The sequence below is a fragment of the Rutidosis leptorrhynchoides genome, chromosome 8 (genome assembly GCF_046630445.1).
Source record: "Rutidosis leptorrhynchoides isolate AG116_Rl617_1_P2 chromosome 8, CSIRO_AGI_Rlap_v1, whole genome shotgun sequence".
Lineage (NCBI taxonomy): Eukaryota > Viridiplantae > Streptophyta > Magnoliopsida > Asterales > Asteraceae > Rutidosis > Rutidosis leptorrhynchoides.
Window position 1 is genome coordinate 339,844,295 of NC_092340.1, and position 72,089 is coordinate 339,916,383.

At 31.9% G+C, this 72,089-nt stretch overlaps 4 protein-coding genes across 6 annotated transcripts; all 4 read right to left on the bottom strand.

The window, feature by feature from the left end:
• Positions 1-12,236: 12,236 nt before the first annotated feature.
• On the bottom strand, positions 12,237-14,939 carry LOC139863100 (uncharacterized). Its single transcript, XM_071851742.1, has 3 exons — positions 14,858-14,939; positions 14,610-14,778; positions 12,237-12,633 (listed from the first exon to the last, which is right to left on the bottom strand). The coding sequence occupies exons 1-3, from the start codon at positions 14,915-14,917 to the stop codon at positions 12,437-12,439; spliced, it is 426 nt and encodes a 141-aa protein (XP_071707843.1). The 5' UTR covers positions 14,918-14,939; the 3' UTR covers positions 12,237-12,436.
• Positions 14,940-17,440: 2,501 nt separating this feature from the next.
• LOC139862609 (uncharacterized) lies at positions 17,441-20,501 on the bottom strand. The gene is made up of 6 exons (XM_071851224.1): positions 20,394-20,501; positions 20,051-20,138; positions 19,211-19,275; positions 18,530-18,598; positions 17,881-17,930; positions 17,441-17,787 (listed from the first exon to the last, which is right to left on the bottom strand). Exons 1-6 carry the CDS (start codon positions 20,457-20,459, stop codon positions 17,679-17,681), a joined length of 447 nt encoding a protein of 148 aa, XP_071707325.1. The 5' UTR covers positions 20,460-20,501; the 3' UTR covers positions 17,441-17,678.
• Positions 20,502-25,766: 5,265 nt separating this feature from the next.
• On the bottom strand, positions 25,767-31,041 carry LOC139864880 (nonsense-mediated mRNA decay factor SMG7-like). 2 transcript variants are annotated; one of them, XM_071853443.1, is made up of 8 exons: positions 30,902-31,041; positions 30,735-30,828; positions 30,002-30,583; positions 29,769-29,891; positions 29,059-29,291; positions 26,728-28,958; positions 26,469-26,600; positions 25,767-26,165 (listed from the first exon to the last, which is right to left on the bottom strand). In XM_071853443.1, the coding sequence occupies exons 2-6, from the start codon at positions 30,789-30,791 to the stop codon at positions 26,756-26,758; spliced, it is 3,198 nt and encodes a 1,065-aa protein (XP_071709544.1). In that variant the 5' UTR covers positions 30,792-30,828; positions 30,902-31,041; the 3' UTR covers positions 25,767-26,165; positions 26,469-26,600; positions 26,728-26,755. The 2 variants fall into 2 exon arrangements, with proteins under 2 accessions (XP_071709544.1, XP_071709545.1); XM_071853444.1 differs by having other exon boundaries at positions 25,767-26,173.
• A 2,513-nt stretch (positions 31,042-33,554) lies between these two features.
• Positions 33,555-43,902, bottom strand: LOC139862955 (rho GTPase-activating protein 7-like). Of its 2 annotated transcripts, none has more exons than XM_071851587.1 (22): positions 43,662-43,902; positions 43,248-43,284; positions 42,270-42,346; positions 41,681-41,751; positions 41,515-41,581; positions 40,731-40,875; positions 40,379-40,498; positions 40,163-40,240; positions 39,966-40,021; positions 39,712-39,781; positions 39,379-39,466; positions 38,668-38,914; positions 37,633-37,851; positions 36,657-36,893; positions 36,518-36,567; positions 36,067-36,127; positions 35,898-35,981; positions 35,675-35,788; positions 35,403-35,575; positions 35,175-35,244; positions 34,579-34,785; positions 33,555-34,043 (listed from the first exon to the last, which is right to left on the bottom strand). In XM_071851587.1, exons 1-22 carry the CDS (start codon positions 43,713-43,715, stop codon positions 33,843-33,845), a joined length of 2,526 nt encoding a protein of 841 aa, XP_071707688.1. In that variant the 5' UTR covers positions 43,716-43,902; the 3' UTR covers positions 33,555-33,842. The 2 variants fall into 2 exon arrangements, with proteins under 2 accessions (XP_071707688.1, XP_071707687.1); XM_071851586.1 differs by having other exon boundaries at positions 41,515-41,593.
• Positions 43,903-72,089: the final 28,187 nt, after the last annotated feature.

Genomic DNA, 72,089 nt, shown 5'->3' on the forward strand with positions numbered 1-72,089 from the left:
GTACCTAGGGTAATAGAATGGGGACCATTAGAAGCTGTAGAATTGGCCGAGCCAATTATAGAATTACTTACTCAGAGGTACGGTAATTCTACTTTTAACGATTGGGTACGATTATTAAACATTCGTAGACCTGTATATAAAGTATGGTGTGAAGAATTATTGTGTAGTATAGAAATAAATGATCGGGTAGCTAGTTTAACCGATCGATCTTTTATTAAATTTTTGTTAGGAGGTTCGATGCTCCACATGTCTTTACTAGACATGGCTCAGTCCTTACGTATATATACGCCTGAGGAGTTAGCATCTGCCGATTGTAGAGGGTTGATATTGAACGGTAGGAAAATTGATGAAAATTTTGATACGCATGGTGTATGGAGTCAAATGACTAGCCATCACCGATTTAAAGGGGGAAATTACTCTTATTTGGATATAGATAGAGCAGAGTTAAGAGTAATTCATAGGTTTTTAGCCAATTCGATTACACAAAGAGGTAAGAATAAGGAAAAGGTAAATGAACAGGATTTGTTTTACCACATGTGTATTCGAGACCCACAAAGCGCTGTAAGTATACCTTATTGTGTGGGTTATTATTTATCAGCTATGGTTAGGGGGATGAGACCGCACAGTATAATAGGAGGTGGTATATTTATTACTTTGATTGCTAAATATCTCGATGTGGATATAAGTCGGGGGAATTATTAATCGAAGAACCAGAACCCACGATACAATTGGTTTAAATGTATACCATGGTGCGAAGGTTTTGAAGAGGCGAAATAACGCTGCAGTACAATACCATGGTAGACATTCACAGGTTGAGAGAAACCAACAGCCAGGTAATGTGGGAGGGGGAAATGAAATGACAGAAATGCAAAGGTTTATAGCTTCACAAGAGTATGAAAATGCTAGACATCGAGCATTTGAAGATTGGCAGGTTCATCAAAACCAAATCATAGCTTATTGCCAACATATAGGTAGAAACTATATTCCTACTCCAACGCCCGTATTCCCTCCCTGGTCTATAGAGATGCAACCACCGTATCCTACTTATAACCCAGCTGAAGCATTCTATAACACATACGGTTATGCATGGAACCCCTACTGGTATCAGTATCATCCCTAGTCTACTTAGTTTTATTTATTTTATTATTTGTAATGTTGATACATTTAATACTTATGTTAATATTGTAATAGTTTTTATAATTTTCTAACTTTTATTATTAGATTTTAATAATTTTTGAATGTGGGGTAATATACCAAACTTCAAAAATATGTATATATGTTTGCAGTTTATCTTATGTACACAACAGGGTAAAACAACGCATTTTCAAAGACTGACATTAAGTTCAGCAAAAGCAACTAATTTTGACGACAAGATGCAAAATATATGTGAAATAACAACAAGACGAAATGAACAAATGATGTGCACCATTTATCATTCAACACAAACAACAATATGTTTGGAAACTTTGGTAAAATTTAATCATTTCTACGCTAATCACCCTCAATAATTTAAATTGTTACTGATTTCTTGCAAATGAGGGCATTGCAAGATCTTAAGTGTGGGAAGGGGTTAAATTCTTTCGGATTTTTAAAATTTTTATCTTAAACACTTGGTTACCATTAAAAATACTAGTAAAGCAGTAGTTGTATTAGAATCTAGTGCTCTCTGATAATAAAGAACAGCCCTAGTCTTATATACTGACTACCCAATTCTAGTAAAAATTTTAAAATTTCCAATTAAATGAATTCAAAATCATGTTTATACATATTTATGAACGATAAAACTAGGTGTTAACACCGAAATTATTGTTACCTCGTAAAGGACATAAACTGAGAGACAAACTAAAATGTTAGAATTCATTTAAGAATGGAATAGAGGAGAACAAAAAGGCAAATAAAATAAAATAAAAGCCAAGTGTGGGAAAATTTTCACCAAGTTATTCAAAATATATATCACATATTTTTGTACAAATAATTGAAAATACTTTTGTTTTGGACGATAATTAACTGTTTTACCCAATTTACTGTAAGAAAGATGGATCTACACGATGAATCAATTCCATCATTAAAAGGAAGTAAAGTCTTTTGAAAAAGAAACGCGCTTCTTGATTTAGGTCATGAAGTTGTCGTCCAGACCAGCTGTAGGTTGATGAAAAATCCAGAAAAGTCATCACTAAAATCAGCAGGAAATCCACGGACCTCAGCATCAAACAGGGTCGCCAAGTGGTCAGATTTATCCTAACCATGAGAAGGATTTATTTCGTACAATGGGGAGTACACCGTACAAATTAGCTGGATAAGACTAATGAATCAGATCCCCAGAAAGGATAATCTCCTTAAAGATCAAAAATCAGCTTTTAAGACTGATATTACTCAATCCTAGAGATTAACCTTAAAGATTGAGAATTCAAACTCATGGAATTCAATGATATCTAAACTCGAGCTTGAACGAGAAAATATTTTGATCAAAATTACAAACCGATTTGTTTTCTGAAAACCCATTTTTAATGCGTTCATTACCATTGAATGTAAAATCCTAGGAATTCACCTGGAATTCATTAGGTCGCCTGAACCAAATCGGGTGTCAACCGTAAGAACGGTGGTTGCATAGCATGGTCAAAGACAGGACCTTGTGCCAGACCGAAAAAGTATAAGGGTGAGCTTTACTATTGCTCTTACAAAGGATAGTAATTGCGTCCGACACATTATAGACCATAATTAAAAGCATGTCAGGGGACATTGCCTTAACAGTTGCTTGTTCAACGCTTTCCTTTACAACCGGACGGTAGTTTACCGAAAGATAATATACGGAGAAAGTATATTGGACGTGTTGCTTTTCCAATACAAGGTTAGCAAGTGGGTGACACAAAACCGAAAGTTTTGAGCTAAAATTTTCAAATCTGAAACCCACCAAACCCACAAAAAGAATTTGCAAACACCGGTGAAGGGTTATTCCAGAAAACTTATCTAAAAAAAAACTAGATTTAATTTTCAAAAGATCAAATGTTTTCATAAAGATCCAATTTCCTTAATGGATCTAAATTTTTATAGTCATGTGGGACTGTAAACCATATCGTTACTACCATTGTTTATACCGCCGTATTGAAATCACTGATGTACAAAGTGTGAAGAATAAAGAAGTGATTCTAGTATTTCAAGACTATATTTCTTGAGGACAAGCTTTTAGTTGCAATTGTTCTATTTACAAGTGATATTCGTTTAAATAATAAAAGGTGAAGACAAAAGACAGATTCGACGAATTGAAGACGCAAACGACCAAAAAGCTCAAAAGTACAAAATATAATCAAAGAGGTTTCAATTATTGATAAGAAACGTCTCAAAATTACAAGAGTACAAGATTCAAAACGCAAAGTACAAGATATTAAATTGTACGCAAGGACGTTCAAAAATCCGGAACCGGGACCAGAGTCAACTCTCAACGCTCGACTCAACGGACTAAAAATTACAAGTCAACTATGCACATAAATATAATATAATATTTAAATAATTACTAAAATTATTTATATATTATATTTATTTATATAATCCGTCGACAAGCTAGGAGCCAAGGTTTGGTGAGCTGTAAAAACAAACTCCGCGACTTGAGGAGTTTGAAGAAGAAATGGACCGCGAGTTGCGGAGATCCCCTGGACGAAAATTCCTATAAAAGCCAGCGCAGTTTGACGTAAAAAATATCCATTAATCTATCTCTCTCTCAATATATACGTAATATATATATATATATATATATATATATATATATATATATATATATATATATATATATATATATATATATATATATATATTATATTTTAATTTTAATTTTAATTTTAAATCCTAATAATAAGGGTATGTTAGCGAATGTTGTAAGGGTGTAAGTCAAAATTCTGTCCGTGTAACGCTACGCTATTTTTAATCATTGTAAGTTATGTTTATATTATTTTCATTAATGTCTCGTGGTTAAGTTATTATTATGCTTATTTAAAACGAAGTAATCATGATGTTGGGCTAATTACTAAAATTGGGTAATTGGACTTTGTACCATAATTGGGGTTTGGACAAAAGAACGACACTTGTGGAAATTAGACTATGGGTTATTAATGGGCTTTATATTTGTTTAACTAAATAATAGTTTGTTAATTTTAATATAAAGATTTACAATTGAACGTACCTATAAATAACCATATACACTCGATCGGACACGATGGGCGGGGTATTTATATGTACGAATAATCGTTCATTTAACCGGACACGGGAATGGATTAATAGCCACTAGAATTATTAAAACAGGGGTGAAATTATGTACAAAGACACTTGGCATAATTGTTAACAAAGTATTAAAACCTTGGGTTACACGCAGTCGATAACCTGGTGTAATTATTAAACAAAGTATTAAAATCTTGTTACAGTTTAAGTCCCCAATTAGTTGGAATATTTAACTTCGAGTATAAGGATAATTTGACGAGGACACTCGCACTTTATATTTATGACTGATGGACTGTTATGGACAAAAACCAGACGGACATATTAAATAATCCAGGACAAAGGACAATTAACCCATGGGCATAAAACTAAAATCAACACGTCAAACATCATGATTACGGAAGTTTAAATAAGCATAATTCTTTTATTTCATATTTAATTTCCTTTATTTTATATTTAATTGCACTTCTAATTATCGCCCTTTATTTTATTGTATTTTATTTCATCGCACTTTTATTTATCGTAATTTCATTATCGTTATTTACTTTACGCTTTAAATTAAGTCTTTTATTTATTTAATATTTTATATTTGGTTTTAACTGCAACTAAAGTTTTTAAAATCGACAAGCCGGTCATTACACGGTAAAAAACCCCCCTTTATAATAATAATATTACTTATATATATATTTGTATTTTTATAAAATAAAACTAATATAGCGTTAAGCTTTGTTTAAAGATTTTTTTTCCCTGTGGAACGAACCGGACTTACTAAAAACTACACTACTGTACGATTAGGTACATTGCCTATAAGTGTTGTAGCAAGGTTTAAGTATATCCATTCTCTAAATAAATAAATATCTTGTGTAAAATTGTATCGTATTTAATAGTTTTTCCTGTAAAAATATAAGCTATTTTATATACACCTCGCATAACATCAATGACCCACTGAAATTGATGCCGACTTCCTGCAATTTGAAACCTGCAAGAACAATATTCCTCCAAGTGGATGGTTTTAAGGATCGAATTTCTTCAACCCCTAATTCCAAACCACCGCAAGGACCATATATACTCCGGATAACGTTAACCCATAGCGAATTGGTTTCGGTGTAGAACCTCCACCACCATTTCCCCAAAAGAGCTAGGTTTTTACTCTTTAAAAGACCAAAATTTAACCCCCCCCTCCCCATTTCATACGAAGACACCACCCTATCCCATTTAACCCACACAATTTTTGAGATTTGACCCGACCCGCCCCAAAAAAACACTCTCCTCAAACACTCAATTAAATTTAACACACTAGTCGGGGCGCGAAAGAGCGAGAAAAAGTACAAAGGTAGGCTATTTAGGACCGATTTAAGAAGAACCATTCTTCCCCCAAAGGATAACGACCGCATTTTCCAAGTTGAAAGTCTAGATTTTATTTTTTCAATGACCGGATTCCAACTACTTGTGGTGTTCATTTTCGCACCTATAGGAAGGCCGAGGTAAGTGAATGGGAGGTAACCAACTTGACACCCCAAGATATTAGCAAAGTGAGTTGTTTCACTTATATTCACCCCAATACCGAAAAGACAACTTTTGTTGTAGTTGATTTTCAAACCGGAAGCAAGCTCGAAGCAATTTAAGAGATTTTGTAGATTTCTCAAATTCCCCCGGCTCCATTCTCCTAAAAAAATCGTGTCATCCGCATATTGGAGATGCGAAATGTTAACCTTATCCCTACCAATTTCTACCCCCTTGAATAGTCCTCTTTCGATAGCGGCTTTAGTTAAGATATTCAAACCCTCCGCGGCGATATTAAAGAGAAAGGGAGATAAGGGATCTCCTTGTCGGATACCCCTTTCCAAGGAAAATTCATTTGTTGGAGACCCGTTCACCAAGATAGAGATGGTTGCTGATTTTAAACACGAGAATATCCACTGTCTCCATTTTGACCCGAATCCCATACTAGTCATTACCTCCAAAAGAAATCCCCAATTAAGGCAATCGAAAGCCTTTTCAAAATCAACTTTAAAGAGAAGGCCTTTTTCCTTTGCACCTTTGAGATAATCAATGCTTTCGTTAACAATTAACGCACCATCTAGTATGAACCTCCCTTTGATAAATGCACTTTGTTCCATACCCACAAGACGAGGAATGACTTTCCGAAGTCGATTTGAGAGGACTTTCGCAATAATTTTATAATAACTCTCGATTAAGCTAATAGGCCGAAAGTCACCAAGTCCGGATGGATTGGTTTTTTTCGGGACTAAAGTGACAAAGGAAGCATTACATCCATTAGAGATTTCGCCCTTTTCCCAAAACCAACCGATTGCACTAAAGAGCTCACCTTTTATTTTCTCCCAATACTTTTTGTAAAATTTCATATTGAACCCGTCGGGACCGGGAGCTTTGGTACTCCCACAATCAAAAACCGCATCTCTTATCTCATTTTCACTAAACGGGAGCTCAAGAGCCGATGCCTCATCCGTGGATAGACATGGATATATTAGATCCTCCATGCTAGGTCTATCTATATCCGACTCCTTGAAGATACGCTTGAAATGATTGAAAACTTCGTTCTTAATAACATCAGGAGCTTCTTGCCAAATACCATTTATAGTCAATCCCCTCAAATTGCTTTTGATGTTGTTCCTTTTAATTATTGAGTGAAAAAACTTTGTGTTCTCATCCCCTTCCAAGATCCATTTAATACGCGACTTTTGCTTCAACATACACGCCTTTACCTTCTCTTTTTCCAACCACTTTTTCCTACAATCTAACCAATCTTGTCTCTCGGTGTCGTTAAGAGTGTTGCTTTCTGCCTTCATTTCGAACTCACGGGCTGCTGACTTTAAAGAGTCTATTTCACTATCAATCCCACCGAATTTGTTCTTACTCCAATCCTTCAATGCATTTTTCACGTTTTTAACCGGTTACGAAATTCACAATCTTTTCTGTTGATACAAGGAACCAAATTAGCCCACGAGGTATACACTAAATCATCCACTCCATCTTCCTCTAGCCAAGCATCAAAAATTTTAAACGGTTTCAGACCAAAATTCTTTTCTTCGTCCATTAACATGATCGGGCAGTGATCTGAATGTTTTCGATCCAACACAACCGCAGACAGATTACCCCACATACTAAAGAAATTATCGGTTACAATGAAACGGTAGATTTTACTAAATTTCAATCCGTCGTCACTTATTCTTGTGAAGTTTCTACCCCCCAACGGAACCTCCAATAATCCACAATTGGAAATGAAATCGTTAAATCTTCGTGCTCTATATTCGATGACTTCACAATTTAGCCTATCCGTTTCCTCTCTAACCTCATTGAAATCACCACAAAGTGCCCAGGGTTCATGGCTATCTTCGAGGAGGTTTGTTAATTCTCCCTATAATCTTACTTTAGCCACATCATCATGCGGACCATGAATGTTTAGAACATTTACCGCACAGTTGGAGTCACGCCATGTTCCCCTTACACCAATTACACCATCACATGTATAAGTTTCAATAGCTTCAAACAAATTGGTATTCCACACAATCAATTGCCCACCCGCAAGACCAACCCTTTCCTTTTGAAGGAAATCACAGTTACTAGAACCCCAAATCCCAATTACCCATCGCAGGTCAATAGTTTTGAGTCTTGTTTCTTGAATCAATAAAAAAGAAGGTTTTTCTTTTGCAATTAGCCTTCTAACCCACCCTATTTTATCCACATAATTAGAATTCCCGAGACCAAAACCCCTAATATTGAGAGAGATAATCTTCATCATAAGGTATAAATTCGAATTGGGAAGACATAGACTTTACAATGGAGTCGGATTTCTCCTTTTCCATTTGAGGCCCAGCTTGGACCCGTAATCACGTACCTCAGCAGAATTGGTTGATTTTATTGATTCCACTCCTGACTTAACTTGTCGTGTGCCATCTGAAGTCGAATTGCCACTGTTAGGTTCAGCACAAGAGGTACAGACTGATCGGAGTGGTTGATCATTCATGCTTCTTGCCGAGTTCTTGATGTTGAGCATCCTTGGCGACGTTTTGATAAATGTATCTATTGATAAATAAGTTTTGATAACATGTGCGCCTATAGTGGAGTCCTAAAAAAAATACTCCGTATTAATTAATCATAAACTTTTCTTACATACAAAAAAAATACATCAATTACATATTTGAAAAACTTTCAAGTTTACTCAATGCATTTTAATTTATTTATGAATATGAATATGAATGTATTCACTTTCATAAATACTAAATTCTTGTTAACATGTGTCATGAAGACACATTGTAGCAATAGCTGACAAAATGATATTGTTTTTGTTTAAAAGTTTAAGTCACTATATAACAAATTTAACTTATTTTAAAGTTATCATACGAGGATCGTTATTCCGCCACTGATTGCATCGTTAGACCACCAATTGTCAAGTTTCGTGTATTAGACCACCAATTGTCAATTTTCGTTGTAAGCTGGTTATATGGATAAGAAATGTGGTGTCATATGATATCTAGGGATTTTAACTATTCGATTTATTTACTAATAATAATAATAATAATAATAATAATAATAATAATAATAATAATAATAATAATAATAATAATAATAATAATAATAACAATAATAATAATAATAATAATAATAATCTATCTATTCTATATATAATAACAAAAGCAAAAATAGATCATTTTAAAAAGCTTCAACTAATCTTAGACATCCATTAAATTAATCATCAATGATCTACACCCTTAATTTTCTCCTAATCTTGCTTATGACCTAATAATCCTAACTTTGAATTGTTTGATTACAAAACTACCCTTAAGAAAAAGGAAAAAAAAAGTGGCGGCCTCTTTAGGGTTCCAGAAATTGAATCAATCGACATCGACATTCAAGAACAAAAAACCGCCTCCTCCTGCAATCGCCTTCAATCATCTTCAATCATCTTAAGCCGATTTAGCCAATTATGAGTGTGCTTCTGCAAGTTTTAAGCTTAACACTCCAATTGTGTAGGCATGTATGTGGCTAATGCTGGCTTCTTAAAGATCGATGTAAGGTCCCATAAGGAGTTCGTGGTGGTTTTATTTGTGGGTGTTGGTTGTGGACTTGGTGTTTAGCCTTGGTCGTTAGTAGTTGGGTATGTGCCTTCTACTGTTTTCTTTGTACTGTATTGTATATATTTTATCATTAATAAAATTTACTGGGTAAATAAAAAAAACTATGAAATGACTTTAGTTTGAGTGATCGGGTGTAGGTGGTTTACAACCAAGTGTGCATGAAACTAGAAACTTTTCAACGTTTTAGCTTATCACATTTTTCAGTGATCTTAGTCTAGTGTATTTTTTATTTATTTCTATGTTTGGCTTATTTTTACTACTTCGTAATACTTATTTTATTTGTAATCATAACTTTTTTTACTTCTCGATTATCTTATTTTAACAATACTACTCATTCGGTATCATAAATAAATTTTATTTTTTTAAACTATCATGCGACGTACGGGCTGAAGGTACTTATCTTAAATAAGGATCAACAACTTTGCAACTCAACAAAAAACGTCGTCTACAAGGAAGGAAGTTTTGCAACATCTTTAGTCGCTCTTTACGGTTAGTATTTACTCTTACGTTGAATTGAATAACTATAAATAGAAATAGATATATAAACAGTTTTAATGCTTATAACTTTTTGATTTCATTATAAATTTCTCAACCTTTTTAGCATTACTATAATGATACTTTAGTAGCAGTACTTTGATGATAACTTCATTCAGCCTTTTTCAGCTCCTGATCAATAAGAAATTAAGAGTTTGACCAAATTTGACTGAAATCGCAATGCATAAATTCTTATGAGAGGTTTAATGGATAACCAAGGGGGGGTGGAGAGTCACTTTTGGGTTCGAATAAGATCATAGTTTTACCAATACTAAAGTTACTTTTTACCATGTGCTTTTTGTGGTTTCTAATGGATTCTAATGACTTTTTTCTACAATAAATGGGTTAGTTTGAGTCGGGTCAGATTCATATTTCTCTAAAGTGGCTGTTTGGGAGACTTTAACATTTGATAAATTCAACGTAGGGTCAAAAATCACTAGAGATGAATTCAACCACAACAACTTTGTGTATCTTTTTGACTTCTATAACTAACTAATGTTTATAATATGGTTACGAACTTGCAATAGTTTAAAGGGTATAAAGAAGTCTTTAATCCTACTGTAGATGTGAGCCTCTCCATTGATGGTATGTATTAATTCGTAATTATTAATTCCTAATTTCTGATCTATATTCGTAAGCATTATCCGTTATTTAGTGTTTAGTTAGTTTGAAACAAACATTCGAACTCGACTCTTAATGGTTTGTTTACTGGAAGGTCAATGGTCTGCACGCACATTTAGGTTTCACTTGCAAAATTCATGTAAGTTTGTCAATTCACAGTTTCTCATGCTTTGCAGATTGTTACCCAAGCTGTTTAGGTCTTGTTGATGCGTACATAAATGGAGACTTCTCCTATACTGATACAACAAATGGTCTTCTGGACATGATTACGGAAATTGAATGTGTGATTCTTGGAACCCATCATATTTAGATGACTGTTATTCCTGTTTTCTTATGCAAAAGTGAAGGAAGCTTATTTCTCATCCTGCTTCTGAATTATTTATCGCACTTGATTGTTTAGGAAAAAATAAGGTTTATACTATGTTACTATAGGCAATTTCCAGAAACTAGTATGACAGAATTTTATCCTGGTGAACTTACACCGCTTACTTTTACTATAACTGGATCATTACAATTTTATAACACAAATGGTTATCTAAGATGCATTGCTTATTATTAGTAAAGTTATAGAACATGTTTGTCATGTATACTACGAAGAGTTTTTTGGCTGTTGTTATTGGCAGAAAATGGGATTCTTGTCCCGCAGGTATCTTATATAAAGTCCATTCTCAAAAGTTCTACTTAATTCACTAAAAATAAATAAGTTTATTATATCATCAAATGTCACCACAAGCGTAACACTATTTATTATTTTATTTTTTTCAAAAAGTAAGCGTAGTACTAATTTAAAATTGCAAGCTTTAACATTTTTTTAGTTCACCTCTGTCCTAGATGCAATGTATGGTGAGTTTCAGCGTAGCACAGGCTTTATTAAATACGTAGTAATACATTTTTCCAGGAGGCTGACTAAGCTACAGTTAACAGATTGACAATCGACATGGCAGCATCATCACGTCTCTTAACTTATAAAAATATTTCACAATCGATCACACCATGTTACACGAACCTATGTTGCTATGTTTATCGTTTTATGTTAAGCTTTATTGTTCCGTTTATCCTTTTTAATGTTGTTAGGCTTCTAATGGCCCGTTTAAAAAGACAAATGTGTGCTTCATGTTAATTGTTTCCATAAGATCTAATGGTCTTTGATGATGGTTATCTATGTGTAAAAACTTTTATTTCATTATCAATATGTCTTTATATTTTAAGCTACTTTACTTAAACCATCACACTATCCATAACGCCCATACAAAAATGCCCGCGAAATCGCGGGCCTTAAGCTAGTAATAATAATAATAATAATAATAATAATAATAATAATAATAATAATAATAATAATAATAATAATAATAATAATAATAATAATAATAATAATAATATAATGAAATTGGCCAGAGAGATTTATTAATATATACATATTTATACTCGTAATTATGTATTTCTGGTGATACAGCATCCATACCATATCAATATTCACATTCATTTATGTTGTTTACATGCATCACTAATTAGTAGATTGAGTAAATATCCATTAAATCAAATGAATCCACTAAATTGGGTGATGATTCTCATCTAAATAAAGCCATTGTACATTAGCATTACCAAGTTATCATTACTAGGATGAGAAAATGAATCTACATAATCATGTGGTCTGATGAAAGCATGGTTGATGTTTCATAAAATGAGACAATTTTTCGTATACTTTATAACATTTACTCGATGATTCACCACCACATGTAAAATTAAATTGAACACAAATAGTTATCCTAGTAGTGATGTTAATTTCAAACTTCTTTGAATTTCAAACAAGTCCATCTTAAAAGAAGTCTGCAATCCTCTTGGTTGCTACATTTATGGCTAATACACTAATCAATTACATCACTTACCATACATTCACTGTTAATATAAATATTAATAAATCCCAAATAAAAATAGAAATTGGTAACAAATATGGGTGTGTTTGCAAAAACTTCATTTCATCGCCCAAGATATGCAACGCGATCCTTTAGTACTGCCTGAGCTAAGTTGATATCAAAGAGCTCACAACGGATTGGCATCTCCATTTCATAAAATGGATTCTTTAAAACATAATCGGTGTATAGTTCATAAATATGTTTCAACAGATTCTCCATATGTTGTGTTCCAGGCTCAGATACCACGAAAAACTTTGTCCCTGCAAAAATATTGACTTGCAAACAGTTAGATTACTCACAGTTTAGAGCTAATATGAATAACAGATATGTGTGCCACCTACGACATGATTAGAGTATAGGTGGCAAGGTTGAAAAGGGCGCAAGACGGGGTCGAGACGGTTGGGATGTGGGTCGAGACCGGACGTTGACCAACGTTGATTTTTAAATATATATAAATATATATTTATATACAAATTCTAAAGCAAAAAACTTTCCTTGACTAATCTGTACTTATCATCACTATCACCGTTAATTTATTACATCAAATCAAACTTAAATAAGAAAATTTTGGCTAATTTGACCGACTTTTCCCGCCTCTGACCCAACTTTCGACCGATAGTCACTAATTGGTACTTTTGACCGAGATGTTCGATACGGAGACGGGGCGTGCTAGTCATCAAACTATCGCAACGGCACGAGAGAGGGTCGTTTGCAACCATGGTAGGTGGCCATTTTGACCATCTACTTACCAACGAGTCAGTTTCCTTTGATTTTCCTTTTTGGTTCAACGGTTAAATAAAAAACATTTAGCTATAAGGAAAAAAGGTCAATTGCAACCCGCGCAAAGTACAACAACAATATACCCAATCCCACTAACGTGAGGTATGGGGGAGGTGTGATGTAGAATATTCGAAATTATAGAACCTCCTAAATCACTCCACTATAAGAATTAATATTCATGTTGTAATAATATTGTTGTTGTAATAATAATTAAAAATGCACCTATATATTTATACTGTTTATGAAATATTTGTGGGGAAAATGGATATATATAGGTGTTTGCAGGTCGTGCCAACCCAATCAAAAATCATTATTATTTTTAAACCACCCAACCTGACATGCCCATCTTGCCAAAAGTCAAGTATGTAACACATGGCCTATAGCTTAACCAGTACAAACATTAATTAATTGTTTTTTTTAATTGCCTACTGATAAACAGTGTGTGTGTGTGTGTGTGTGTGTGTGTGTGTGTGTGTGTGTGTTAGACAGTTTCAAAGAAAATAACCAAGCAAAAAAGACCTAATGGATCTAACAGATGAGGCAACAGATTCACTGAGGTTAATACACCATCAACAAGAATTCATGAACATTCATGTCTTTATTATGCCTTAATGAAGAAATGCAAAAACCTAATGATGAAAATACGAAAGCAGATTGTTTCATTAAAGCTATACAGACGAAGATTTACAGGCTGACTCGTACAAGTTGGCACTATCTTCAGAAAGATCAGTTGAAAGCAAAGAGCATACAGTGTGAAGAATGCAGGTAAGATCATGTTACAACATCATATGTATGTACCCAAATGCAGGTACTTTAACAATTAAATTGTTATTCCATCTTCTTCCCCATTTCTTTTTCTCAAAATGGCAACATTATATCCTCTTTTATAATTTTCCCAGTTCATGAAAACAACATGTGTGCCACAAAACATATTTTATGCATAGGTTTACATAAAAGTGAGAAAAAAAATGATAGTGAAGAAGCCGAAAAGAGTGAACTGTGAAAAAAGAATGGATTTCAGTAAGCACTGATGATATAAGATTGTGTTAATATGGATCATTTTTCTTGAACAAACAATTACAGTGACCTTAATTCATCCATCAACTGCAGACTAATCTACGCAAACAGGTGAATATACGATGATCACCAGAACGATATCATACTAGATCTAAAACTCTCTTTTGAGGGCAAACTCATATACATTTTATACTCCAGTATTTGTGATCATACTTAAGCAGTTAACCTAGATAATAGAACATTCTTCATAGAAGTAGACTTAACATCCGAAGAAACATATATAGAAAAAAAAATCAAAAAAAAAATCAACTTTATATATATTTCACACTGGGGTGTTAACAATACCAAGGGAACAAATCATCAAATAGTATAAATGCACCAAATCAATCATATACTCGTATCATAATATAAACACATAAATAAAAAAAAGACATAATACCAGTAAGAGATTGAAAGCAATGTAGATCAAAAGTATCAGCTTCAAGAAGTTCAATTCCAGTGCATCCAGAAACAGGGGATAATTGTTGAGAGATTGCATGCATCGAATGCCATAAAGATGCTAATCTCAAACTATCATTTGTATCCATTCTTCCTTGCAATCCATAATCCTGATTGCAAATTATGTATGTTTCATTTAAAAAAAAAAAATCAATTGAAATTGGGGAATTAGGGTTTATGTATTTTTACCTTGTAGAAGATGAGACCCCCTGATTTGTTGATGATGTAAAGACTATAAATTGCTGCCATTTTTTATTGTTGTTGTTGTTGTTGTTGTTGTATCAGATTTGTTGTTTAGTTTGAGTGACACAGATCTGGCTAATCTGAAGACATGAAAATGAATTTGTTTGTGTGAAGAATATTTAATATTTAAGCGTATTTTCAATTTCAATTTATTTATTACTATTTATTTATTTTTAAATTTTTTTTTTTTTAACAAAAAAACAAAAATATATTAAAATAAAAGGAGTTCCATTCCATCTAGTAGATGGAGAAACGTTGAAGGAACCACTACAACAACATTGACCAAGCCAATATGAGCCAAATAAGAAATACAACAAACTGACATACTGTATATGCGTCAACTCTTCAGTATGCAAATTGTATTAAGCAGTCCTGATTATTAAAAGACCATCATGTTTTTATGCAAGTGTTGTTGAAATTAAATTACCTAAAATGGAAAAGGGACCTTCCCATCGTGATACCAAAGAGACCATTTATGTATAATGTCGTGTGGGATGTATCCTTTGCATCCTAAGTTGCAAATCGTGAGCTTTGTGTTGTGGCTCGGCCTTGTCCTTGTTTTGGCCGATGTCTTTGTTTATACTTTACTTCATTATATATATATATATATATATATATATATATATATATATATATATATATATATATATATATATATATATAATCATCTTACTTGCTTTTCAAAAAAGAAAAAAGAGACTATTTGATTTCAAATAATCAACTTAATGAATATTGAGGCTGTTTTTCATATATCCAACCACTGTTGCAAAACACCCCGTCTCGAGACGGCCGTTGCGACGGTTTTGTGACTAGCCCGTCTCGTCTCGAAGAAAACCGTCTAATATGACAATCAACGGTCAATTTTCGGGTCAAAGTTGAAAAAAATCAGGTCAAATTCTCTCAAAATTTGGAAAAGCCAGAAAGTCGGTACAATCAGTCAAATTTGTCGTATTTGCGTTTAAGTTTTTTGTATTATATTAACGGTATAGCAATTATGAGTAAAAAATAGTCAATTAAAGTTTTTGGCTTTAAAATATGTACATATATATACATTTGTATACTTATATATTTAAAAGTCAACTTTGGTCAACGTCCGTCTCGACCCCCGTCTCGACCCCGTCTTGAATGTCTCGACCTTTTTAGGACCCAAGCGTCTCGACCCCGTCTCACGTCTTTTGCAACCTTGTATCCAACAATTGAACCTTTCGACTTGTTCTCTAAACCTCTCGTGTTCCATGTGATGATTTATTTACGGATACAGATATTTATTTATTAAATTATGATAATTCCATGTTTATAGTCAAACGTGCCTCATAATATTAACAATAAAATTATAGTCAATGCTAAAAAAAAGAATATTTATATTATATAATTAATTAAAAACTATTTGTATATTTAAATATAATACTATGCTTAAACATTCTCTTCGGGGGGCTTGATTTTCCGAGGTTTTACCTTCTATGGAGAGCCAATGTGCTCGTTCATAGGAGGGTTTCCTTGCTTAAAAAAAAAAAAAAAAAAAAAAAAAAAAAAACCCTTCACTCCATTATTATATGTGAAAATCTTCACGAATATACATAGATAACATGCAACTTTTAATTCAAGAGTCAACTTCGTTACGCTAGGTCAATAACCCTTCGATATCATAATTTCGTTTATACCCTTATAAAATTATAAAATGTCAAAATTACATGAATATCTTTTCAAATTCTGTGATTTACGATCATATCGTTTAGATAGGGCTGTAAACGAGCCGAGCCAATCTCGAACATTGCCAAGCTCGAGCTCGGCTAGTTTAATTTTCATAAAGCTCAAGCTCGAGCTCGAACTCGACTCGGTTCGAGCCTAATATATTAAGCTCGAGCTCGGCTCGTCTGATATATTTAAAGCTCGAGCTCGACTCGTTAATGTATAATCTTATTTTTCTTTATATAACTTAAATTTATTATATTTCTTTTTTATCATTTTTGTAATTTTTATTCATGTATAATAAGATGTAGTATTATTCTTCCTACTATTATTAATACAATAACAATTATTAATCGGGGGATGATTCTCACACACACTTTTTTATCCTCACACACCAATTTAAAGAAATGGAGTATTATTAGAAGAGTAAAAGGTTAAAATAGGTGTGTGAGGATCAAAAAAGAGTGTGTTAGAATCATCCCCCTAATCATCATATATATTATATTTATTAAAATTAAATTATTTGATATTTTGATGTATATAAATGAAAAGTTCGTTTAGGCTCACGAGCTTGAAATATGAAGCTCGAGCTCAAACTTTAAATAAAGTTCAAACTCGGGCTCGAACTCGTTTAAGCTCAGCTCGAATTGAACTTTTAACGAGTCGAGTTTGAATAACTCACGAGCAGCTTGACTCATTTACAGTCCTACTTTTAGACCATTCATTACAATAGAGGTCTTGTAGTAAAATTTATAAAGGTTTTGTAGGTAATACGACAATAGTATGAAATGGTTATAGTGGTGAACTTTCTTATGACTTTGTAAGAGATGTAACAAGATAGTGGTGAAGGATAAATTTAGTTATAGATCAAACACACACAAAGCTAGAGAGAGCTCATGAACGCCTATTAATCCCATAAAAAAACGTCTCACATTTTGACAAATGTCCCACGAGAGGCATTGTCAGCGTTCAGGAGCCAAATAAAACCCCGACAATTATGTGGGCCCTTGAATTAAAAAAAAATTCAGATACAACTACAAGTAGAAACTAAAATTACTAAAAAAATATATAGAAAAATTCAAATGCTAGTTCCTGCAAGGTCAGCTTGTGCCACTGCCGCGTTGATAGCATCAATGACTTCCATTTTTCCACTAATGGCAGCTTCATCCATGGGAGTCCGTTCATGTCTAATTAACACAAAACCCAATACTTCAAATTTAAAATGTTTAAATGTACGGAAAAATATGCCAATGTTAAATAACTATATATAAATCACATACCGATTTAAATTTGATACCTTGGCTCCAGCTAGAATCAATATCTTAAGAACCTAAAAGAGGTTAAAGTGTGACAAAATGTCGCTCAGTTTTGAGCTAAAGTTGTAGACTACAACAAGAAATAAACTAGGGATGAGCATGGGCGGGCTAAGAGAATAATCAACAATTACCGACATGTCTGTTAATGTTAAATTTTATTTACCAGTTATCGGTTAAAACAGATTGTCGGTTAATCAGTGAATCTTCCGGTTATGGGTAAACGACACTTTATGTGTATATGTGAAACCTCTGAACAAAAGATGAATAATTAGGCTGCTAGCGTTCAAGAGAAAGAGAAAGACATTTTAGTTTTGTTATAAATGATATCGTGTGCCTCCGTATATATTGTATAAATTGTCTGGACTTTATAAACATATAATGTATGTATTTGAGTGTATATAACTATAACTATATATATTTCTGGAAAACCAAAAAGAACACATAATTGGGCAGTTTGGTTAATTTTAGTTGGTTAACTGTAACCGACCCAAATTAGTTGGTTAACTGAAAATTCAAAACCAAACCGTCGGTTATTAGTCCAGGTTGGTTAATTAGTGCGGGCTCCTTTGGGTTGGTTAACATTGCTCAAACTAAAAAAACAGATGATATAAACCTCAATGTGACCATTGACGCAGGCCCAATGAAGAGGTGTGTTGTTCTCCACATTACAAGCATTAACATCCTGCATTGGAAAAAAAAAGTTTCATGAACTTTGCTCCAAACATAAATCTGCATATTGATTTTTACGAATTGGGTCAATGATAGAGTTGGGAAAATGGGCTAGTTGGGTAATGGGTCAAATGGATTTGTGTAGAAAAAGTAAATGGAATGCACATCATAGAGCATAGCATTGGGTTGTGCCAACCTGCTAATATTTTTCTTTATCTGTTTTAGTTAGTAACAGTTTAATGCATTACATATTACTACAAAAGTAAATTATAAGATTTGCAAGAATTAGAGAAACAAGTTTAAATATTTAAATACATGTTTGGCAACTATAAAACCGTTGAATGCAATTGAGTTTTACCAATCCAATACAGGAATACAACCCGAGTTGACCCATTTTACATAAATCAGTTACCATTTCTAGTCAAGGATGAACATAAGATATATAATTCACATGGAAAAATATAAATAAATAAGTAACTTTTGTTCGTCGACTTTATTAATGATAGAGAGAAAGTGAAACAAAAAAAATAGAGACAAAGGGCAAAATGCAAAACGAAGGATAGTGATATTCATTATTAGATTATTATAAACAGCCATGTATTAACCCGTAGGATGATTCACTTACCACTTTATTAAAGATAAGATAGTTCACTACATCAACATGTCCATTTGCTGATGCCATATGAAGTGCTACAGATATTTAAAACCATATAACATAGTGAAAATAGTATTCCATAAATGAATCATATTCAGTATTCAAGTGTTTCCATGAAAAAACAGAAGCACACAATTAGCTTTCAGCATGGTTTCACTTGCAGTTTCTGATGGGAGTGATTCCATGGAAACATTGGTTTACATATTACTGATAATAAAAACTGAATGTTTCATGGAGTAAATAGTCTAAAATTATAAAATTAATAAATAGCCTAAAATTGCCAATGTGCGCATGTCACCCGGTTACGGGTCTCATCATCCAAGGGTTTTACTCGATAGTGGGACCTAATGTGGTTGTCGCTAGGAAGGTTTCCTCTGCGAACCAAAAAAAAAAGATAATAAAAAATTTGCGATCAGATTTCCATCTATTGGGAGGATAATTGTGTGCATTCAGCAGGGGGCGGAACATAGTGTTACCCAAAGGGGTATCTGGCCCACCTGGATTTAACACCTGGATTTAACGGGAAAAAAAATTACACTAAATTTTTTTTACCAAAAGTAAGAGTTTTTTTAGTGTTTACCCCTGCTGACAATGAAAATTTTATTAAATATTTACACCCGCCCCATCTGGATCCGGATTCAAGTTCCGCCACGGGCATTCATCATTCAATGTTTGTAAGAAATATTCCTTTTAAATAAAAAAGAGGTAATCTAGGTAATTTTGCAACTTTAAGATTAAGGGATTATGATAAATATTCAACTGGCATAGTAACAAAAAGAACACTTAGGTATTTACGTTAGTTAAAATTACCTGTTCGGCCTTGTGCATCATTGGAATTAAGAGATACCCCAATAGCAGCTAAGTTTTTCACATCATCAATATCATTGTATCTAGCAGCCTACTCAACATAAAGCAACACATCGAATTGGTAGAGTTTATATTCATATAGCAGTGGATAAGGTGAAATAGATATTTATTTCAAGTAAAAAGACCAGAAGCTATTACGAGTAGTATTTTTCACCCAATTTTTTTACAACAGCAAAACAGGGAAGTAATCAACGTTATATGAATTATCATCTAAGAATAAGAATATTTTATTCTGTACAAATATGGCTATATGATTCTTATAAAACACACAAAAGAAAGGTAGTACCTCAAGTAAGGAGTCGATGCATTCAGAGTCGAGGTTAAGTTGTGCAGTGTTTGAGTCCGCCCCCATAATCTTCACTCACACCGTCTTTCGGTTTCTGTTTGTGATTTTTTGTTTGAATAGGGGTATTATTCACTTTTTCTAGTTCTAGGGTTTAAATAAAAGACATTAACACTTACTTATAAAAGTGGTGACTAACATTTCACATTTTTTTTTACAACCGTTTAAAAGTTAGTTACATCAGGTTGTGGTTTTAAGTTTGCGTTCACATTATAAACGGTCCCTCAACTTTAACTATATTTACACAACGGCCCCTCAAATTTATATTTTTCAGGGGTAAAAAGTGTAAATATATAATTCTACTAAAATAAAAAGAAACTAATTTCACCCGGATATATAACGGCCCCTATCTTCTCGCTCGGTGCGAGTTAAATTTTTCAGAGACCACCGTTCAACTCGAAAAAATCTTACAAACCCAACGGGACTAACTATACGCGAAATGGACACTTCTAAAAAACTCTAAACACAACGACAACCCGTATCTTCCCGCTCGCCACGAGTTAAATTTTTTCGACGGCAGAGTCAGACTCGAAATAATTTTATGAACAAAACGAAACTAACCACGTTCGAAACGGACACTTTTTAAAAAACGCTAAACACAACGACAACCCGTATCTTTCTGTTCGCCGGGAGTTAAATTTTTCCGACAGCACCGTTACACTCGAAAAAATTATTGAACAAAACAAAACTAACTACGTTCGAAACGGATACTTTTAAAAAAAAACTTAACACAACGACATCTAAAACGGCACTTAACACATGGGCCGTGTTCCCCTCTGTAAATACACAACGCTACGTTAAATATGAATACGCAGGCCGAAAGCCCCCACCGCAACGCGCAGGCCGATGCGGACTAGTTATTTATAAACTTAATGTGACATAATACCATAGAGTAGTATAGTATTTTACAAGGTTGCTACCAGAAAAAAAGAGCGTCATTATTCTTTTCGAAAAATTCATAAGAAAAAAGAACGTCATTAACTCATTATTCTTTTAATCATCAGCAAAACTTCCTCAATAAATAGAGAAAAACATAAGAGCCAACATTTTTTGAAAGAAAATTATTATTTTTTTTTTTAAGTGACGAAACTCTCATATGAACAAGCACATTGGCTTTATCATAGAAGGTAAAACCTCGGGTAATCAAGCCCCCGAGCGCGAGATCTGATATCGGGTGTTGCGCATTATGCGCACCATCTAGTCACACTCCCCTTTTGAACTATTTGAAATGGGAATAACTTACACATTCGATCATTTTCTACGCACACACGTATTTTCAGGCAGAAATCTGAACCGCATTACAGGGACCTAATCTTTAAATCATCCCGAGTGGCAGGCGAAGCGGACTGAAATTCTGAAATACGGATCAATATGACCTCTACGGATCACTCCATAAATCGGATAAATACCCTGAAATATTTTAAGGAATGAAACTCGAACTTGAGACCTCTCACTCTCATCCAATACACAAAGTGTTAAGTGTACCACTAGACCACAAGAACAAGTACAAGAGCTAACATTTGGATAAAACAACAAGAAATAAACAAATGAAATGAAAAGATACTAACAAATTAGTAAAAAAAATAAAAAAAAATAGTAAGAATATAAAACAAAATATGCAAAATCAACCATTTTAATCCCACGATAAAACCAAACAATGAGATGGGAAACCTTATTGGAGGGTCAAAATCTTTTAAACCAATCACACACTTGGTTTGATTATATTAAAAGGTGCTGACTTTACTGAAATAAGTGTTACGTAGTGACTGAGCTAAGTTCCCTCGTGTTGACCAATCATTTATGTTAACTAAGGTTGTGTTTGATAAAACTGAATAATTTAGCGCTGAATAGTTCAGAATCTGAATGATTCAAAGTCTCTGAATAAAGTTTGTTCTGAATAAAAATAAGCTGTATGATTTAAATGAACAATATTAATTGACTAAAATTACCTTAATAACGTGTTACATGAATAAAAAATTTAATATTCATGTTGGTGGAGTGTTCTGGTTATGATTTGAGGGGAATATTACTAAAAAATAGACTCTTAATGATTAAGAGAGTGTGTTAGCTATGAATGGTTCAGCACTGAATTCTGAACCAATTAGCACCATATGTCATTCAGAAGTTAGAAACAAATGTACTGAATACTGAATGGTTCAGCATTCAGCGCTGAAGCATTCCATTAAGAGGCAAACAAACGCACCCTAGGTTAAACTCGTGTTGGCTAAACTTCAGTTCTTTCAAGTTGGCTTCTCTTCACGACCAACTTCATTTCTGAATTTGACTACTTTAGCTTAAACATTGAAGTAGAGTAACCCTGAGCCGTCCAAGTAAGCTCTAAACAAACTTATATAATGAGAGATGTTAACATGGTATTGACTTGCGTCTGGTGTAAGAAAGTTTGTTCCCGTGTGTGATTCAGCACACCCATATCAAAAGGGTTTAAATCGAGTAAACTATATATACGTATGCTATACGTATGTATAATGTTTGAGTTTGCATTATTAATGAATTATTTCTTTTTATTTAATGTTTGAGGTTACATTATTAATAAAGTATTGCTTTTCAAAAAGAACATCCAACACAGTGGTGGAAGACGGAATTTTTTTCCATTGGGGGTGAATTTTTTTTTTTAAAAGCGTAGCAATTTTTTTGAACAATATGAAGGTTTTTAGACAATTTTTTTAAAGCGTAGAAATTTTATGTTTCTTAACGCATTATTAATGTTGGATAACGCGTTAAGAAACATAAAAGTATACTTCTAAAATAATTTTAAAATCTAATGTACATTTTAAGGGATTTTTGCTTTAAGGGTTTTGGGAGAATCTTAACAAGTGTTTGGCTTGAATATTTTTTAAAATTCTTTTATTTATTTTTGGTAAAAATTAATTTAAATTATACAGAGTAATAGATATGACAATCTATAATTAACTATATTCAAACGATCTATTTGAAACTACCTCTTGATTTAGCCCCTCCCTACATCAAAACAAAAGCTAACCAAACATCGACATATACAAAGGAGCTAGACAATCGAACCATGACAATAAAAGCAACATAACTCGGGTCTTCATGTAGCACAAAACGAAGAGTTTATGAGAAAGTAAGTCACCGACTTGCATTTGATGTCGTGAACTTATGATATCTTGATGTAAACAGAAGTAACACTTGGAGGTTGTTTATCTTTTATATTATATTAAGTGTTGTTTCTATATGTCTTTGTTTTAGAAGGGATGTCAGATGTCTAATTCAGTGTCTCCAACAAATAGGTCAGTTTTTAAATTAAGTGACTAAGAAACAACATCTTACTTAATTACAAGCCGTATAGAAACAAAAATTAAGTGGAAAATAAATAGGCGCTAAACCTTTAAGTAAGCCCTAACCCACCGAACGCCAACACACATTGCAGGGGCAAAACAACCGACATTGAAAGCATGAAGACATAGAAATACCCCCCTACCCCATATCAAAAGTTTGTTCCCGTGTGTGATTCAGCACACCCATATCAAAAGGGTTTAAATCGAGTAAACTATATATACGTATGCTATACGTATGTATAATGTTTGAGTTTGCATTATTAATGAATTATTTCTTTTTATTTAATGTTTGAGGTTACATTATTAATAAAGTATTGCTTTTCAAAAAGAACATCCAACACAGTGGTGGAAGACGGAATTTTTTTCCATTGGGGGTGAATTTTTTTTTTTAAAAGCGTAGCAATTTTTTTGAACAATATGAAGGTTTTTAGACAATTTTTTTAAAGCGTAGAAATTTTATGTTTCTTAACGCATTATTAATGTTGGATAACGCGTTAAGAAACATAAAAGTATACTTCTAAAATAATTTTAAAATCTAATGTACATTTTAAGGGATTTTTGCTTTAAGGGTTTTGGGAGAATCTTAACAAGTGTTTGGCTTGAATATTTTTTAAAATTCTTTTATTTATTTTTGGTAAAAATTAATTTAAATTATACAGAGTAATAGATATGACAATCTATAATTAACTATATTCAAACGATCTATTTGAAACTACCTCTTGATTTAGCCCCTCCCTACATCAAAACAAAAGCTAACCAAACATCGACATATACAAAGGAGCTAGACAATCGAACCATGACAATAAAAGCAACATAACTCGGGTCTTCATGTAGCACAAAACGAAGAGTTTATGAGAAAGTAAGTCACCGACTTGCATTTGATGTCGTGAACTTATGATATCTTGATGTAAACAGAAGTAACACTTGGAGGTTGTTTATCTTTTATATTATATTAAGTGTTGTTTCTATATGTCTTTGTTTTAGAAGGGATGTCAGATGTCTAATTCAGTGTCTCCAACAAATAGGTCAGTTTTTAAATTAAGTGACTAAGAAACAACATCTTACTTAATTACAAGCCGTATAGAAACAAAAATTAAGTGGAAAATAAATAGGCGCTAAACCTTTAAGTAAGCCCTAACCCACCGAACGCCAACACACATTGCAGGGGCAAAACAACCGACATTGAAAGCATGAAGACATAGAAATACCCCCCTACCCCCCCCCCCCCCCCCCCCCCCCCCCCCCAGCCCACAAAATAAGTCTGAGATTGCTACGAAGACATGTAACTCTGATCCAGATCACACGAGGTTGAAACTTAGTACAAAACAGATAACGACTAGAAACGGAATCAAATCCACGGAGCAACTCATTAAAGCACCATCCAACTAGGATGAGCCGTTACTATTCTCAGTCTCGACGCTTACAGATGCCTCTTGGTTTGATGCTTTGGAATTTAAATCAAATTTAATATTTTTATTCCCATTAAGTTTGAAAGTTTTGATTTACAGACGGGCTTGCAGATAAAAATTTATTAATTTACTTAACAGAACTACACCTTCCAATTGTATCATCATATTATAACACTTTGATACGATTGTCGTTATAAAAAACACTTTGATACGACTCATAAAAGGACTAACGTAAAATAAGACACCGCCGATTCTAAAATTTTATGTATTTTCAAAAATAAAAGGATGAAATGCAGATTCTACAATACATAGTTTATTATCTAAGCAGTTCAGAAACAACATACCTAAAACCAGCATGTTGCATTTCAAAAATTGCAATCTTATCAGAGCCAAATATCATAAAGCTTTTTATTATACTTGACAAATAGCAGCTAGAACTCACAAGTCACAACGCAACAACTGCATGACTGCAACACATTTTGCAATATCATAGAGCTAATTCAGAATCTTTGAATTTTGCAATACATTTTGATTCCACCAAAATATGAAAATAAGTCAAACATCTGCAAGACTACAATACCATCGAAACAAAATACAAACATGAAATTATTTCGTAGAAACGTCACTAAAATTTCAACAAACGCATTCCTCTAGTATCAATCTAACAATCCACCATCAACATTGGCAGAAATTATTACCCACTGTTACTGCTACATACTTCGTATCACAGAAGATGGTAACAGTCACTCAAAAGTTTACTATAAAAAGACATTTAAGACCAGAAAATTATAGTGCATTCATTATTAAGCATGCTTCCATTCACGTTCCACCACTTCGGTCTCCGAAGATAAGCCACAAGACCCGCAGAAAAATATAAAGACAAAGTGTATACCCGTTGGATGTTGAGTTGGTCAATATCCATCCACAACCAGACATGTAGACCATTACGTGGTTCTTTTAAACTCTAATGGGAAAGCCAACCGCAGTCTCTGTAACACTAAGACAGAATAAGACAAAACAATATAATACAAGAAGAATTAAAACCACCCAACTCATAATATAAGCATAGAGTTAGGCGTATAAATAGGTTTGCATGCAAAACGCAACTGAAAAGCAAGAACAGATCGACATAATGATGATTATATCTAGATCCATATAAGGTTATGAAGAACACATAGCTTCGTAGTACTATTGAGGCTTTAAGCTTTCATGCTCTACCAATGTGCAACACCATCTCCGACTAGTAGCTACTTAAACGCATAATAATAACAAACAGTAAAGTTGATACTCACCATAATGCCTGTAAGCATGCTGAGATTATTACCACCATCATGCTCCAACATAAATTTAACAAAATTGAATGGGAAGCTGGAGTGTGTACTTCATCATTAGAGAATCAACGACCATCAATAATCTCGAGTGACCTTTATACAATATAATAATGTAGAAAAATTATCAGGGGGCCACCGAACAAACCCATTTTTTATTAACAAAGAGAGAGAGAGAAAGAGAGAGATAAGCATATAACAAATCAAAAAGAAACAAAAATACCTTTCGGTGTTCGCAGATATCACACAAACTAATTGCCTTTCCACATAGGCTGCCCTTGTTGGTCAACTTGAGAAAGATGTCGTTGTTGCAGTGATTGAAAGTTCAAATTATCCATATTACTCGGCCTTTCTCCCTCAAATTGGCCCACTGGGCCTTGTTTTCCAGGAAATGGGAAGTTAGGAGTAGCTGCAAAATCATTAGCATACTGAGAGCTCATATTCGGTGGCAGATTAATCGGAAGACCAGTCTTCAGTGATGATTGCAACTGATATCCATCTAACCAGCTGTAATCATCATTCAGAGGATTCTGACTCGAAGCAGAAAAGTGGTCATTAACTTGCTTAGAACGAACAGAGCCAAAACCAGGTGGCGGTCCAAGGTGTCTTACAGGTCTGTTGATAGGACCTTTCAAAGAGCCGGTTGGCATACTTGAGTGTATAGTTCGACCCACAAGGTAAGGATCGGGTCCAGATGGTGGAACCATATTTATTTTAGTAGTAGCTTCCCTGTCAATCACAGTGGGTCCCATCATGCTTTGAAAATCTCTGTGCACTGCAGTTTGACCTAACTGTCCATTTTCCTGCAAGCTCAAACCTTGCAATCCAACACCAACTGAAACTGGAACTTGCTGGTTGCTGGGCCACATTGGAGACTGGAACTGGTATGACTGGCCAATGCTGCTTTGATTAAAATCGTTTCCATGTTGCTGCCCCCTGCTTTGAATATAACCGTTAACCGACTGATCTATGCTTTGAGGATAATTGTTCAGTGGCTGCCCTATGCTTTGAGGATAACTGTTAACAGGCTGCCCAGAGCTTTGAGGATAACTGTTAACTGGCTGCCCAGTATTTTGAGGATAACTGTTAACTGGTGGCCCAGTGCTTTGAGTATAACTGTTAATTGGCTGCCCAGTGCTTTGAGGATAGCTGTTAACTGGCTGCACAGTGCTTTGAGGATAACTGTTAACTGGCTGCCCAGAGCTTTGAGGATAACTGTTAACTGGATGCTCAGTGCTTTGAGGATACCTGTTAACTGACTGCCCAGTGCTTTGAGGATAACTGTTAACCGGTTGCCCAGTACTTTGAGGATAACTGTTAACTGGCTGCCCAATGCTTTGAGGATAACTGTTAACTGGCAGCCTTATGCTTTGACAACTACTGTTAACAGGAAAAGCGGACTGCGAGCTAGTGTGCACGGCATTTAAATCTGGTACTGAAATGGGAGCAGAAAACCGAGAAGTGCCAACATCTATATTCTGAATTTGCTCAGAACCTTCTTGATGGTTCCCTTTAGAAACAAGCACTTCAGTTCGATTATCAGTCAAATTTGGTCTAAAAAGAATCACTTCATCCTCCTCTTCCCCTTCCACGTCTTCCGCCTTTGACAGTTTGACCATAACGGTTGCACTTGTATCACTGGACAATTCTTTAATCCCACCATTTGACTTGGGGCTACCTTTATCGTTTTTAGGCTCAACACCTATAACAAACTTCTTCAATTTAGAGTCAAACCTCACCTTCTTGTGATCAATTGTAATCATATCTGCAACGATTTTCCCAGCAGTCAAAATCCTCTTCACGCGCGCTACTTTATCTTTCTTGTTATCAGAATGCAATCTTGAAAAATCCAAAAAAGTTTGAGCAGGCTGAAGGGGCAAGAAACCTCGTAACTCAAAATCCTCCCATAATGCAGATGGCTGGTGATCGTTTTCCCCTTCTTCGTACCTTGTCATATCAGTGAAGCAGCTTGTGTCGTCATCATCATCATCATAGGTGACCAAACCAGCTGACAATAGCTTATTGAATAAAGATATACAAGACCTCCAAAATTCAATCTGAGCCGTTGATCGTTTTTCATCAATCTCGTTACGTACAACATCAGGATGACAAGCAATCCATTCCATACAAATAAGTATCCCAGGTAACAAGAAGCTTGAAGACAGATCAGTCACTTGTAAACATCTCTTCAAAAGTATGCCCATTATTTCATAAAAAGTAACAAGTGAATTTTTTAAAAGCAACGTGTTTTGTACAATATCTGCATAACTCCGACCTTCAGTCCCTCCATTCACATTATTCACTGTATATATAAGTATAGATACAAGTATTACAATGAAAAGCCCATTTTCAACTGCATCAGTGCCAAAATTCATTTCCTCTTCGGGCCCAGATGAAAGTAGCTCGTGCAGAGCACTGGTAACTAAAGAAAGGATCTCTTCAAAAGTCTCCAAGCTAAAACAATATCAAATGTAACAAACATTAATCAAATTACTGAATTGGTCTAACAATTAAACACACACCTACTGTCAAAAAAGTAGCATTTTGAACATACCTTGTGCGTGTGAAAAGAATACCATTCAAACGAACAAAACGAACACGAAATGCTTTGAATATTGGGCGAATATCAGTTGCTTTTCCCACATCGGAGCTAGCATCAGTAACCGACTCCTTTGATCGAACCACCGGGTCTACTTTCCCTCTGGGTCTAACCCTTGTCCGAGCAGGTAATTCCTTGACAGAAGAGGCCTTTGAATCAAGATGCAACTGAGAATAAGTTTGCCGATTCTGCCATACAAAACAGCACATGTAAGTAACATAACAAATAGCACACTATCCCCACATTATCATCATTAACAGCATCCATGTCACCGCGAAAAAAAAATACAAGAGAACAAGCTGAAAAAATTAGTTGACCAGCTGCTATTAAATGTCTGAACAAATTTTAAGTTTAAGATTTAAAAAAAAAATGCCTTCCACAACAGAATTTACCATAACAGCCACAAAAAGTTTTATATCCGAGAAAAGTACATAATAATACTGTTAAAAATTATTACAAAGTCTAATAATATTGATCAAAAGGGATAGCATCTCTGATCCTCACAAAAAGCTAATAAGTCAATTGAAAACAACCTTCAATTTTAATCTGTATTTAATACAATCATTGCTGAACCATTCTTTAATTATTATAGATTATGCATATATTATGTTTCTTACTGCTTAGCCATTTTTAAACAATAACAGAAATTCATCAAAAATCTGTACCTTCTCAAAAGCTACTATCAAATTATCTCTTGCAGTCGAGAATGGATTTTCAGCTGCCAGACTTCGAAAGTAACGGTATACTGCCATCAATTCATCTCCTGAATAGGTAGCCAATATAGCAAGCTGCAAAACATATAACAATATCCGATGAGAACAGATAAAACAATTAACAAAAAAGAGCAATTAATCATCTTTTTATTTAATCATTGATGGAGTATTATGTAAGGAATAACCTGATGATGAGGATTCCCACTTGAAGGCCATAAAGAAGCTGATTGCAGATAATAACTAGAAGCTGCTGCATAATCACGACTTTTCGATTCCCCTTCACCATACAATCCCTTATAACGCGCAAGATCACCCAAATATATAAAACACCGATGACAAGATACCAAACCCTTTTTAATCTTTCCATCTTTCTCCTTATGGTTCTCGGGTTCAGGATAAAACTGGCCCATAGGTAGTCCATATTTAGCTCTAATTTTCAATATCAAATGATGATAAAAACCAGTAGCTTCTGAAAGAAAATTTTTAAACTGCGCGCGTATTTTTAGAGCTCGAGCCGGTCCCCCTCCTCCTCCCCTGGAGGTTTTTGAATCACTAGCAGCAGACGCAGCATTATAATGAGCCCTAAATTCCTCGATCTTTCTATAATGTAACTGCCATAGAGCAAATTCTATACTGTGCTTTTCAGAAAAACTATGATCTTCAAGTATTATTGTTTCGAAATTTTCACGCATTTGTTGCCACGCATTTGGATCCGACGGCACTTTCGCTTGTGCCGCCTTACGACGTCTGTTCTCCAACTCAATATTCTATAATTACAAAATTACAACATACACAAATTACATCAACAATCAACTATTTTATATATACATACACAAATTACAACAACAATCAACTATTGTATATATACGTATCCATACAAGTCAACGTAGATATACACTTGTTACATAATATACTTACTTTGTCATAAAGGCGTTGTGCCCGGTTGTCAGATGAAGAATCAACTGTTTTATCCATATTTCCTCACAATCATCACCTATAAAACATACTTCAACTGAAAAAAAAGGAGAATATAAGTAAAAATACATCACTTCACTAAAAAGAGATACAAGGTAGAGTAATTGTACCGACGGAATAAAACAGAGATCTGCAGGAAGATGAGAGATTCAAAGTAAGATGGTGAATTGCAGGTCAGAAATTGACGGAGAGAATTAGAGAGAAAGGGGGAACAAATCTAGGGTTTGGCTTTGAGTTTGAGTCAATTACAATTGGATTATACATTTTATTTATGGATTTTTTATTTTTTGACATATTAAATAGAATTGGAATTGGATGTGCGTGTGAATCGGGATAACGATTTCAATCGATTATGAATAAATAATAAATAATAAATAATAAATAAATATAAATAAGCAGTAATAAAATAATTCACATTTATATTTAAATATATATAAATATAAATAAATGAATTTTTTAACGATAAGAGTGCATCTTATTTTTTTTTTTCAAGAGTACTCCCAATGGATTGTTAATCCTTTGCCAATATTGCTAGCCAAATATTAACACCACTAGGACTTAGGAGCATATTGTCAATGGTCTGCCAATATTTTATTGCCAATCAATTCGTGAATTTCAAGCATAAACTATCACGACTGAATTTGTTTTATTTACTGTGCATCTAGTTTTGTACCATGATTTAATTAATTAATTTTTAGTGGTTGGGAAAGGGTGTGATGGTTGGGAGTGATATATGATGGGTTAGTGATATGTGATGGGTTAGTGATATGAAGAAAATGAGAAGAGAATGATGATGTGGCGCTAATGTGGCAATGCGTTAATCTGAAAATATATGCCATGGTTGGAAATGCTCTAAGAGAAAAAAGAATTGTTCATAAATTAATAGAAAAAAAGCTAATAAATTGGTTACTTAACAATTAACAAATTAGTGTGATAGTCCTTGCCAAAAATGGGGTGCAGGTTCAATCTGGCTTGCGCCAACTGTTGGGTATTGAGGGGAGGAGTTTTACACGGCTTACTTAGCCCTTACAGGGTGGGCGGTATGGGTGCTACGACACACGGTGTCAGGGTTCACCGCCAAATTAAACCTTTTGCCAACAATTAACAAATTAGTGTGATAGTTATTAACAAGTTATTACAAATATATAATACACTATTGAAATGAACCGTAAAATCACGGGTTTATTTAAACGTAACAATTTAATGACATGTTTTAGGTATTAAGTGGATGTAATTGCTAAAGTAATTTATTTTAATGACCCATTTGACTAACAAACTTGTCGTTGTTTTTACAAATATATATAGACATGTATTTTCGCATACATATGTAACGTAATTAATTTCGTAAAAAGAATCCATATTTGAATATAATAATATAATAATTATAATTATTATATTAAAAGTAAATAATAATAATAAAGTTCGCTCAAAGTTGAGTATTTATATTTTTAATAATAATAATTATTATTAGTAATAATAAGTGCCTTTTAATTTTTTTTAGAAAATTAAATACAATTATTATATAAAAGTTGTACAATATGCTTTAAAATTTGGGTGTTTTGTAGAAGATTTTATGATTTAGGAGAGATTAGTATTTCCTTTTATAAAAGATTTCGTATTATTTTTTTAATTAAATTAAGATAGAATTATGACATCATTATTATGAAAATTAAATAGTAATTATTTTAATGATGACATCATCATTTTAGAGCTTTATATGACTATATAGATATATATTTCTGAAAATTTTAAACGTAGTTTTAAGATTATGTTAAAAAAATTAAAACTATAATTATATAGTAATTTTTGTTCCTATTCTCAATAAGAAGAGTGAAGATACCGCTTTATGTGTTTATAATTACATTAGTATGTTTTCACACTTTGATATGGTGACGTCCCCATACTTCGTATGTGTGAGATTGGGTATTGTTGTTGTACTTTGATATGGTGACGTATTTGTATGTAAAACTTTACGAATTAGATTTTTAGGTTTTTCCTATATGACACGATTATCATTAAGCGGCTTATAAATTGTAGTCGGTTTGTTACATAGAAGCGATAATTCAATCCTATATAAATTTATTTGTTGCATATATTTACTTTACAAATATAGATTTCGTTATAATAGATACACAGATTATTAGTTATTAATGGCCAATAAGCCCCCTAAACCAGCGTAACAACAAGAAAAGAGACACATCATGACCATTAAAGAAACGGCGTGGGATGGGAAGTAACCAAGCAAGAAAAGAGGGCTCTGACAGCCATGATGGAAAAACAGAAATCCAAAAAAACCATCCACATACACAAACAAACCAACCCAACACAACCGCCACTAACCTACAAAGTATGGTGGCCATGCCACCGTGCTCGTCGCCTCAGTATCAAGCCAACTGAGAGAAAATTCCAGTGCAGAAAATCGAAAGTGAAGCCACCTCCGACTAGAGGACTGCACAAACAACCATCATCACCCTCCCTTGACCGACAACCACCCAGGCACCCACAAAGCGCTTACAGTTGTCATCGCTTGTGGAGTAAAAGAGAAATAAAATCCGGCCAAATCCATTCAAACAGATTAAAGGAGAAGGAGAATAAAAGAGACAAAAGAAAGGAAAAAAGAGGTGGTGGCCAGCCGAACCTCCACCGAGATGCCATAGGTCAGCCGATGACGTCACAAAAAAAATAGGGTTTCACATGCAACGGGATTCACGTGCAACAGGCACGAGAAATATTGAAATTTAAGAGTTAAAATTATAATTGTAAACAAACAATTAATTGACATAAGATGGAAGAAATCATTTGTGACATACTCAAATAGCTGTCTGCATTTATACAAAAAAGTTGAATACCATCGTTTCCTTTCACTCGCCTAATATTATACGCTAGAACACACATTTAAGCCATGTTCATCACACCTTACCAAATAATACACAACCAGTTAAACATTCTTAGAACCAGCTTCTTCACCAAAGAACATATCAGGCTTTTGTTTCCAAACTCCAAATGACAAAGAATCATGAAAAGACAAGAAACACAGAATGTACAAATGGATCAGTTTCTTTTAAGCATGTTCCAACCATTCGTCGGTTGTTTATGAATAGGATCTTGTGAGGATGTTGCATAGCTTAAGTCAAGGTTGTGAAGTTGTTCCATAAGTTGAGAACGTCGTTCCTTGAAGAAATCGAGACGAGTTGTCAATTCAACCAACGTAGAAGATGCTGCTAATGTGTTTCTTGTATGAGGATCAATCACCTACACAATTTACATGTTTGATGTTATAACCTTTTGGAGTTAATAAATTTTCTGACCATTGTACAAGCAAAAATGTAAACCGGGCATTGTGTTTTTCATTTTCTATATTATACATTTTGTCCTTTATAATCATTTATTTAATTTCGAAAGTATTATGAGGTTGGTCCTTGTATTTTACCCCAGATTACACGGGTGGTCCTTGTACTTTTTTGACGTGATTGGTCACTGCGGTTTACATAAATTACGTGGGTGGTCCCCTTCCACTAACGGCCGTCAATTAAACCCGTTAAATCATGACATGTGAATGTGATATGGACGCGAGGGTCTACAATTGCGTTTGAAAATGTAATTAAAGGTTGGTGAAAAGGTTATCAATAAAAGATATGTTAGAAAAATGCGAAATTGCCCCTCACGGGCAGACCACATGTTATGTCTTAACGGATTTAATTGACGGCCGTTAGTGGCAGAGACCACCAACGTAACTTTTGTAAACCACAGTGACCAAACAATACGAAAGATATAAAACAGGTCTAACCTCAATTGGTCTCGATGTGGATGGTACACCAGCAGAATCAACAGCCCCAAAATCATCCATATATAGACTTGTGGACGTATCAGTACTTTTAGAAGCACTCGGGCTTGTCGTGTCAAGAAAATTTTTATGAGACGTTCGCCTGTTCGCGTTACCCTTCGTTAATGTTTGCCCTTTACTGTTTCTCAATTCAGCTCCTAATGAAGTTTCCTGCAAAATATCAAGAAAAGATATGCAAATTGTTCACATCAGATAAAGTCAAACGAGTCATACAAGTCGCAAGCAACCCAAAGCATATTATTCATAACGCATGCAATTCCCTAAATTGGGTTGCTCAACAGGTTGAAATAGTATTTAGCCGACTATTAATTAATAGAGAAATAAAGGAAATTGATGAGGAAGTCTTTATAGTCAACTCATACAAGAAATACCCAATTTGACCCACTACCCAACCTGCCTATCTTACATGTACTCAATCCAAATCATTGAAAATGAGCGACCAACGTGCTTATTTTCAATAATCATCTTCAGTCAAATTTCAAACGTACTTGACTTTAAACAATGGAAACGAATCGAAAAATAGTTTAGGATAAAGTTACCGTTGATCTTTGTTTTCGTTCATGGTTAATAAAAGCAACGGTAGAGTCAAAATCATGCTGAAATAATCTCCTGCCAAAATAACATATACCAACCAATATAAGTGTGTGAATAATACAATATCCAATTTCAAAGGTATATGTAAACGTATCTTATACCGAACTAAAATAAAGTTATTTTCCACCAAGAAACTAAAGATTCATTTATAATGAAATAACTGAAAAACTCACTGTTGAGAATTATGGTTATGAACATGTTGTAATTGGTCAAACGATGCATCAGAAAGGGAGCCATAGTGATGTTGACGTTGCTGATGTAATTGCTGATGCAATTCAGCAACTTTTTGCTTTAATCGTGCAACATCTGCTTCGGCAAGAGCAATTTCCTCTAGCTCTGCTCGTGTCTTCATTTGAACAATTACAATGAGAGAAAAAAAAATCAAATATTTGAGTCAACGAAACAAAACAAGTCAACATGTCATATGTATAGGAGGAGAAGAAACCTTTGAATCCATATTTCGGGACCCGGTAACTTGTCCAGACGACATACTTAACCCGACTTCTAATGCGGCCCTTAAATCTCTTTCAGCTTGTAACTGCTCTTGCAATCTTGAAACCTGTTACAGTATTAGAGTAAATTAGTTTTAATATGATTACAAACACATGTTACTAAATGATACATCATCACCAAATTAATAAAAGACAAAAAGAAACGAAAGAGTATACATCTTGTTCAAGAGCCAACCGACGCTCATGTAACGCTTGTTTCCTTCTTTCCAAGCTAGCTTGAAGTATTGCGTTTCCTCTCGCCTAAACATAAACGAAACATTAACTTTACCGTTAAGTCTCACTTGCAGTAGAATAACTACAAACAAAGCAATTAATAGTACAGTACCTCCTTTGCAATTCGTTGCCTCAATTCATTTTTCGTAAGCTCGAGTCTCTGAATCGCAAGTCTACAATAACACAAATAATTCCTTCAACGTAATCTAAACTAAAAAAAGGTATTTGGACAATGGTTTATAAGTAAATATCAACAACCATTAATGTGCTTATTGAATTAAATCAAGACAAAATATCACGAATGGTCCTTGTAGTTTTTATCGGATTACACTCATGGTCCATGTTTTTCGTCAAGGATCATCCTTGTGATTTGTATTTGTGATTTGCATTTGAATCACCGGTGGTCCCTGTGGTTTGCAACTTTTTGTCAAGGATGGTCCCCACCACAGGGGGACCATCAAAGACGGAAAAAAGTACAGGGACCACCGGTGATTTCCGATACAAACCACAGGGACCATCCATGATATTTTGTCTTAAATTAAACATAATTATCATAATCTTACTCTTCTTCTCCCGAAGAATCAACCGATTCCATTGATGGAGTCTTTCTACCCTGAAATGAGAAAACAATCAAAATAATCAGCAAACCGAGAACTTGCAACAATTAAGAAGTTCATGTTCTTCGATCAGATCAGATCTTACATTGTTTTGCCCCCAAATTGTCGAACGCCTAGAATTATGGTTGGATCCTGTTATTTTGCTTGTAGGAGTTTGATCTGCAGACGAAATCATTTTCTTTTCAACATCTGTATGTTGCTGCATCGGTTTTTCAACCTTTGAATCTACATGATGTTGAGAGTCAACCAATGAACTTGATTTTACTGCTGAATCGGGATTGTTTTTCGGGGACACGGCATCTGATTCGTCAGCTCCATATGTCTATAAAAATAAGTGCCAGCCATCAAGAAATCATTACTTTGGGGACAAGAAAAAACATATATACTAATGAAATAAAAAAAATACTACAAGATGTGGTGCTATTCTGATGACCAATATTAAGTGTCAGAGAAGGCAAAATAGGCGGGTTGGGAAAAGGTGTCAAAAGTGGTAAGTTTTTTGTACAAGTCAATATGGGCTGGGTCAGGTTGATTGAAAACGATTTATTCCCAAAAAAAAAAAACATTTCTACTATCTATTATATATATTAAAAAGAATAGGTGTGTCAATTATGTTTACAAAGTATTTACTTGAACAATAAACTGATTTTAAAATACACTTTGGGCACTCTCCATGCAGTTGACCCGTTTCCAAGGTTGCAAAATGGTCGGGACATTTTAAGGAGTACTCAGATGTTGGATAGGTTTCCTTTGCCGAATTTTGACCAAATTTTGACAGAGTTTTTGACCAATTTTGACTATTTTCCGAGATATCGCGAGTTTTGGCAGAGTTTGACCAAGTTTGACTGCTTATGACCAAGTTTGACCGAGTATTTTCCTGGTACTCCCCGAGCTGCAAAAACCGAGTACTCACAGAGTAATTCCACCTGCAACACTGCCCGTTTCCTGTATAGAAATTTTGTTCTTTCCCAATTGACCAATTATAATTGCTGTACAAAGCACTTGAGTTGACCCGTTTTGTATGTATATGGGCCGTTATATCACATCTAGTGAGACAGTACCTTAAGGTCATAAAGATCGCTACCAGCATAACCACTGCTTTCACTCAACTTTCCACTGAATATACGTTCACGATCCTCGTCAGTTTCTTGGTCAGCTTCATTTTCAGCATCATGGTAAACATTGTCTTTGATTTCCACACTTTCATCATCACTCGAATCTTCACTTTCGCTAATGTCTCGTGATTCTGCTGATATAGAACATCTGAGCGTAGCATCATCCTGAAACAAAGATAGATCACGATTATCAACAAAGTATGTCATCAATTAAACATATATAGAAGACGTTAAAGATAGCAACTACGATCCATCTACTTAAATATCTGCTGATTCAGATTATGTTTTATCTTATACAGGCCAAAAGAGCAACACTTGGATACATCAGTTTAAAAGAAAATGGGTCAAGTGGATGAGATGGGTCAACATTTTCCCAGAATGTGTTTGTATGCATTAAACATCCGGATTTCTAAACCGTGTTGTATGGAAAAAATATTAATTGTAAAATAGTATTATATTCACTGTTGTAAAAGTAGGCAAACACGTCGGTTTGGAGACTAACGTGTCCCGTTTCGCCCAAAAACGCCTAAAAAGTCGGGTCAAAGTCTGACTGAGTTGGGTTGAGTCAAGTCTGAGTTGGTCGAAATTGGTCAAAATTTTAAAACTTTTTAAAATTAGATTTTGTGCCCTATATCTATATTTGAAATATATATGTTTTATGTTTTATAGATTTATTTGTAATACATACATGTTTAATCCATGTTTAATCTATCTATTACTAATAGTCAATGTTGGTCAACGCCGACTCGTCCCCATCTCGTCCCGACTCGACCGACTAGACAGTCTCGCGACTCTTACAACCTTAATTATATTTGTGATCATAATTGATACACTAATTATATTAAATCATATTGGCCAAAAAGTGCTTGAGGTCAATCAACCTAACCGACATCGCCTGTACAATAAATTCATACTAACCGTATTGAAACCATTACCCAACCCGCCCATATAGCTGTATTTTACAATATTAAAAACACTTACATCAAATATATTATCATATTCCTCCAATAGAGTTGTAACAATAGATTGAGCATTATTAGCTGCATTTGCAGCAGCAAGCAACTGTGCAGAATTATCCCGATTATCGTCATCAAAATCGTCCATCAACTCACACTCACCAGCTAAAAGCGGACGTAAAAGCAATGGAGCCATACATGCAGAAACTGCTGATGTTGTCATCAGATTTTCAGAAGTATGCAATGAAACGTTGTGCATCATCTTCAAAATCCTGCATGTGAAGTTTGTTTAGTTGATATATTAAGGTTTGTAACCAAAGAAACAAAAAAAAAAGTACTGTATAAAAAGTATTGTACGGGTGGGAACTCAGATGTTGACCAAGTTTGACTTTTACTGATTTTGACCGAGTTTTGGCTGATTTTCCGAGTAATCCAGAGTTTTGGCCGAGTATTGACTTAATTTTGACTGATTTTCCTCAGTAATTCCAAGTTTGACCGAGTACTCGCCGAGTCATTCCAAGTTCGGCAACACTTGATGCAATCCGAATAGATTTCGCTCTTACAATTTCGCTCTCATTTAGTTATAAGAGGGCCATCCGGGATTTACCCAAAAGAAGTCAAATGGGTCAAAAATTGACCAAAGACTGTATAATGAATATAGCCTCCTTATTATTTTAAACTATAATTCTACCTTATCATTGAATTTATATAACCAAGAAAAAGACATGAATATCACCTCTGTAACAAGCGTCTGTTGGGTTCAGGAAAGGTTTCCAATATTGCAGCACGCATAGCATTTACTCGAGCTTCCTTTCGATCAAGTTCTTAAATAAGCAACAACAAACATACATAATTGATTATAAGTATAGATAAAGTATACATAGTACGAATAGAACAAATCTACCAGAAATGAAGTGAATCATACACCGAGTGAATAACCAGTAATGTTACATTCACCAAGAAAGTAGAAGTGTAAATTAAAAAAAAAAAAAGAACTTTCTTTTGTGTCAAAATGTAATAGGGTGATGCATAAAATGGAACATGATAAAGAAACGAAAAGTGAACTCACTATAAGCTTCCAATAAAGCAGTACAACATGATGCAGGAACCGGTGATGATGGAAGCTCTCGAAGAACATGCTGCATATGAAAAAACTTTCCAGTTAATAACTAAGACAAGATGCAAAAGGACCACCACACACGACAGTTTCGACCCGTACTATGTTTGGCCGGAATGCATATGGACCGTTTGTTTTGGTATCGCATGATTTAAAAGTTATTAAATTTTCTTGCAGGACCAACTAAAAAAGCAGCACATACATACCTTAATACAATCACCAATCACATGTGCATCCTCATCAGAAGCGAATTCAGTTTTGCCTAGGATACGACATAGTAACCTTTAGGATTTAGAAAACTTAACTACCAAATATTTTAAAGGATCAAAAAACGTATTCACAACCTAACAAGATATAACCTATTATTATTTTAAGGTCATATATATGACTACAAGACCGAAACCTGTTTCATATTCTTGAACTCTGCGATCAACCTCCTCTACATCTGCAGCTTGTCTCAATATTCCTTCTACTTTGCATCCTGTTACATACCCATTTTATATGGAGAAACCACAAGTTAGCTCATACAAAGTGCAACCAAAAATCTAAATTGACTTCGTAACCAATAATATATTTTAAAATTTTACATTTTAATTTCTATAATCTGAAAGAATCTTACCGTGCTTCTCAATAAATCTTAGAGCTTTTTCAAGGAAGGATGGGCCTCCATCTATGTCCTCCAGTGCTAAAAGTATTGGTCTTCCAACAACTAAAGACTTAATAGGCCGTTTATCCCTCCCTGAAATAAATATAATAATAGTAAGAATTTAATTCTAAATTATTAATAATTGTTCATTTACAACTAGAAAATCTCTAAGAAGATGAATCAAATTGCCAAGACTAGATATGTTCCATGGACAATATAGCATGTGGCTTAAATCAGATGTAGACATGTGGTTTTTAAGAATTTTCAAAAAGTTCATAAAGTGGGACCCTAATCAGCAAAATTGGAAAAGATAAAAATCACATACATTGAGGAAAGGATCCATCTGTAGAATCTGTAGCATCATTCCGGAAAAGTCCGTTTTGTCCCATAACAAGAGCTGCATTTGGGGCTTGTGCAAGAGCATGTTCAAGGGCTGTTTTCCACTCGTACAAATCCTCCGATGTCTCTGCCTGAAATCACAGAGTAATAATCAACTTTATAAATAAGATGATTTAGAAGGCTTTATGTTAAAATATAGGGATAATGGTATGAGAATGTATCAAAGTTTACACTGTTTGCTATTCTATCTATTCATGTTGTAAGAAATTCTATTGTATATATTGAACTTTCAAGATTTTCAAAATGTACGTATGCAAATTGGTTTCCGATACACACAATAGAAAGGTTTTAGAAAGTTTCATCAAAACATTAAACAATATTGAACGTTTTCATATACACAATATAACTTCTAAAACATGGACATTTACAAAAGATAAAAGCGTAAAACTTCAATGCATTCACACACTTTGGGCACTTTCATACATACATACATACATACAATTGTCATTTTTATCAAGATTTAACAAACATCTAGTAGAATATTTGACTTAATATTACTAATGTTGAAAACCAAGACTCAACGGACACATAAAAAGGGTAACGGACCCATTGACGGCCCCAGTCAACCGATTCTACGGCCAACATGAGAAAAGTAAACCGTGTAACTCATGGTTAATGGGCATGGGGATCGAATGTCCCCCATTACTAGACTCACTGAATACGTAAGAATCAAAAGTCTAAAAATGCATAACTAATGTGTCGTGTAAAACCTTGAGGGTAAATGCACGGCCATCGCGTCCATCAGGAAACAGAACAGTCAGCAGCTTTTTGTCCTCTCTAACAACAACACTGAAAATAAATATATGTATGTTTCCATAAATTATACGTTAGGCTCGAAACTTGTATAATAAACTACACACTGAAAATATATTTTACCTTCCTGAATTGTTCAAATCAATCCCTCCCAGAGTCAGATTTACTTCACTCCCTCTCTGAGGAAGTGCACTCTACAAAGAATAACATAATTACAAATTTAGTTATTAAAAGTGAATTATATTAGATATACCATTAATTTATTAATTTATTACATAATAAGAACAAGGTAAAACCAAATGGTTAATGACGTTATGGGTACGATCAACATCTATTTTTCTAGAGAACAGGAAGTGTTTTGTCTCACTGGTAAATTAAAACATGTTCATATGTAAAACATGCTGTTTTCATTTTCCTATAGTCAAATGTAAAGCACCATAAATAATATATTTGAATCTGTACTTATAGAAAGGGAAACGGTGGATTTTGTTATCTTTAAAAACATTTCCGAAAGACGAACTTGAGCATGCTTTCTGCGTATCCAGTTTTCTTGAAACATAAGTTTCTTGCAGCTAAACACGGCTATAGCTTTAGCAAATATTGGGATATATAAAGTGACAAAAGAGGTTAAGGAATAAAGAGAATCAATCGTATTTTCTTCTTTAATATTTCCTAACGCAAAGTAATCGAGAGAAAGTGAGAAACGACTAACCGGATCATTTTTGAAGAAAACCAAAGAAGTGCGTGTGAGTATAAACCAGCGCTTCTTCCATAACTTCCAACCCAAGCCTGAAACAGCAAAAAAATTGGTGTATAAGAACCAACCAGGTATGGTTATACAACTGATAAAGTATGTCAGGCATTGGGTAATTAAAATAAAACTTGCATTACTAAATAATATGATACCAAACAAATCCACGATTTGGTAACTACTTTTCGATACAATTCTTGATGTAACAACTCGTGTACATATCATGGACGTTTTATTAAGCCTTTCTTCTAATACTAATTAATATCAACCACTAATTAATATCAACCACAAAAATGGGTAAAGAAGATGCATCTTTAAAGATATGTACTTTTCTTATAATTATTGCATTACAGCATTGTGGAAAGCATATCGCGATAAAATGCAACAAGGCAAAGGTTTTTTGCGATAGAGTTTGCATATTCCATATTTGTTGATTTTTTATCTATATTAAGTAGCGTTATGAGTTATGATAAATTTCTACCCTATAGTAAAAGATGTAATAAAAAGCAAGATCACATACAACTCTTAGCTATGAGTTTTTAACCGATATTAAGATGTGGTCAATGACTCAATTGTGTTCAAACATGCCAAATACCATGAACATAAAACAAAATGACCCCAATTCATGAATAAAAACTCTTATATTCCTCATGGCAATACATGCTAAAACTTGTTTAACTTGACTAAAATACTTGAATATAGATACTTCAGACACTTTTAGAATTTTCTTAAAGAATCTCATACAAAAAACTGACCATATTATAACGTTCGCTAGGTAACACGGATCCTCAATGAAACAATTACAAAATTTATTAGCATAAACTTGCAGGTAATACAGAAGCCACAAATCCATCAGCTATATACACAACCACATTTTCTTTTTCTTTTTATGCACATACAATCATACTTAGATGCTCAAAATAAACAGAAGATACTCACCTTTCGAAGATATGAACAGGGGACCACTCTTAAAAACCTGTAAATTTTCCATATTTGTTACAAGATTACACAAAACCAATCTTCAAATTCATAATAGACCAAAGAAAATAAACAATAAACAAAAGCAAAATATCCAATTACAAGTGGGGTTTCTCAATTTTGTAACAAATATTATATTCCCAAATCATTATCCACAAAAAATAATAATCAAACTATAAACTTGGAACAAAAGCAAGTGATTGAAAACTTTTAATTAAACCTCACGCATATACTTTACTTAGTTCTTACTTCCCCCATTTTAAATCGAACAAAGATGTCATTTTTATCACAAATTTGATATGGTTTTTGATCTTTCTTGATAACCAATATGTAAAAATAAGAACTTGATTATAAAATAAATAAAAAATTGAGTACCGTATTTGTAGCTCCGATTCTGGGGCGAGTGAAAGGTGTGAATGAAGAAGTCATATTTAGAACACATTGACGAAATAAAGATTCAAACTTTCGAAATGGGAATTGTAAGTATCAACAAAATGTGAAAAACCCAGATCGAAAAGATCGATAATGATGATGAAAAAAAACAAAAGGCAACACAAATAATAATAAAAAGAAACAAAGTTGGAGAGTGTGTTTGTGTTAGGAATAATAATGGATTAGGTAATAGCTGCAATTGTTGCTTGCTTGTTGTTGATGAATGGGGGAGTCTTAATTTCGACCCGTGATTCGAGGGTCAGTCAAATATTTGCTGGTGGGAGTTACAGTTGTTGATAATAACAACACTTCAATGTAAAATGTAACTTTGCTGTTTTTAAAACAGTTATACTTTTAGTACCTCAAGTTGTGTTTTTTTTATCATGATTTATTTATTTTTTTGTAGGCACTTATTTTATAGAAATAATAAAAAATAAACTATCAAGAAACTAGTATTTACAACAATCCTTAAAAATATTATCTAGTATTCACTACCAACACCTCAATTCCTATCAAACCTACAACTCGATTAAAATGCAACAATAACGAAAAACTACGACAAATATGGCTACAATTTAACAATTTTTATGAGTTGACCGGTCAACTAAATCAACACCACACATTACCACTTAAGGCATTAAGGGCACTCGCCTGATAGAAAGCATGTAAATGGATGAAAACTCAACCACGAAACAACACCACAATAATAGAGACAAGCCCACTGAAACCTTAAAGCCGGACATTTTCGATCACACAATCTAACCAAATGGTAGTAACGTGAAATGAATAAATGTTAACGTAAAAGAGACTATGGCCGTAAAACCATAACCAATATTCAAGATAGTGAACCTAAAACCATTGAATTTGTTTAATTTCTTATATAAAAATAGAGTGAAATAATTGATTTATTACAGTGTACTAGTTGAGATCAAATAAACAAATCAATTAATATATCCCTATATATTAAAAGAAAACCATAATAGTATAATATATTTTTTGGGTTTAATAAAAGTCATCGGATCAAAGTTCATCTCCTTAATATAGCCATTGATTACATTAAAAAACATTATTTGCTAATATGTTTAGTCAATCGTGAAAAATCTCCCTATATATTAAAAGAAAGCATAACAGTGTAATAATTTTTTCAAGGGTTCAATTTAAGCCATTTAAGCCATCAGATCAAAGTTCATCCCTTAATCTAGTCGTTGACTACATTGGAAAACATTATTAGCTAATATGTTTACTCAATCGTGAATAAGTGGCCAAACTAGTGTTGGTTATAGCTTTAGTTGGAAGAATTGATATGATTGCTTAGTGAAGGATGTTATCCACATAGGTGAGAGGAAGAAGTTGGAGGAGACTTGCTTGGTTATAAAAGGAAAGTTAAGTCTTTATTTTAACTTTCACCAATCAATACACTTTAAGTATTTGATTATTTCTTTCTTACTTACTCTTGTTTGATTGTTGTATTAGTTAAATATTTTGGAGAGTGTAGTTGGTTTAAGAGAGTCGTGTATGTCATTGTAACAATCTGTGATATAGTGAATTTCTCCCTTTGGGGGGTCGTGGTTTCCTCCTATTTTGGAGTTTCCACGTTAAATTCTTGTATTGTGGATTGTTCTTATTTCTTTACTGTCTTTCATTGATCGTGTGTTGGGAATTAGTGAGACCATTTTTCTCAACAGCTGGTATCAGAGCTTCAGGTTTAGCGGGGGTCTCAGTTATAGAAGTCGAAGTATGCTCTGTGGTCGTGGCTTTATCTGAGCTTCCACATCAGAAACTACTTTTATTGATCGTATAGGGTATATTTTTCTAATTTGGAGTAAGTGGTGTCAAGAATTTGTAGTAGACCTGGTTGCTGGATTTTCCAAACAGTCGCCGATTATATTAGGACCAAACGGATCCTACCTCTTCACTACATCTGTCGGCCAGTTAAAATGTGGGAAAAATCAGAAAAAGTATGGATACGTTGTTGATGTTCAGTCCAATGAGGTTTAATGTAGAGAAATTTGATGGGAGGATCAATTTTGGCTTGTGGCAGGTTCAAGACAAAGATGTGTTGATTTAGTCCAGTTTACACAAGGCATTAAAAGGTAAACTCACCTTTGTTTTTGGCGGTGATTCTATCAGTAAGTTCGATGAAGAAGAATGGAGTGATATGGATTTAAGGGTAACATGTGCGATTCGTTTACGTCTTGCAAAGAGCGTGCTTGCAAATGTGCACGGGTTATCAACATTTAAGGAGCTTAAGGATAAACTGAAGCAAATGTACCAGGGCAAGGGCATCTCAAATCGGTTGTGTCTTAAGGAACAATTCCATACTTTGCGTATGGATGGGGGTTCAAAGATTTCAGATCACTTAAGCATTCTGGATGGCATTTTTTTCAGAACTAGAAGCTATTGGAGTTAAGTGGATGATGAAGATATAGCTTTGAGGTCGATATTATCGTTATCATCGTCATATGTGAAACCTATTATAATGTACGGGAAAGAAACGTTGAAGTTTGAGGAAGTTACTAGCAAGCTCCTAGCAGCGGAGAAAAGACTGGAAAGTAACGGTGTATCTTCATCAGAAATTACGGTAATAGTGTGTACAGATAGAGGAAAGAAATACCCTGGGAAGAATTTTGTATGTTGGAGGTGCGGGAAAGGGATGTTCGTTAGTGTGACAACCCGGAAATTTCCAACCAAATTTAAACTTTATCTTTATATTATTCCGACACGATAAGCAAAGTTTGTTAAGTTAAATCTCAAGAATTTTAAATTGTGTTCATACATTCATTATAACCTCGACCAAATTCTGACGATTCACGAACCGTTATATATAAATAAATATGTATATATATGTATATATATATATATATATTATAACTTGAGAATATTAATAAAGTATTAAACGTATAATACTTTACATGAACGTATTTGTTTCAATATGTTTATCGATGGAATTAGAAGATAATATCAAATGATTGATTTATCAGATACATTATGATATGATTACGGGTCTATGTTATGAGGTCCACTGTGATTTAAGAAATCTATTCTTTTTGACAACATTCGGAAAATGGTAAAGTGATTTATAAGTAAGAACGTGAAGTGTAAATAACTTAGATGTTGGATATCGACAAGTTAAGTAACTCGACATTTTTCATTAAGATGATTTCATACGTTTATTTAACCTTTGAACTTTATCCCATACTTCACCAATAAACTGTAATTTAAAAACTTGAAATCTATTATGAATATATATGATTCTACTTTTCTAAAACATTTTATGATATAACGATTTCCATTATTTTAACCTTTAAACAAAATGATTCTTAAAAATATATTTGGTTTTGGAAAACAAAATTATTATATTTATTTGATTTAGTTTCAAACGTACAAAAACGCTTTCAGTTTAAAAAAAAACTTTATTATTAAAACGTATATAACTTTTATAAATATCTAGAACCACTTTTGACAACTCATTACTTAACCAGTATGATAAAGATAACGATATTTATATTTTATTTTATTAAATATATATAGCGATTTACATTAATATTATATATATTTATACGCGTATTATACGTACATAGTTTTATACTTTTACTATACTTAAACTTTACCTTTACTTTATTTTTACTTTACTTTAACTTTAATAATTCACTTTAATAATTCATACTTTAATAATTCACTTTAATAATTCATACTTTAATAATTCACTTTAATAATTTATACTTTAATAATTCACTTTAATAATTCATACTTTAATAATTCACTTTAATAATTCACTTTAATAATTCAAAAATCTATTATAAATAGAATTCAATAGGTTTCATTATTTCATAGAAACTTGAAAATATTTTTCTCTAAACTCTCTCAATCGATTTACATATATATATTTACTCCGTATTATTTCAAGACATTATTAGTATACATAAAATATTACGTCAGAGTGCTGTCCGAGTGATTTCGAAATTGTTTTTCGAGTGGGATTGGATTAAGGAAATTATGGGTTATAGCTATGGAGGTGATTGGGTATGGTTCATGGGTATGCTCGTGAGATCAATATAGTGTTTATCATCTTCGTTGCGTCTACGTACCTTTCCTGCAATATTGAATCTCAATATTGATACGTGAGTACTCATAATTTAACTTTTACATACTAATAGTGTATCCCTGACTAGTGCTCGAGTATATAGGATTATGCATGTTTGTACTTTTGATATTGCCTTTAGTTAGGTTATGTTGAATCCTGAATTAGTTATATATGCGACTGAGATAAGGTATAAGATATGCATGTCGTTGGAAAGCTAGCGAAAAATTAAGAACTTTTCATTTAGATATCGAATGATTTCGATGAACGGATTTGAAGTTATAGTCCATCGAATTTTTGTATTATTATTAAAAATAATTATTATTATCGTCGTTATTATCGTCGTTCTAGTTTTATCTTATTATTATTATTATTATCTTTATCAATAAAAGGATTTATCATTAAAAATTGTTATTTTTTTTATTATTACTATCGTTATTATCGTTAAATTTTTAATTAGTATTATTATTATTATCCAATTATTATTATTATTATTATTATTATTATTATTATTATTATTGGTATTATTATTATTATTATCATTATTAATATATATATCATTATTTAAAAATAGTTATTGTTATTGTTATTATTATTATTACTATATTATCATTAAGATAATTATTAGTATTATCATTAATAATGTTATAGTAACTATCATTATTAATATTAGTGTAATTAAAACAAATATTTGTAACACCTAATTATTTTGATTACTATTATTATCATTATTACGAACACGATATAAAAGATGATTAAAAGCTATTAAACGAAACGATTAGGAAATAATGGGTAAGAGTATCATGATGAAATTAAAATATTATAAGATATTGATTTAGATAAAATTATCGTTCTTATTATTTTTATCATTACTATTATTATTAAAATTATCGTTAGTATTAAAACTATCATTTTAACAAAAATTATCATTTTAATAGAAATGTCATTGTTACTATAAAATATCATTATTATTATTATTTTAAATAGAATTATTATTTTAAAGATAATATTAAAAATTATCGTAAATATTAAAGTTATCATAATTAGAATTATCGTTTTATCATAATGTCATCTTAGTAATTATAAATATTGATATTTTTATAATAATAATTATTATTACAAAATAATACAAATTTTACTTACTATCATTATAGATATTATTTTATCAAATAAATATTTGATACAAACATATTTTATTACGTGTAATAACTTACTTTAATAATACCTATCATATTATCTTTATAATATTAAATGAACCCTATAAATTTTATTACTTAATATATATAAAAGTATATTTTATTATATAAATATAATATAAAATTTTATTTATTAATAAATAAATTATATTATTTACTCTAATAAATCTTTTAAAAATATTTAAAAATATAAAACGACGATATTTAAACTATATATTAATCATGTATAGATTTTTGGAAATTATTTTGAGTCAAATTTACTTTTGTTGACTTTTGCATATTAGTCTCGAGCATTAGGATTGTGGTACACTATGACTTGAACTAATTTGTTAGACAAATATTGACCAACACATAAATATATATAATTAATTTAGGTTCGTGAATCCGAGGCCAACCTTGCACTTGTTCAATGACGTTATATGTATTTTTACTACGAAATACAGTATGGTGAGTTTCATTTACCTTTTTACCCTTTATATTTTTGGGACTGAGAATACATGCGCTTTTATAAATGTTTGACGAAATAGACACAAGTAATTGAAACTACATTCTATGGTTGAATTATCGAAATCGAATATGCCCCTTTTTATTAAAGTCTGGTAATCTAAGAATTAGGGAACATACACCCTAATTGACGCGAATCCTAAAGATAGATCTATTGGGCCTAACAAACCCCATCCAAAGTACTGGATGCTTTAGTACTTCGAAATTTATATCATGTCCGAAGGAGGATCCCGGAATGATAGGGGATATTCTTATATGTATCTAGTTAATGTCGATTACCAGGTGTTCACCATATGAATGATTATTTTTGTCTCTATGCATGGGACGTATATTTATGAGAACTGGAAATGAAATTCTTGTGGTCTATTAAAATGATGGAAATAAATGATTATGATAAACTAATGAACTCACCAACCTTTTGGTTGACACTTTAAAGCATGTTTATTCTCAGGTGTTAAAGAAATCTTCCGCTGTGCATTGGCTCATTTTAAAGATATTACTTGGAGTCTTTCATAGCATATTTCGAAGAACGTTGTATTCGAGTCATTGAGTTCATCAAAGATTATTATTAAATCAATTTATAGTGGATAGTGGATATTATGAAATGGTATGCATGCCTGTCAATTTTTGATATAAAGAAAGATTGTCTTTTAAAAACGAATGCAATGGTTGTAAAATGTATCATATAGAGGTCAAATACCTCGCAATGTAATCAACTATTGTGAATCGTTTATAATGTATATGAACGGGTCCTTTCAGTTAGCGGTTCCACAATTGCACATGGGCATTGGTTTGGCGTTGATGCATGTTGTGTGGTGGAAATAGATGTTGTAGCTGATGAAACTTCTACGAAAAGCCAAACAAGAAGTTGCACCATAGCAGTTCAGTTGGGTATACAACATGTGCCAATGTGAAATGATTGGAATGTGATGTTCTAAGTATTATACTCTGTATGGTGGAGTATGAAATTCTGTTAAGAGTTATGATTGTCTGTAATGACAATGATTGTCGGTTTAGGCAACGTTCGACATGGATGCAAATTTTATTTCTTGGGTTAGAGATAATGTCAGCGGCATGAAGATGAGGATCTTGAAGTTGTCGTCGAGGAAGCGTCTATGTCGATTATCCTTGTAATGTGGAAGCATGGTTATCTTTTTCTATTCAAAAGGTGGAGATTTGTTAGTTATAGTTTTGGTTAGAAGAATTAATATGATTGCTTAGTGAAGGATGTTATCCCACATAAGTGGGAGGAAGAAGTTGGAGGGGACTTGCTTGGTTATTAAAGGAGGGTTAAGTCTTCATTTCAACTTGCACCAATCAATACACTTTAAGTATTTGATTATTTCTTTATTTCTTACTCTTGTTAGAGAGTTGTATTAGTTAAATATTTTGAAGAGTGTACTTGGCTTAAGAGATTTGTCTATGTCATTGTAACAAATTGTGATATAGTGAATTTCTTTCTTTTGGTCTCCGTGGTTTTTCTCTCGTTTTGAAGTTTTCACATTAAATTCTTGTGTTGTGGATTGTTCATATTTCTTTACTGTCTTTCATTGGTCGTGTGTTGAGAATTAGTGAGACCATTTTTCCCAACAACTAGCCCCAAGTTGAATTAAACAAAATTAAGGTGGTACAAGTTTCTATGTTCCACATAGAAAAGAGAGCAAAGTCGTTACAGTTACTCCATTTAACATGATCATTTCGATTGTTATATTTGATGGTTTATTGTATGCACTAATTCATCGTAAACCCATCAATCGTCTACAGTTCTATATATTTTGAATTTATAGACTTCTTGAGCTTTAATTGTATAGTAACATTAGGGATGAGATCGATACGAATACCGTACCGAACCGTACCAAAAATCGAAAGTACCGAAACTAAAAATTTTCAAAATCAAGAACCGAATACCGAAAATGGTACCGGTTCGGTACCGGTATTTTCGGTATAATACCGAATAAATTGAATTCGAGATGCACATTTGAGATCGGCAACACTTGTCATAACATATGCTTGTTTCAGATTCGTCTTGCCCTGTATATTTTGTTTTAGTAACTCTCTTCAATTAAAGTATAAATATGCTAGTTGTATTGGCGATATTAAAAACAAATGTAAACAAATGAACAAATCTGAAGCATGTCGCAGATTTGAACGTCTAAATATTGATTTTGTTAATAATCCCGATGGAGGTAATTTATTTCTCTAGAGTCTACAATAAGTTTCAGACATTACAATGCATCGTTAATAAGTTGATTACTGTATGTTTTAATACTGTACGCAGATGTAATTTATATTGTTTCCCACTATCCACCAAGCTGAACAAAGAAAAGAATTGCTTCTTTTATTTACTTGTTGATGGTTGCTGCAAGGAAGAGCAGACCCATTTGAATTTGAATGAACGATTATATATATAAGAAGTTAATTCATATATGTAATTTGGAAAAATGAAATGATTTGATTCCCATAAGACAATCCCCGCATCTCCTCCCTTTTATGTCTGCTCTTGATGACGTAAGTGTAAAATGTTTATAGCAGCATTGATTTTACGTTAACGAATATGATATTTAATGCTTATTCATATATACGAATTCACATAAATTAAGTTTGCAAGGTGCAAATGGTAGACTAGTACGGATTAGTAGTAGAAGAAGACCAAAATTTTGAAGTTTTTATAATTCAGTATTAAAATTCGGTTTCCCCATACTGAACCGGTACCGGTCCCGATTGTACCGAAAGCGAATTTACCCAAAATCAAGAACCGAAACCGATACCGAATCCCTATCGATACCGATTTTTGGTATCGGTACCGGTACGGTACCGGTTGAATTTCGGTTTTTTAGAATTTTTGCTCATCCCTAATACGGAGTATTTACTTCGGTTGTTTTGTTTAACAAAATATAACGTTAAATTTTAACTTTGTATTTGATTTCAATACGTAGTAGATATCAGTTTTTGTGTTAATGATGATACTCTTTATTCTTTTGATTTTCTTGCAAATTGTAATTTCCCATTGCAAATTAGTAGGTATTTGTATTTACTTTTAGAGATCGGTTGGCGGCTATTGAAAAAGATGTATTTCTGTCATTTTAGAGATCGATTTGCTACTTTGCAATCATTGGTAAGGTCTCTAGATAGAGTAAAAAGACATGCTATAATTGTTAAGGTCTATATTCACCTAGTATAGAAACCGGTTAACTAGAATGTTTATAAACCTCCCCTTTAGAAACGGATTGTGTTTTATATAGTAGTGCGGATACTATCATTTTTTTGCATATCATATGAATTCTTGTGTGTATATATCATATGCTCTGTAATTAATAACAACCATGATAATGTTTTATACTGTACTCAAGTTTTCAACAATGGTGACTAGTGTGCTGGAGCAATATGGAAATTAAATATATTGATTTAGGAGGTTTCACGCATTTGGACGCCTCCGAAGTTTATTGTATGTGCCACATTGTTCAAGAATTCATGGAGAATAATAATGAAGTTAGTACGGAAGATGTTTCATATATGAATTCTCATTTACACTTTACATGTGTATATGTGTGTGTATATATATATATATATATATATATATATATATATAGGGCTGCGATCCAGCGCTAAGCTGTATGTCCATCGATAAGGGGATAAGCAGCTCTACGTCTTCGATCTTATCATCCTTCTCTCATCGTCATCGTTCTTCCTTCTTCCCTTGTTTTATTTTCCGTTCAACGTAATTTACAGAGATAAGGGTATTTGTGTCTTTTCCTTTTTATATTTTTCTTTTTTGTTTTATTATTTTTTAAATTACTGATCAATTAATTCAGTTTTCAGTTGTTTGTTTTTTGAATTCATTCTTCATCGTCCTCCTCCTTCATATTGAATTCATTGTTTCATCGTCGTCATCCTTCAATTTATTGATCATCAATCGATCGTTTTATAGTTCATTCTCTGTCGTCTACGTTAATTCATTCAATGGCTTCATCATCCAATTATTCTGCAGTTGATTCAGTTTCTTCGATAAGTGTTAATCATCTTGTATCTCCTAATGTTTTTGGAGTCGATATCGCTGATTCATCTGGTAAGTTTTATAATTATTTAATTTTTCATCTGTTTTTTTTTTGTGTTTTATTGTTTACTTTTTATACTATCATTCATTCAATGTATGTTACTGTTTTATTCTCAGTTTTATAGAATACAATACTGTTTTCATCAATATATTAACATACATCATATGTATGTTATTGTTTAATACCTATACATTATTTATTTTATCTTTATATGTTATCATACATCAGATACATTTTACTTTAATACAATACTGTTTTCATCAATATATTAACATACATCATATGTATGTTATTGTTTAATACCTATACATTATTTATTTTATCTTTAGATGTTATTATACATCAGATGCATTTTACTTTAATACAATACTATTTTCATCAATATATTAAGATACATCATATGTATGTTATTGTTTAATACCTATACATTATTTATTTTATCTTTAGATGTTATCATACATCAGATGCATTTTACTGTAATACAATACTGTTTTTTATCATTATATTAACATACATCATATATATGTTATTGTTTAATTCCTATACATATTTTATTTTATCTTTTTAGATGTTATCATACATCAGATGCATTTTACTTTTCGATCCAACACTTTTATTACTTTTTCATGTTCTCGTGTTACTTATTATCGTACATCACATGTATGTTAATATTTTATTGTTCTTATGTTTTTTTTCCTGACAGATGTTTTGAATACTTCCCCTGTTATTGATGAATATAATCATATACTAAGTTCAGTTGAGCATCGAACTCCAAATGGTTCTAGGTTATGGTTTTCAGTAGTTCCTGATGCATTAAAGTCTATTGTTGATTCTGTTTATCCTTCTTATGATCATTGCTTGCGTTTTTATGAGAGTTATGCTGAATTTGCTGGATTTGATGTCAAGGAAACTTCATTTAATAGGTTGGCTGATGGTACTATTAATTACGTTGTGTTCAGGTGTATTAGGTCGGGTGTTCCTAAAAGATTAGCTGTTGATACTCTTGTTAATGATCCCTGTGTTGTTTCTAATCATGTTGATATATCAAAAAGGAATTTAAGTGTTATTTCTAATCATGCGGAGGCTGTGAACAATAAATCGAAACGTCAATCTAGGAAAGGTAAAGAAATTGATGATAATCAGGTTAATGATGAAAATTCTTCGAATAAACCTCCTAAATTTGCTAACCGTAAGTCTTTAACAATTAAGTGTGGTTGTGAGGCTAGTCTAAGGTGTAAATATGAAAACGGTAAGATACTCATTTTTAAGTTTTTTGAGGGGCACAATCATAAGCTCGTTTCTGAAGCTAATAAGAATTCGCTGAACAAGAAGAGAAAGATGCAGTATTTTGATATGAGCTTTGTTCAGGATCTTGCTTCAAAGTCTAATATTGGCCCTATGCTTGCTCATCATATTAACTATGATATTAGTTGTGGTTATGATATGGTTGGTCCTACTAATGTAGATTACAAAAAATTTTAGGCGTGATTTGCTAAGGCATATTGGTGAAAATTTTGGTCCTACTGATGCTCACATTGTCATTGAAAATCTACTAAGGAAGAAGGAGGTTTTACCCGATTTTACTTGCGAGTATAGATGTGATGAAGAAGGTTGTTTAACTGGTATTTTTTGGGCTAATCAGTTGTCTAAAATGAATTACAAAGAATTTAGTGACATTGTTTCATTTGATGCAACAGATGGTACCAATAGGTATTTTTCCTTTTTTTATGTGAACTTGTTTTGTTTAACATTCATTAGTTGTATGCTAGTTCTTAATGTTGTTTTTTTTATTGCTTTTCTTTTTTTAGGTACAAGATGAGATTTGTTCTTATCACTGGTATTGATAATCACAAGAAGCTTGTTATATTTGGTGATGCATTGCTATCGCGTGAAACTATTGATTCGTACAAATGGTTTATTGACTGTTTTTTAAAAACTTTCTCTACTGAACCTGGTTTGGTTACCACTGATCAAGACCCTGCAGTGTTGGAAGCGGTGGCTGAGAAGTTTAAAACTGCAAAACACAGATTACGTATGTGGCACATCAGTCAGTTTTTTCTTTTTTGTTATCATTCATTTGATGCATTTTAATTTTTGTTTGCTTAAAGAACATGTAACTTTTTATGTATTTTTTTTTTATCATTCATCTATTGTTTTTTAAATGTTCTTAAATGAAATGGTAACTTTTTATTCATTTTTTTGTTATCATTCATGTGTTGTATTTTAATATCTATTTGTTTTTTCATCACTAAGTTATTTGTTTTTGTTAATATTCATATGATGTATCTTAATATTTTCTTTTGTTACATGTGTTTTTCAGGTTGGTTATGTTTTATATAATAATAAAGTTTTTCGCAGAAGTATAAATTACATATTTTGGAACAAAGAAATGTCTGTATCATCTTTTGAAAGACATTGGAAGTCGTTAATTGAAGATTTTGAGTTAGATGGTGCAAAGTGGTTTGACGATATGTATGCAATCAATGAGATGTGGATTCCTTATTTTTTTATAGTTGTACCAATGAATGGTTTAATGCGAACATCCTCATTATCTGAAAGTGAGAATTTATTTTTCTCTAAATGCAAAAGTAAACATTCAAATTTAGTTGATTTCTTTTCTAGATTTGATGCTGCCATGGATAAGCAACGTCATAATACCAGATTGATAGATTCTTAAATGGAAAGCGGATCTATTAAGTGTAGAACTATTAAGCCGATTGAGCTTCAAGCAAGAGAAGTGTACGCTCCTACGTTTTTTTGTTAGTTCAAGATGAAATTTTTCAATCTGATAAAATGTGTTCTCAAATAAGTTGTGTGGCTGATGGTGATGATGAACTTAAGAAGATTTGTGAAGTTTAGGAAAAGTTCATTCCTCCTCGTAAGAAAATGATTTACAAGGTTAGTTTTTCATTTTTTTCTGTTTGTTATGTCCCTTTTTTTACATTGAATATTTGATGTTTTTTATTATTTGTGTTGTTACTTTTTGCTTTTTCTTTTTGTATATATATATATATATATATATATATATATATATATATATATATATATATATATATATATATATATTCCTCAGATTTCTCTTCATTATGTGTCTGGTGAAGCACATTGTTCGTGTCTGTTGTTCAACCGTGAAGGCCATTTGTGTCGTCACATATTTCATGTTTATGAAATTAATGACATTTTTGAAATTCATAAACAACATATATCGAGGAGGTGAACTAGAGATACATCTGAATCTTTGAATGTTATTTTTGCTGGTGTTAATTACCATTCTGATGCCTACATGATTACCAAACATCTTTTCAATATTTTTAGGAGAGTTGTTTCTAATTGTAAGAATGACAAAGAAATACTTCAGCTTTTTAGTGATAAGTTTGATGACTTTGTTAATGAATTTTCATCTTTCATCCCTGACCAACATTCTTCAGCTACAAAGGTTCAACAAATTGAGAATGTTTTGGGATTTTCAAAGCCAAGTAATGTTCAGGTTCGTGCTCCAATCGTTGTTCCAAACAAAGGTCAACGCAGCAGTAAAAGGTATAAAAGTGCTCGAGAAGAGGCTGCAAGTAAATCGTATGTGAATAGGAGAAAGTGTCATCGTTGTCAAAGGGTTGGTCATAATTTTCGTACTTGCACTGTAGACCTTGATTCAGAGTTTACTGATTACGGGGATGATGACGAAGATGTTCATTCAGACGAAGGCGAAGACAATGATCATTAAGTACAATTTTTTTTTTACATGTTATGTGAGTTTAACATGTTGATGATTAAAGAACTATTTGTTTTTTTGTTTTTACTTAGACTTTGAGTTTTATCAATAATTCTGAATATTTTTTAATCATTCAGTTTAATACATAGTAATGTTCCTTTTTTCTAAGTGTTTTTTTTTTTTGTTTTCTTAGTGATATGTTGTAATATATTTACTTTTTTTTATACAGATTTTCTATAAATGTTTTTATATATAGTTAACGTACAATAACATACACCACATGCATTTTGATATATATATATATATATATATATATATATATATATATATATATATATATATATATATATATATATATATATATATATATATATATATATATATATATTGTGTAAAAACCTATTTGTCACGTGCAATTTACATATCATATGTATCTTAATATGTTTTTTTTTACTAATAATGATTTTTAAAAATTTACATTACGATAAAATAGATTACATGCATTGTATTTTTACATAAATATACATCATATGTATCTTAATGTTTACTAATAATGATTTTTAAAATATTTACATTACAATAACATACATTACATGCATTGTATTTTTACATATATTACGTACAATTTACATAAATATACATCATATGTATCTTAATGTTTTTTTCAACCAATAATGATTTTTAAAATGCTAGTAAAGTAACATACATCTAATGTATGTTAAAAATTTGCCTTTTTGTTTATTTATCAAACAAATTTTTATCTAACACTTCCAACATTCATCCATCACGTATGTTTTATACTACTTGTTTAATAAATTTCAACATTTTTCATGCATCACGTACATTTACATACATTCATACTACTTGTTTCAAATTATATGAAATCACAAAACATTGTTTCCTTTTACATCAATTCATTCCTTCTTTAAATAGTCAAATTTTCATTTCTGTCGCCTTGATTCTCCCTTCTTTCAGCTTCAGCATCTTTGTTTTTTCATCATGATTTTTTTCGTACTCTTTTCTTTTTGCATCCAACTCAGACCAATATGTATTCTCTGTATCGGTCAATATCTTCACTCCGTACTTTATTCGCAGTTCATTTAAACACCTGGACTACATTTGTGACAACCCAGAAATTTTCAACCAAATTTAAACTTTATCTTTATATTATTCTGACACGATAAGCAAAGTTTGTTAAGTTAAATCTCAAGAATTTTAAATTATGTTCATACATTCATTATAACCTCGATCAAATTCCGACGATTCACGAACCGTTATATATAAATAAATATGTATATATATGTATATATATATATATATTATAACTTGAGAATATTAATAAAGTATTAAACGTATAATACTTTACATGAACGTATTTGTTTCAATATGTTTATCGATGGAATTAGAAGATAATATCAAATGATTGATGTATCAGATACATTGTGATATGATTACGGGTCTATGTTATGAGGTCCACTGTGATTTAAGAAATCTATTTTTTTGACAACATTCGAAAAATGGTAAAGTGATTTATAAGTAAGAACGTGGAGTGTAAATAACTTAGATGTTGGATATCGACAAGTTAAGTAACTCGACATTTTTCATTAAGATGATTTCATACGTTTATTTAACCTTTGAACTTTATCTCATGCTTCACTAACAGACTGTAATTTAAAAACTTGAAACCTATTATGAATATATATGATTCTACTTTTCTAAAACGTTTTATGATATAACGATTTCCATTATTTTAACCTTTAAACAAAATGATTCTTAAATATATTTAGTTTTGGAAAACAAAATTATCATATTTATTTGATTTAGTTTCAAACGTACAAAAACGTTTTCAGTTTAAAAAGAACTTTATTATTAAAACGTATATAACTTTTATAAATATATAGAACCACTTTTGACAACTCATTACTTAACCAGTATAATAAAGATAACGATATTTATATTTTATTAAATATATATAATGATTTAAATTAATATTATATATATTTATACGCGTATTATATGTACATAGTTTTATACTTTTACTATACTTAAACTTTACCTTTACTTTATTTTTACTTTACTTTAACTTTAATAATTCATACTTTAATAATTCATACTTTAATAATTCACTTTAATAATTCACACTTTAATAATTCACTTTAATAATTCATACTTTAATAATTCACTTTAATAATTTAAAAATTTATTATAAATTGAATTCAATAGGTTTCATTATTTCATAGAAACTTGAAAATATTTTTCTCTAAACTCTCTCAATCGATTTATATATATATATATTTACTCCGTACTATTTCAAGATATTATTAGTATACATAAAATATTACGACGGAGTGATGTCCGAGTGATTTCGAAATTGTTTTTCGAGCGGGATAAGGCTAAGGAAATTATGGGTTATAGCTATGGAGGTTATGGGTATGGTTTGAGAGTATTGCTCGTGAGTCAAACTAGTGTTTATCATCTCCGTTGCGTCTACGTACTTTTCCTGCAATATTGAATCTCAATATTGATACGTGAGCACTCATAACTTAACTTTTATATATTATTAGTGTATCCCTAACTAGTGCTCGAGTATATAGGATTATGCATGCTTATACGTTCGTTATTGTCGTTAAATAGGTTATGTCGAATCTTGAATTAAATACATATGCTATTAAGATAAGGTATATGATATCATGTCGTTGGAAAGCTAGTGAAAAATCATTTAGATATCGAATGGTTTCGATGAATGGTTTAGAAGTTATAGTCAATTGAATTTTTATAGTATTATTAAAAATGATTATTATTATCGTCGTTATAATCTAATTATTATTATTATTATTATTATTATTATTATTATTATTATTATTATTATTATTATTATTATTATCATTGTCGTTGTTAATAAAAGATATTATTGTTATTTTTATTATTATTACTATCGTTATTATCGTTAAGGTTATAATTATTATTATTATTATTATTATTATTATTATCATTCAAATAGTTATTAGTATTATCATTAATATTATTATTATTAGTATTATTATAATTAAAACTAATATTAGTAACATCTAATTATTATGATTACTATTATTATTATTCATATGAACGCGATATAAAAGACGACTAAAAGCTATTAAATGAAGCGATTAGGAAATAATGAGTATGATTATCATGATGAAATTAATATATTGTAAGATATTGATTTAAAGGAAAAATATCGTTTTCATTATTTTACTATTATTATTATTATTAAAAGTATTATTAATATTAAAACTATCATTTTTACTAAAATTATTATTTTTAATAAAAATATCATTGTTAATATGAAACATCATTATTATTATCATTTTAGTACTATTGTTAATAAAAATTATCATTTTATCATTTTTAGAAAATATAATTATTGTTATTTTTATTAGTAGAATAATAATAATTATTACAAAATAATACAACTTTTACTTATTATTATTATTATCAATATTATTTTATCAAATAAATATGTGATACAAAGATATTTTACTACGTATAATATAATTACATTAATAATACCTATTATATTATTTTTATGATATTAAATGAACTTTATAAATTTTATTACTTAAGATATATAAAAGTATATTTTTATTATATAAATTTTAATATAAAATTTTATTTATTAATAAAAGAACTATATTATTTACTTTAATAAAATCTATTAAAAATATTTAAATAAATAAAATGACTATATTTAAACTATATAATAATCATGTATAAATTTTGGAAGACATTTTGGTCAATATGACTTTTGTTGACTTTTGCATATTTAGTCTCGAGCATTATGATTGTGATACACTACGACTTGACCTAAATTGTTAGACAGATATTGATCAAACATATAAATATATATATAATTATTATAGGTTCGTGAATCCAAGGCCAACATTGCACTTGTTCAATGACGTCATATGTATTTTTACTACAAAATACAATATTGTGAGTTTCATTTGCTCCTTTTTTAAATGCTTTTGCAATATATATTTTTGGGACTGAGAATACATGCGCTGCTTTTATAAATATTTTACGAAATAGATACAAGTAATCGAAACTACATTCTATGGTTGGATTATCGAATTGAATATGCCCTTTTTAGCTTGGTAGCCTAAGAATTAGGGAACAGTACCCCTAATTGATGTGAATCCAAAAGATAGATCTATGGGCCTAACAAACCTCATCCGAGGTACGGATGCTTTAGTACTTCGATTTTTATACAGACGAGAGGATTCTGTTATACAGACGAGAGGATTCTGTTTTGGGGATATTCTATATGCATCTTGTTAATGTCGGTTACCAGGTGTTCACCATATGAATGATTTTACCTTAATGCAGACGAGAGGATTCTGCTTGAGGATTATGTTTATGAAAAATGAAAATCTTGTGGTCTATTATATTATTGGAAATGATTTTACCTTTATGCAGACGAGAGGATTCTGCTATTGGAATTATGTTTAATAAAAATATTGTGGTTTATTAAGATAATGGAAATGAATGAGTATGATAAACTAATGAACTCACCAACCTTTTGGTTGACACTTGAAAGCATGTTTATTCTCAGGTTTGAAAGAAATCTTTCGCTGTGCATTAGCTCATTTTAAGGATATTACTTGGAGTCATTCATGGCATATTTCGAAAGACGTTGCATTCGAGTCATTGAGTTCATCAAGATTATTATTAAGTCAATTATAGTTGGATGTATTATGAAATGGTATGCATGCCGTCAACTTTAGATATGAATAAAGTTTGTCTTTTAAAAATGAATGCAATGTTTGTAAAATGTATCATATAGAGGTCAAATACCTCGCGATGTAATCAACTATTGTGAATCGTTTATAATGTATATGAACGGGTCCTTTCGACATTTCCTCATCTGCTGGTAGCTTACTGTTCCATGGATATTCACCTTTGTATGTTTCAATGTGACGCATTAAGAAAACCCCACAGGCAACCTTATTGTCAACTATTCTCCAAGCCATTTGTAGCTCGGTTGTAGTACCTGATCTAATCTTTTCAGCTGCTTTCTCGTTACCTTTCTTTTCTAGATATCCTTTCAACATGGTCACCTAAGTCAACAATGACGTATTAGTTATATATGTTTTACCATATGTGCTTACATAAACAGAACTTACAAATTTTTTTTTGGAACATTTCCATATTTTGTCTTCAAGTTTTCTTTTGTTGCTAAATTGTTAATAATCTCCAGAACACCAGTGTTAAGATTGAAGCACAACATGTAAAAGTGACTCGATTTGCATATCGGGAACATTACCTGCAATTTATCATTCAATATGTTTTTATAATAAAATAAGTAGCGCTTATATATATTTTTATATATATAACATTTACTGTACTTGTTTTATTTCTTACCAGATCATATCCTCTCATATCCACATTCAGTTTTCTGCCCTTCAGATAACCCTCCCATTTATGTTGAAATCATCTTTATGTTTTTTGAGTATTCTGTTATGTTCCAGATAATCAGTTGCCTATATTTTAGGAATTATGTTAGATAGCATTTATTTTCATCAATAAATTTTTTATGTATATGTTCAATTTTTTTATTTTTCTTACCACTATACACGTTGGCATGAATAATCATTTTTTAGTGTTTGTCCCAACATTTATCTCTTGCCTGTTTAGAATTCCTGCCCATGCGTCTATCACAATTGCTTCCATGTACACTCTGTGACGACCCGGAAATTTTCGACCAAATTTAAACTTGATCTTTATATGTTTCCAACACGATAAGCAAAGTCTGTAAAGTTGAATCTCAAAATTTTGAACTATTTTTCATTTCTTAAATTACCCTGTGATTATTCCCGACGATTCACGAACAATTGTTGAACATAAACATATATATATAATAATAATAATATATTTAAATTTAAAGATAAACATATATAATAATAAGATACAAATTTAATCATTAGAATTAAAAATGTAAAATAATAAATATAATAGTTAAGTTGCTATTAGAATGAATGAATATATATATATATATATATATATATATATATATATATATATATATATATATAAGTATATGAATGATTTCTATATAATTAATAATATATGTACATTATATTATATATAAATTATATGAATATTGTATATTCAAATATGTCATTATATAACATAAGTATTAAATAATTTATAACATGTAAGGTTAATATATGAAATCTTACAAGTTAAAATATAGTTGTTATAGTAATATTATTATTACATTCATTATTATAATTAATATTAACATCAGTATTAGTTATATTATTATTATTATTATTATTTTCAATGGATAATATATAGATATGAATTTTAATACATTTAATTTGTTATCTTTACTAATATTATTATTATTATTACTTTCATGATTATTATTATTATGAATAACTAAAAACTATCTTTTTATTTAAAATTATTAATTACTTTTATTATAATTAGAATTATTTTGATATTATTAATATTATTATTAATTCTATTCTTATTATTATTAGTATTTTATTTATATAAGTATCAATTAATAGTATTAGATAAATAATTATATAGAGAATAAATTCAGTTTCACTTATCCATCAACTGTGATAAATTTTTGTTCCTGTCTACAAGGTTGTTACATATCCATATCACCAATCGTACAATCTGAATCTGATCACTATCTATTTTTTTGTTCTTTTATATTTTTATATCCTAATGAATTCATCTCAAGTGGAATCTCTGTCCTTCCTGTATGCTGGATTTAACAATTCGATTACATTATCAATACCAAACAAAATCTGTTGCACAAATTGTTGTTTCTGTCTATAAGGTATTTGAATCGAATCTCACTACTATAAGACAACTGATCAATTACAAATTCTGTTAGAAATCAATTTCAACCTATACTTTATTCTTGTTCTTGACTTCCTGATTAACACATGTTGAACTTTATTACTATCCTATGCCTATATTTAAGCATATACATACACCAACAGATGGATTCATCGACTCGTCACCACTTCACTCTTCTTTCTTCTCTCTCTTCTAGATCACCGGCCACCATTCTTGGTTCACCATCGACCACGCTACAACCATCATCATGCGTTGCCACTACATGTTCGATTACCAAAAAGACCAACCGTTACAAACTCATTTACTTAACCACCACCATCATCTTTTGTTACGTTTTTCTGTTTCCATTTCAACCATCAAACCACCACCCACTATTACTACTTCTTGTTTGAACAACACCATCCCTTGACCCCCTGCGATAAATCTTTCTGCTACATATTGATTTGTTCGCAACCACAAAACAAACAACACCATCAAAAACCCACTTGACTTTAATGGTTGCAATCCATGAAGAGAATCACTTTGATCACCTTGTTTCTTCTTCTTTGTGGATCATTAAACCGCCACCACCATCACTAGTTGTTGGACTACTCGACTCCCATTAAACACCACCCTCATCTGCTGCACTACACCACAAACCATTTACTAACCACCTTTAATCACTTTCATATAAACCACACCTTTCTATTGTTGTTAATATCGCTGTAAACAGTCGGAAGCACCCCATTACCGCCACCATTTAATTATCTTGTTTTTCTTCTTTTCCCTTCACTGCATCAGTTGGACTCAATCAAAAACCACACGCTATTTTTTTTGTTTTGAGTTTCTATCTCGGCCAACAAGGATAGAAGTATATATACATTAAGGATGGGTCACAATTTAAATATATAGCAATGATTATTGGATTCCAATTCTTTAGTGTAATATAATTAAGCATGTGGGATGAGTTGATATTCAATGGCCGACATCCACTTGATAAGATAACTACTCCACTTATATTAAAAAAAGTCAATCAGTTAACTAGCTGGAAAGCTATTTTTTTTTTGGCCATATGGGAATACACTTGATGGGCCAAACGAGTACTCCTTGGGCCGTGAATGTATTTAAATATTGGGTAGTTTGTTTAAGCTGTTCTCCTTCTATCTGCTCGAGTTGAGTGCTGCTGTTGTAGCTGGCTTTGCTTCAATGATGTATCATGACCAGGGATGTAGGATACGATGATGAACCGTAGGAAATGACAATGATGATAATTAATTTATGATGATATAGATGATGATTTACGGTTAAGATTATTATGAAGATGACGATAGGTTTTATGATATGAGGTAAATCGATGATGATTCGTTATAATGATGATTATGAGTTGGAAAGTGACGATGGTGATTATGATGTATAATGATACGGGTTGATGATGAAACAGGAATGAATGATCATGGTGATGTTAATATGATAATGATGATGATATGTGTACAATCATGGTAAAGGTTATGATGTCGAAATGATACGGTTATGATGATGTTTATGGGAAGATGAGATGATGATCCGAGATTGATGATAGTTAGATGGTGATGAATAGATTAGTTTAAGAGAGGAAGAAGATGATGAATATGGGAGAACATAACACGGGTTATATATATTTCAGGGATAGTTTTAATCAGAAAAAACGAAATTGGCAGAATGGTTTAGGAGGTTAGAGGGTGAGCGAGAGGTCTCGAGTTCGAGTCCCGTCCCGGGCAGTTTATTTCTTTTTAGTGTTTCTAAGGTATAATTTGATATTTATTATTATTATTATTATTATTATTATTATTATTGTTATTATTATTATTATTATTATTATTATTATTATTATTATTATTATTATTATTATTATTATTATTATTATTATTATTATTATTATTATTATCATTGATAGTGCTCCAAATGAACATATATTTAGTATCAATATCCTTCCAATATGTAAAGCTTTTAGTTGCAAATGTTCTATTTTTATGTAATATTCGTTTAAATAAATAAGTGCAAAGACAAAAGGCGAAAACGAAGATTTGAAGACGCAAACATCCAAAAAGCTCAAATGTACAAGATACAATCTAAGTGGTTCAATTTATTGATGAGAAACGTCTAAAAATGACAAAAGTACAAGATATTAAATTATACGAAAGGACGTTCGAAAATCTGGAACCGGTACCCGAGCCAACTATCAACGCCCGACGCAATGGACCAAAAATTACAAGTCTACTATGCACAAGAATATAATATAATATATAAATAATTATATTAATTATTTATATTTTATATTTATATATAAATTATGTCGACAAGCAAGGTTCCAAAATTGTGTGAGCTGGATTTTCAAACTCCGCGACTCGCGGAGTTTGCAGGCTTAAAATGCCGCAACTCGCGGAGCTGCAAAAATCAGAAATGCCTATAAAAGGCCATGCATTCTGCCGAGTTTAAAAAAATAAAAATAAGAATAATAATACTCCTCTGTAATAATAATAAATATAAATATATATATTATATAGTATAGTGTAGTTTTATATTAGATTAGTTTTGGGTTATGAAAAGGTTATTTTACGGGTTTTAAAGTCGGAGCTCTGTCCGTGTAACACTACGCGATAAATAATCAATGTAAGTTATGTTCTCCTTTTTAAATTAATATCTCGTAGCTAAGTTATTATTATGCTTATTTAAAACGAAGTAATCATGATGTTGGGCTAAAAATATTAAAATTGGGTAATTGGGCTTTTTACCATAATTGGGGTTTGGACAAAAGAACGACACTTGTGGAAATTAGACTATGGGCTATTAATGGGCTTTATATTTGTTTAACTAAATGATAGTTTGTTAATTTTAATATAAAGATTTACAATTGGACGTACCTATAAATAACCATATACACTCAATCGGACACGATGGGCGGGGTATTTATATGTACGAATAATCGTTCATTTAACCGGACACGGGAATGGATTAATAGTTTATGGAATTATTAAAACAAGAGTGAAATTATGTACAAGGACACTTGGCATAATTGATAACAAAGTATTAAAACATTGGGTTACACGCAGTCGATATCCTGGTGTAATTATTAAACAAAGTATTAAGACCTTGTTACAGTTTAAGTCCCCAATTAGTTGGAATATTTGACTTCGGGTATAAGGATAATTTGACGAGGATACTCACACTTTATATTTATGACTGATGGACTGTTATAGACAAAAACCAGACGGGCATATTAAATAATCCAGGACAAAGGACAATTAACCCATAGGCATAAAACTAAAATCAACACGTCAAACATCATGATTACGGAAGTTTAAATAAGCATAATTCCTTTATTTTCATATTTAATTGCACATTTAATTATCGCACTTTTATTTATTGTCATTGTATTTAATTGCACTTTTAATTATCGTACTTTTTAATTATCGTAATTTTATTTCATCGCACTTTTATTTATTGCAATTTCATTATCATTATTTACTTTACGCTTTAAATTAAGTCTTTTATTTATTTAATATTTTACATTAGGTTTTAACTGCGACTAAAGTTTTAAAATCGACAAACCGGTCATTAAACGGTAAAAACCCCCTTTTATATATTATTAATATAATATATTTTGTACAAATATAATTGTTTAAAAATATAGTGTGCAATAAGCCCGCTCCCTGTGGAACGAACCTGACTTACTAAAAATTACACTACTGTACGATTAGGTACTGATGATGTAGCATGAGGGTACGAAATAGTATTATTTTTAATACAAAATACTACAAAATATGACACAAGTTTTAATTATTTATAGAGTGGGATATACCTAAATCTTGCTACAACACTATAGGCAGTGTACCTAATCGTAGAGTAGTGTAGTTTTTAGTAAGTCCGGTTCGTTCCACAGGGAGCTGGTGATACTTACTATATTTTTAACAACTATATTTATACAAAATATATATAATTATATAAGTAGTAATATTATTATAAAAGGGGGGTTTTACCGTTTAATGACCGGTTTGTCGATTCTATATTTTAAGCGCAAAGATAAATGACGATAATTAAAGTGCGTAAAATAATGACAATAAATAAAATGACAGTAAATAAAATTGCGAGTAATAAAATGACAGTAAATAAAGATACGATGAGAAATATAATAAAAGAATTATGCTTATTTAAACTTCCGTAATCATGATGTTTGACGTGTTGATTTTAATTTATTACCATGGGTTAATTGTCCTTTGTCCTGGTTTATTTGATACGTCTATCTGGTTTTTGTCCATAATAGTCCATCGGTCATAAATATAAAGTGCGAGTATCCTCGTCAAATTACCCTTATACCCGAAGTCAAATATTCCAACTGATTAAGGATTTAAACTGTGACGCAGTTATCACTTCTGTCAACAATTACACCAGTTATCAATGTATGTAATCCACCCCTGTTTTAATTAGTTTATGAATATTAATTCATCCACTTGATCAGAATGAATAATCAATTACCCAACCCAATTGATTAATTAAATGATTATAACAGATTCCATATGAACGTCACTAAATAGGACAACCATAATCATTATTAATTATTAGGTTAATTAATTTGAAGATAGGTTCGACAGACTCCAATGAGTTGTCACTCAATTAGACAATACCCCCCATCTATTAATAGTCAATAATCCAATTTCCACAAGTGTCGGTCTTTTGCCCAAACCTTAATTATGGTCCAAAGTTCAATAACCCGATTTTAGTAATTAGCCCAACATCATGAGTACTTCATTTTAAATAAGCATAATAACGACTTAGCTACGAGACATTAATATAAAAAGGTTGAACATAACTTACAATGATTAAAAATAGCGTAGCGTTACACGGACAGAATTTCGACTTACACACTCAAACGATCTCTATCATAAATCTTATTATTATCATAATTTAAAATTAAAATTAAGATTATTGTTATATCTTATTACATTAACATTATGATAGAGATTTTTAGATATTGATATTGATAATAGATTTTTAGGATAGAAAAAGGGATGCCTTTAAAATGATCGATAATCATCGCCTTTTATAGGCAAAATATGAAATTGAATTTTCATTTACGACCCCTGAACTATGCTAAATTAACAACTTTTTATTATTTAATATTATTCTTATTATGAATTATTTAAATATTATATTTTATTCTTGTGCATAGTTGACTCGTAATTTTTACACCGTTGCGTCGAGCGTTGAGAGTTGACTCATGTCCCGGTTCCGGATTTTCGAACGTCCTTGCGTACTATTTTATATCGTGTACTTTGCGTTTTGTAACTTGTACTCTTGTCATTTTTAGACGTTCTTCATCAATAATTTGAACCTTTTTAATTGTATCTTGTACTTTTGAGCTTTTTGGACCTTTTTGTCTTCAATTTGTCGAATCTGCCTTTTGTCTTCGCACTTATTTAATATAAACGAATATCACTTGAAAATGGAACAATTGCAACTAAAATCTTGTCTTTCTTGGGGGATAATGCTATGAAATATATGTTCCTTTTTAGCCTTATCAATATCCCCACACTTGAGCGTTGCTTGTCCTCAAGCAATATAGTCTTGAAATACTAGAATCACTTCTTTATTCTTCACACTTTGTACATCAGTGATTTTGATATGGCGGTATAAACAATGGTAGTAACGATATGGTTTACAGTCCCACATGACTATAAAAATTTAGATCCATTAAGGAAATTGGATCTTTATGAAAACATTTGATCTTTTGAAAATTCATTCTAGCTTTTACCCTAGATAAGTTTTCTGATTTGATCCATCATCGGTGTTGCAAAATATATTTGTGGATCAATATTTTGGCTAAAACTTTTAGGTTCGTGTAATCCACTGCTATCCCGGTATCGGAAAGCACACATCCAGTTTACTTGTTCCGTATATTACCTTTCGGTAAACTACCGTCCGGTTGTAAAGGAAAGCGATGAACAAGAAACTGTTAAGGCAATGTCCCGTGACATGCAGATGATTATGGTCTTATTAACGTGTCGGATGCTAGAACTATCCTTGGTAGGAGCGATAGTAAAGATCATCCTATAATTTTTCGGTCTGGCACAAGGTCCTGTCTCCGACCATGCTATGCAACCACCGTTCTTACGGTTGACACCCGATTTGGTTCAGGTGACCTAATGAATTCCAGGTGAATTTCTTAGGATTTTACGTTCAATGGTAATGAACGCATTGAAAATGGTTTTCAGAAAACAAATCGGTTTGTATTTTTGATCAAAATATTTTCTCGTTCATGCTCGAGTTTAGATATCATCGAATTCCATGAGTTTGAATTCTCAATCTTTAAGGTCAATCTCTAGGATTGAGTATTATCAGTCTTAAAAGCTGATTTTTAATCTTTAAGGAGATTATCCTTTTCTGGGGATCTGATTCATTAGTCTTATCAAGCTAATTTGCACGGTGCCTCCCCATTGTACGAGATAAATCCTTCTCATGGTTAGGATAAATCTGACCACTTGGCGACCCTGTTTGATGCTGAGGTCCGTGGATTTTCTGCTGATTTTAGTGATGACTTTTCTAGATTTTTCATCAACCTACAGCTGGTCTGGACGACAACTTCATGACCTAAATCAAGAAGCGCGTGTCTTTTTCGGAAGACTTTACTTCCTTTTAATGATGGAATTGATTCATCGTGTAGATCCATCTTTCTTTCAAATGTATTACAGTAAACCGGGTAAAACTGATTAGTATCGTCCAAAGCAAAAGTACCTGCAATAATCTTGTACAAAAATATGTGATATATGTTTTAAATTGAATAACTTGGTACATTCTTCCCACACTTAGTTTCTTTCTTTGCCTTTTTATTTTCTTCTATTTCATTTTAAATGAATTCAAGCGTTTTAGGGTGTTTCTCAATTTATGTCCTTTTCGAGGTAACGATAATTTCGGTATTATCACCTAGTTTTCATCGTTCATAAATATGTATAAGCATGATTTTGAGTTCATTTAATTGAAAATTTTTCAAATTTTCACAAAATTTGGCAAATAAACCAAGTATAAACCTGAGAGAATTTATAACCCTTCCCCACACTTAAGATCATGCAATGCCCTCATTTGCATGAAATCAGACTATAATTTAAATTCATGAGGGTGATTAGCGTAGAAAAGTGATTAAAAATACCGAGTTTGTAATTACAAAGCTCGTCGAATGATAGATGGCGCCTCATCGTTCATTCCTTCATTTGTTATATCATATTTGTTGTTTTGCGTCTTGTCGTCAAAATTAGTACCTTTTGCTGAACTTTAATGACAGTCTTTGAAAGTGCGTTGTTTTACCCTGTTTTGTACATAAGATAAAATACAAACATATATATATATATATTTTTGAAGTTTGGTTTATAACCCCACTTTTCAAAAATTTATAAAGTATAATATTTTTGGCATACTTTAAATCAATAAAATTAAAAATAATGATAACAAAATTTGTCGCCCCGCCCTCGGGTAAAGTAATTTCGGCTTAATGACCTAGTCTTCAACTCACGACGAATTTTAGAAATCATTTTTTTCAACTTAATGAATTAAAGTAAATTTTGTTTTTAAAATTCACACAAAACTTAAATTTAAAAAAAAAACATATTAATTTTATATAAAACCTACAAAACAAAAATTCAGAATGGAGGGAGAAAACTAGTTCTTTAGTGTCTGCTAGTGGAAAAGACCACTCGGATTCCATTCTCGGAACTACACGAGAACAAAACAACTAACTCTAGATAGCATTTTCTTTTTAGAACACTTGAATCTCCCCACACTTAGGTAGCTGTGGTGTCAAAATTGTGATTAACTTCATCGTCAATTTCTCTTGGTCCATAATCAACTTGCATATCTGTGACTTTCTCTTTAAGCCATTGGTCGGATTCCTGTGTAATATCCACAATTTCAACTAGCTTCACCTTTTCTTTAGGCGATAGATTGGATACTAACCAGTTACAT

Coding starts and splice junctions, on each gene's coding strand:
- LOC139863100 (XM_071851742.1), bottom strand. CDS start 14,917: ATGGCAGCAATTTATAGTCTTTACATCATCAACAAATCAGGGGGTCTC. Junction 14,779..14,857: donor GGGGTCTCATCTTCTACAAG/GTAAAAATACAT, acceptor ATTTGCAATCAG/GATTATGGATTGCAAGGAAG. Junction 12,634..14,609: donor TTGCTTTCAATCTCTTACTG/GTATTATGTCTT, acceptor ATATTTTTGCAG/GGACAAAGTTTTTCGTGGTA.
- LOC139862955 (XM_071851586.1), bottom strand. CDS start 43,715: ATGACTTCTTCATTCACACCTTTCACTCGCCCCAGAATCGGAGCTACA. Junction 41,752..42,269: donor TTTTCTTCAAAAATGATCCG/GTTAGTCGTTTC, acceptor TATTCTTTGTAG/AGTGCACTTCCTCAGAGAGG. Junction 36,894..37,632: donor GCGATCTTTATGACCTTAAG/GTACTGTCTCAC, acceptor TTATTTTTATAG/ACATATGGAGCTGACGAATC.
- LOC139864880 (XM_071853443.1), bottom strand. CDS start 30,791: ATGGATAAAACAGTTGATTCTTCATCTGACAACCGGGCACAACGCCTT. Junction 29,892..30,001: donor GTGGGAATCCTCATCATCAG/GTTATTCCTTAC, acceptor TATGTTTTGCAG/CTTGCTATATTGGCTACCTA. Junction 28,959..29,058: donor ATTCTTTTCACACGCACAAG/GTATGTTCAAAA, acceptor ATATTGTTTTAG/CTTGGAGACTTTTGAAGAGA.
- LOC139862609 (XM_071851224.1), bottom strand. CDS start 20,459: ATGGGGGCGGACTCAAACACTGCACAACTTAACCTCGACTCTGAATGC. Junction 20,139..20,393: donor GCATCGACTCCTTACTTGAG/GTACTACCTTTC, acceptor TATGTTGAGTAG/GCTGCTAGATACAATGATAT. Junction 18,599..19,210: donor ATCTTATCTTTAATAAAGTG/GTAAGTGAATCA, acceptor TTTCCAATGCAG/GATGTTAATGCTTGTAATGT.